The 72,089-nt window shown below is 37.4% G+C and overlaps 3 protein-coding genes and 2 long non-coding RNA genes across 8 annotated transcripts in view; 3 read left to right on the top strand and 2 right to left on the bottom strand.

Moving 5' to 3' along the window:
• The window catches only part of rcan1b (regulator of calcineurin 1b), a 20,151-nt gene extending 6,096 nt beyond the window's left edge, over positions 1-14,055 (bottom strand). Inside the window, exon 1 of one of the 2 annotated variants that reach the window (XM_077194844.1) lies at positions 13,658-14,055. In XM_077194844.1, coding sequence (XP_077050959.1) covers positions 13,658-13,777 — 120 coding nt within the window. In that variant the 5' untranslated portion in view covers positions 13,778-14,055. Of the gene's footprint in view, positions 1-205; positions 581-13,657 lie in introns of those variants that run through there. The other variant, XM_077194845.1, reaches the window with a different exon arrangement.
• A 1,499-nt stretch (positions 14,056-15,554) lies between these two features.
• On the top strand, positions 15,555-43,453 carry LOC143701508 (chloride intracellular channel protein 4). Of its 3 annotated transcripts, XR_013190123.1 has the most exons (8): positions 15,555-18,469; positions 24,257-24,366; positions 26,554-26,679; positions 26,753-26,859; positions 26,943-27,124; positions 28,499-28,684; positions 29,479-29,512; positions 29,700-30,041. XR_013190123.1 is itself a non-coding variant. In XM_077194842.1 (7 exons), the coding sequence occupies exons 1-6, from the start codon at positions 15,647-15,649 to the stop codon at positions 28,658-28,660; spliced, it is 3,510 nt and encodes a 1,169-aa protein (XP_077050957.1). In that variant the 5' UTR covers positions 15,555-15,646; the 3' UTR covers positions 28,661-28,684; positions 40,987-43,453. The 3 variants fall into 3 exon arrangements, 2 of the variants coding, with proteins under 2 accessions (XP_077050957.1, XP_077050958.1); XM_077194842.1 differs by lacking the exons at positions 29,479-29,512; positions 29,700-30,041 and adding an exon at positions 40,987-43,453; XM_077194843.1 differs by lacking the exons at positions 15,555-18,469; positions 29,479-29,512; positions 29,700-30,041 and adding an exon at positions 21,782-21,927 and having other exon boundaries at positions 28,499-28,751.
• On the bottom strand, positions 30,233-34,576 carry urp2 (urotensin II-related peptide). The gene is made up of 6 exons (XM_077195585.1): positions 34,471-34,576; positions 31,320-31,622; positions 31,149-31,256; positions 30,604-30,644; positions 30,374-30,515; positions 30,233-30,288 (listed from the first exon to the last, which is right to left on the bottom strand). The coding sequence occupies exons 1-6, from the start codon at positions 34,574-34,576 to the stop codon at positions 30,257-30,259; spliced, it is 732 nt and encodes a 243-aa protein (XP_077051700.1). The 3' UTR covers positions 30,233-30,256.
• Positions 43,454-45,708: 2,255 nt separating the features above from the next.
• Positions 45,709-50,484, top strand: LOC143701894 (uncharacterized). The gene is made up of 4 exons (XR_013190187.1): positions 45,709-45,828; positions 48,321-48,447; positions 48,627-48,762; positions 50,425-50,484. It is a non-coding gene; the product is annotated as an uncharacterized LOC143701894 (long non-coding RNA).
• A 1,080-nt stretch (positions 50,485-51,564) lies between these two features.
• On the top strand, positions 51,565-66,267 carry LOC143701506 (uncharacterized). Its single transcript, XR_013190121.1, has 5 exons — positions 51,565-51,761; positions 56,092-56,267; positions 59,001-59,045; positions 61,640-61,721; positions 66,064-66,267. It is a non-coding gene; the product is annotated as an uncharacterized LOC143701506 (long non-coding RNA).
• The last annotated feature ends 5,822 nt before the right edge of the window (positions 66,268-72,089 follow it).

Here is a 72,089-nt window from a genome sequence, read left to right as displayed (position 1 = left end):
AACTGCAGGAGCAGCAGATTAACACGACCAGGTTAGTTTAAGTAACGAAAGAAACCAATTATGTAAGCTTGTGGGAGACCAAATATAAAATAAAAAAAACATGATGCAACAAATGCAAAATTAGCAGCAGAACCTGAAAGAGGAATGCAATGCAACCTAACCGTCCGAATGACACTAAAGCTCGACTTCAGTCTCGATCTCTTACCCGAATCTGTGGCCGACTGAATATCTCATGGTCCACCGCTGTGGCCACCAGGCACAAGTTGTTGCACTTTGTAGTTTTAAGATGCATGATTCAGTTTCAGAAGAATTTGCAGATTACATTCGAAGCACCGCGGATGATCACCTGACTGCCTCTATTGGGATTTCCAACGTAAGACGAAAAGCCACTCCGCCACACGTGCCAGCAGAAGTTTCTAGCAGTGCTCCGAGGTCATGGCTTTACTCGCGGGTTTATCTAATCCTGCTTATAGTCCAGCTGATACTGTTGAGGACCGCCTCTCTCTCTCTCTCTCCTTCAGCTCCTCCTTTCATTTCTCTCTGTCTGTCAGTCTCTCATTCCTTGTTGCTGACTAATCCTAATGAGGAACTGGAAACTCATGACATCACTCAGTCCAATATCCTCATTCTCTCCCTTCAGCATGTTTCCGTGTAGGCCTTTGGCAATCCTACCGTCTCTCACCTTTCCATCCCAACATCTTTATGTCATTTAAGTAGTTTCTAACATCATTCTTTTACAATGTGACAACAAAGCACAAAGTCTCACTTGTTTTATCAGAAAGTGTACAGACTGCACCCTGATACCGAAACTATTTCATAATAATCAGACTATTAACCCGCGGCTTCGCACTAGAAATAAAACCAAAATCGCTATATTTATTAGAGTGATTACCAAATGCAACATGCAACAATCCCATACTCGTAATAAGAAGCACTTATGAACAAAAAAGAAGCTTTTTTGCGATTATTAACATTTGACAATAATTAATTAAAGTTTGTATGGCAATTTTATAGTTATATATTATTTTAATACATTATTTTTTAAAAATCTTAAATATTATATTTTTACTTTTCAGTAAAATATCCCAATAGTAATATGTTTTTTGTTTGTAACTTTATATTTTTATCTAGTAATTATTATTCAATATTATTTTAAAGCCATATTAATATATAATCACCAAACTTCATCAAATTCTAGAAACAACAAAACCTGTACATTTTAAAACCACATTTAAATCACAAACTTTTTCAGAAAAATCTAAATTAGATTTTTTTTCTCTCAAATCGTGCAGCCCTTAGACATTTTTAATAACTTAGACTTGTTAAATTGTTAACTGTAAGTAACCTTATCATTAGGAATGCTCCGATATGAAAATTTTGTCCGAAACTGATAACCGATAATTCTTTATATTTGAAAGCCGATAACCGATATATTCATATATATTCGATATAATTTTTATATCATTTTTGAGAGCCTGATGACAAAAAACATCTCGCAAGCACTTCAACATAAATCAAACATATACAGTACAGTAGCCTAGTTGAACCAGTGTATGTTTTAAAATAAATGTTACACTACTATGGCCAAGTTGGCCAACTTTCCTTATTAAAAAAATAACAATTTTCTTACAAATAAATAAAACAATGCCTAATTGAGATTACTTGTTAATCAGTTTGATTCATTATAAAGTCTTAACGATTGATTAATTATGTGAACTGATTACAAACCACCTAGAAACCACACAGAACACCCTAGCAACCACATTTTGATTCATAACAATTTGCTTATGATCCATTGTGTAAACTGGTTCAACTGATACTTTTTAACTGACTCAAAGATTTGCCATCATTATGACTTGTGAGCAACTTTCCACAGAACTTTCCATGAATTTTAACACTGATTATTCCAACACAGTTTTAAAATTGCCCAACATTTCCAGGTTTTCAATGACCGTGGGAACCATTTACACCAAACAGCAACAAAAAACAAAAAACAAGCTGACTGTGGCGAACTCATCCTTGTTTGTGTGTGTAAATGTGTTGATGGTAAAGACTGCATGGTTAGACAGTAACCCACAAGTCTTACAGTACTTGTTTAAAGATTACACTGATCACCCGTTTGTGTACATGCACTGCGTGTGTATTATGGAAGGACGGTGCATATCTGACTCAATGGAAAAATGGAAATATGAAACCGAAATAAGGTGATGGAAAAAATGCAAAGGCAAGCAGACACTAGATGGGTGTTATGCAAAGACAAGTGGAGGTGAGACAGCGGATAGTTGTGGTACACATAAGCCACCAGAGGATATTTATATACAGCTGCACAAAAGCGCATGATGATGTAACATATGAGTGATTTACATATTATCTACAGTAGCCCCATGAATGTATATGGACACTTAAGCTACTTTAAATGTCAGTGCTTTAAATAACACAATTTTACCAGTGCAATACTTATTCTCATGCTCGTTTATTTGAATTTAATCTACACTTTCTTATTTTTTGATTTATTATACTTTATGTTGTCTTGAGAAAGCCAACATACTGATATTCTATTTAAAAGCACACAGATTACCTTAGCAACACTCTAGCAACCACCCAAAAGACTGTAGCAACTGCATAGCAACACGCTAGCAACATCCAGAACACCCAGCAACTGCATAGCAGCCTACTAGATTAGCAATCACCCAGAACACTCTAGTGCAAAGTAAACCACCTAGCAACCACCAGAAAACCCAGTAACTGCATAGCAACCTCCTTACAACCACCCATAACATCCAGCAACGGCAGAGTAACCAACTGAACACCAAGCAACACTTTAGCAATCACCCAGAACACCTAAGCAACTGCATAGTAACCACCTAGCAACCATTTAGAAGACACAGTAACTGCATAGCAACCTCCTAGCAACACCCCAGAACACCCAGAAACTGCATAGCAACACCTAGCAATCACACAGAACACCCAGCAACATCCTAGCAATCACCAGAACACCCAGCAACTGCATAGAAACCTCATAGAAACCACACATAACACCCTAGCAACTGCATAGGTACCACTTAGCAACCACCAGAACACCCAGCAACACAATGGAAATCACCCAGAACACACAAGCAATTGCATAGTAACCACCTAGAAACTATTCAGAACACCCAGAAACTGCATAGCAACTTCCTAACAACCACCCAGAAACACCATAGCAACCACAGAACACACAAACAACAGCAGATTAACTGCCTAACAACCACCAGAACACACAGCAACACACTAGCAACCACCCAAAACACCCAGTTACTGCATAGCAATACCCTAGCAACATCCACAACACCCAAAAACTGCATAGCAGCCTTCTAGCAACATCCAGAACACCCTAGTTACTGCAGAGTTACCACCTATCAACCATCCAGATCACCCTAACAACTGCTTAGCAACCTCATAGCAACACCCTACTCATTACATAGAAACCACCCAGAATACAGTAAAATCTGTCTGTCCGTCCTTTAAATTTCAAAGTATTAAATCTACTTCAAACTTTCTGTCCATGCTTCCTCAAGCTAACATCAAAAATTGTCTTGGCAAACTTAATCTAGCTGTAATATATGTGTATGTACCTCATTTATACTGCGTACCTTCTATAATCCTGAATTAAATGTGTAAATACATTCTGTGTACTGTAGGAACAGCCTGTACGGCTTCGTGCATCAACTGAAAAAGTATTTCATGTCACACGTGGCCATAGGGTGAACGCACCATCTGTGCATTAGCTTCAAATCTCAAACACAGTCACCAGCTCTGAATGGAGACAGAGTGGGCAAAATGCAGAACAAAGGTTTACAGTGCAGCACTGGAGGAAAAGACACCGAGAGCGATCATGCATACGGGACCGAGTCAATCCCAGGACAAAAGCTAAGTCACATGTGCGCTCAGCCATAGTGCAGAACAGCTTAAACATTTGCCCATGCTTGCTCACAGCACAGAGGCAGTCTCATTTGCACAGTGTTTTGCTGGCTCTTTAATAATGATTAAGATGATTTAAATCAGTTAGGTAGTGTTTAGTGCTGGTGGTCAAACATCAGACAGGCACACATTTCCACTACAGACACTGAAGCAGGTATAAAGTCACCTCAAATGTCTGAAACTTAACCATAACATACACACTATCCTACTAGGCTAGCAATCACCCAGAACACCCTAGAAAATACAGAGTAACCACCAGAAAACCCAGCATCTGCATAGCAACCACTCATAACAACCAGCAACTGCAGAGTAACCACATAGCAACCATTCAGAACACCCAGCAACTGCATAGCAACCTCCTAGCAACACCCCAACACCCACCAGCAACTACATAGTAACCACCAAGCAATCAGCAGTACACCCAGCAACTACATAGCAACCTCCTAACAACACCCCAACACCCAGCAACTACATAGTAACCACCTAGCAATCACCAGAACACCCAGCAATCACCCGGCCAGAACACCCAAGCAACTGCAGAGTAACCACCTAGCAACCATTCAGAACACCTAGCAACTGCATAGTTACCACCTAGCAACCATTCAGAACACCCAGAAACTGCATAGCAACCTCCTAGCAACACCCCAACACCCAGCAGCAACTACATAGTAACCACCAAGCAATCACCAGTACACCCAGCAACTGCATAGCAACCTCCTAACAACACCACAACACCCAGCAACTACATAGTAACCACCTAGCAATCACCAGAACACCCAGCAACACCACAGCAATCACCCAGAATACCCAAGCAACTGCAGAGTAACCACCTAGCAACTGCATAGCAACCATTCAGAACACCCATAAACTGCATAGTAACCACCTAGCAACAATTCAGAACACCCAAAACTGCATAGCAACCTCCTAGCAACACCCCAACACCCAGCAGCAACTACATAGGTACCACCTAGCAACACACTGGCAATCACACAGAACATTAAAGTCAGTAAGATTCATTTGGAGTCAGTAAGATTTTTTCTTATTTGTAAATATCAGATTGTACAAAAAAAATTGTATTAATGAATTGCATATGAACACAAAAGAACTACATAAAATATGACAACACAGCCCTCAGATGATCAAATGATAAATTCTCTGTTCATCATTCAAAATGATTGTCAAGTCACCTTCATTTTTATAGCATTTTATGCAATATAAATTGTTTCAAAGCAGCTTCCCGATAAAACAGGAAAGTAACCGAATTATGATGCAAACTGCATCAAATATGGATGAGACAGATTCTGCTGTAAAGCAGCTGTAGCAATATAATAGCGACCATGTCACTTCAGAAGACTTATGGATTAATTTCACACAATCTTTATGTCCTTCTTTGGTGCTCTGCAGAAGAGAGAAATCCATACGAGTTTAGAAAGATATGATGGTGAGTAAATGATGACAATTTTCATTTCTGCATGAAGGATGCTTTTTAGGGCAGACCTAGAAGATAGAAAATGGCCATTCATCATGTGTTACATCCACACGAATAACTATTACTTTTCTTTCCCATTAACTATTCTTTTCACTTGTCATGTAGTTACGGAGCTGAACACAGTACAAAATGTCAAACATATACAACAAAAGTAAAATTTGTATAATCACTGTCTATGTTAGATGAAAAATGACCGGCTCGCTCTTAAATCTGAGTATCATCATGTGCTTATCTGTATGTTTTCAAAGTCTGAAAAGGGAGATTTCATAATTTCTCTCAATAATCATTTAAGTAAAGAAAGTAAGCAATAATTGACGACGGGTCGTTGAATTATTAGAAAATAATGCACACCCTAGGTAGCAAAGCGAGCGGAGCATTATTTTCTAATAATTCAACCGACCGGGGTCAATTATTGCAGTTAACACACCTCAAGACACTGTTCAGATGATGCATTTCAAGACATTTGTCAGTTTTTTGTCCTTGAAATGCTCTTGTGTGTGGGACTAATTTCTTTCGCATCTCATCCCATGCCTCCGTTGCTAATTCATTTTAGAGCTAGTAACGGAGACTTGAGCCACTGATAGCACAGAGAGAGAGAGAGAGAGAGAGAGAGAGTGAGTGTGTATTAAATACCTGAATCTGTCTCTCAACAGTGTTCGGCAGTAGAGTCTCTACTAATAGTGAAAGTTTATCTGCTTCAAGAACAGCGCCGTTATTACCTCACTAGTGAGGAATAGGGATGGCGAAAACAAAAAAAATTCTTGACCGACCACCGAGCCTCATTAGCCGGTTGAAACCGGTTAACCGATTAGTTTAAAATACACTACGCTATTTGAAATAACAGCCATTTCGAGGCGCGCGTTTAATTTCGCAACTTTGTCCCATCTCTCTGCCGCTCTGCCTCCCGCTCACACAAACACTGCCCCCCGCTCACACACACACACTGCCCCCCGCTCACCCTTCCACTCACGTAACTTTTTTTAAATCCCCCACAGCGCGAAACATGAGTCCCGCAAACGCAGCGCCGAGGAGCTTGTATGTAATCAGAGGACAAATGGCTCCTTAGTTTCGAAATGGTTTGGGTACAAGGTGATCGCGTTGAAAATAAAGGCGTTAGGCTAGCTTTAGAAGCTCATTTGAAACATTGCCGCGGTCTCATTTAAAGGGGACCTATTGTGCCCATTTTCACAAGATGTTAAATAAGTTTCTGATGTCCCCAGAGTGTGTATGTGAAGTTTTAGCTCAAAATACCCAACGGATAATTTTTACAGCATGTTTAAATTGTCACTTTTTGTGTCTCAAAAAAACGCACCGTTTTAGTGTGTATCCCTTTAAATGCAAATGAGCAGCTGCTGCCGGCCCAGAGGGCGGAGCCTCACGAGCTCGCAGGACGTGTGTCAGGACAATCTCTCATCTCACGGAATGATAATATCAAAACATAAACTCTCCGTAGCCGTGTTCATTTCGACCCGCAGTCGGACAATGATGCCCACAGAGCCAGATAATACCCACAGCGCGTCGAGTAATATTGCTTCTGCCTCGGTTTCATCTCGCATACTCAATCCATGCACAGCTAGTAGTTTTTCAGCTGCTTTTAATGTCTCTTTTGATCGAGTCACACTCTCCCTGTATGGGTTTGGAAGAGTTGGTCGATCAGTTTAATACTTCTTGTTTAGAGATTTTAGATGTTGTGGCTCCTGTCAAAGTCAGGGGAAAAAAAGTCAAATCACAGCCCTGGTTGAACAGTACTACCCGCGCTCTTAGGCAGGAGTGTAGGAGGGCTGAACGCAAATGGGTCAAAGATATATTTACAAGTCTCTTATGAGATTTTGAAGAACCATTTGAACGAATATCAAAGAGCTGTTAAATTGGCTAGATCAAATAATTTTTCTGATATCATCTCCAGAAACTGTAATAATTCTAGAGTACTTTTCTCGACTATAAATGCTGTTCTTCATCCTACTGCTACTCCTTCATTCACTCCTTCTGCTAAGATGTGTGAAGAGTTCTTAAACTTTTTTATTGGTAAAGTTGATGGAATTAGATCTCGGATTTCATCTGTTGCCAATGATTGTATTGCTCATGTTGACCCTACGGACCAATTAACCTGTTTTATGCCTGTTTCTTTGCAGCAGCTTAATGATATAACTGCTCATATGAAGCCCACCAGGTCTCCTGGTGATGTGCTCCCTTCTTCTCTGTTTAAGAAGGTACTTGATTCAATTGGCCCAAGTATTCTGTCTATTATGAATACTAGTTTGTCATCTGGTGTTGTTCCGGTTAGTTTTAAGCATGCGGTTATTCAGCCCCTTGTAAAAAGAAACGGCTTAGACCCCTTTGACATGAGTAGTTTTCGTCCGATTTCAAATTTGCCTTTTATTTCGAAGATACTGGAAAAAATTGTGCATGCACAGCTTAATGACTTTTTAATGAGGAATAACATCGCCGTTAGATTCCAGTCAGGTTTTAGAGCCGGTCATAGTACAGAATCTGCTCTTTTGAGGGTCTCTAATGATATCCTACGAGGTGTTGATTCTGGAAACCGTGTTGTTTTGCTTTTGTTAGATCTTACAGCGGCATTTGATACAGTTGATCATAACATTCTCATTGGTCGTCTTAGGAATCAGGTTGGTATTCAGGGCTTAGCCCTGAAATGGTTCTCTTCCTATTTGAAGGATAGGACTTTTTCAGTCAGTTTAGGGGATTATTTTTCTTCTGTTGCCCCTCTTGTGTGTGGGGTTCCACAGGGCTCTATACTGGGACCAATTTTATTTTCCCTTTATATGCTCCCTCTAGGCTCGATTTTTGAGAAATTTGGGATTCAGTATCACCTGTATGCGGATGATTCTCAAATTTACTTACCACTGAAACATGGGCATAAATGTGCCATTCAGTCTCTCCGTGCATGTTTGGCCGAAGTTAAGTGTTGGCTTGCGAATAACTTTCTCCAATTAAATGAGGATAAGAAAGAGATGATTTTATTTGGAAATAAGGGCTGTGTGGACGATGACTGCCTGGGGTTGTTTCCTGGGAAAAAATTGTCTACCGTGAGAAACCTTGGTGTCATTTTTGACTCTGAGCTTAAATTTGACCGGCAAATCAATGCTGTCGTTAAGAATAGTTTTTTCCATCTTAGATCAATTTCTAAATTGAAATCTATCCATCTTTTGACGATATGGAGAAGGTTGTTCATGCCTTTGTGTCATCCCGTTTGGATCATTGTAATGTATTGTATCTGGGTGTGAGTCAGGCTTCTCTTCTCCGCTTGCAGCTCGTTCAGAACTCAGCTGACAGACTTTTAACGGGCACCAAGAAGAGGGAGCACATTACTCCGGTTTTAATTAAATTACATTGGTTACCCATACGATACAGAATTCAATACAAAGCTTTGTTGTATGTTTTTAAGTCTCTGCATGGCCTAGCACCTGAGTATGTTACTGATTGAATCAGCCGCTGTCAATCAAGTAGATCTCTGCGCTCTTATGATCAATTGTTTCTCATGGTTCCGCGATGCCGTTTAAAATGTAAAGGTGATCGGGCAGTCTCTGTTGCAGCTCCTAGGCTCTGGAATGACCTTCCTCTGTCTGTAAAAACTTGTCCTTCATTGGGTGCTTTTCAGAGTGCGCTTAAAACGTACTTGTTCTCTTTAGCATTTGACAATGCTTTGTAAGTTTTTATATCATATGTTTGCATTGTTTTTATGTCTTTGTTTTTACTTTTTTCTTTTATACCTTCTGTACAGCACTTTGGTTCCACTTGTGGTTTTGAAAGTGCTCTATAAATAAAGTTGAGTTGAGTTGAGTTGAGATAATATATGCTGTATGGAGATTGAACAGGTATAGTCTAGTTTAATTACGCTTATAACTTATTTTTCCATCTTGCTTTTATCCACGTTGTGTTGTAACTTAGCGGACCGTGTCCGAATGTTGTAAAAATATACTGATGAGTTCAATGAAGTTTATTGTACCTCAAACAAAAGAAGTGTCAATTTCACTTCAGAAAATCACTGTAAGAGCTGAATAAACACTTTATAAGAAGTCCGTATTAAAGTCTTATCCATAAACTCTCTCCCTCTCCCGTTCATTATTTATTATCAACATAACGTTACACAGCGAAGTACAAAAAACACTCGTTACAACTAACATTAACCAAATATTATACACACCTTTTCAGGGGGTGCTTAATAAACTGGTAAACTCAACTGTAACTGTTATATCCGTAAAACAACTCCCCTGAACTGTAATAAAGTGTGCGCTCTCACTTTCATTACTGCCATGATCAATAACGTTAGGTCTATCGCTCCAGTAAATAAATAGAGCTATGAGGATTAATACATCCAGCTACACAACATTCTCGTCGGTGCAGCAATGGCGGATGTGTACAACTCTAAACTTGCTGTGACCCCTGACCTATGTTAGAACGGCAGTGTCTGTCAACACTCGTGGGCGGGGCCTGTGGCTTTAGTGACGTCACTAAAGCCACATTCTGAAAACAGGTCGTCGGGAGACACTGCTTATGATTTATGGGGATTTAAAAAAAAGGAGTGGGTGGATTTTTATCACTGCTGGGTGGTTGTGTACACACACTGCCATCACACATTTATGTCCAAACACCATCTAAAAGTGAATTTTGCATAATAGGTCCCCTTTAAGAAAATGACAGCTCCGAAGAGACGCCGCTTTAGTTTGAGGTAACGTTAGTGCTAACAATAATAAAGAAAGATGATGATCATCATCACCTTATCTGTTACCACTGAAATTTAGATGTAATGTATTTCCAAATCTAATGCGGGTGTCGCGTTTTCAGGTAATAGATCATAGATGATGTGCTACTACTGTATTTAAGCACTGTATCACACAAGTTGCAACTTACATCTGTGTCATTCTTTTTGGTGAAATGGTCCCACACACTACTTTTCTTTGCACGCTTCATCCTGTCGTCTGCCCTGGCTCTATAACCTCGAGTGTTTTAGCCTGTAGCCTTTACTTTTCGCAAACCTTGTGAGCGCGTGAACCCAAACGCTGTGACCTCGCGCCAAATGTTTTTATTGGTTTATTAAGTACAAACAGGCGAGTTATGAAAAATTGAGTGTGAGGGATTTGTTCACTTCGCACAGAAATATCTTTGAATGAGATGGCTAACTGTAGTAGCGTTTAGTCCACTGTCTATAATAGCCTAATTTAGAGATCACTTTTTTTTTTAACCGACTACTGACAACTTTGATCGGTTAACGTTGTTACGGTCAACCATCGGTCAAACGGTCATTGGTTAACATCCCTAGTGAGAAATTCATGTAGCTTTTAAGTTGTAAAACTATTTTACTGATAAAATTGTCAGAGCAGCGCTGACAACACGTTTCTGTGCGAGTGTGTGTCCGTACTGTAGGCCTATTTGTGTGCGTTTGAGCGGGAGGAAGAGAGTATGTGCTTTTCATACATAATAAAATTTTTATTTGTGGCAAGAAACATGGAAATATTTTGCCATTTCTTCTTATTGTTTACCATATTTATTTGTTTTGTCAGTGTCGTTGTGGGTTTTGGTTTTGTGGGCTGTAAGAATCTATGAATCTATAAATGAAATCATTTGGCGCAGCTGTAATGCGGTCAAGACTTGCCTGAAATACTTTAGCCGTACGTTTCCCTAAAAAATAGGGCCCGATACCAAGCTCATGTACTTGTACTCGTACTCGTAAAAATACCCCGATACCAAAGACCGATACCTCACGTATATCCTTAGCTTATATTTCTTAATTCTTATGAACACTCTTCCTGCAGTTATAGTGTTGCTAGATTTAATAGTACACTCTAATATTTCACTTTACACTTTCGGCTGTGATTACATTGTTACTCAGTGTTATGTTAAACATTTGTTCTGTGATTTCTTTGGCACTTTATGACAAATTTGATTGTCTTGTTGTCTGTGATTTCTTTAGCACTTTGACAACTTTGTGACAGGCAGGTAAAAATTACATTCATTATGTCCTTGGTTTTGCCCTTTGGAGGTTATTGGACACTGTGAAATTTGGGCTTTGAAAATTTGTGATAAGCACAATAAGAATTATTTATTTTTTTAAGTTTATTTAAGTTGTTGAAAATAAAGATGCTGATATGTTCATTAGTCTCATTGTGTTGTTCTTAGAAAATTGCCACATAAAAGGAGAACCCCCCCAGTACAACAGGCATCGGCATCGGTATCGGCGAGTACCAGGAAAAAAATATCGGTACTCGTACTCGACCCTTAAAAAGTGGTATCGGTGCATCCCTACTAATAAATCTGTGTACTGTTTTTAGATTTAAAAAAAAAATAACAAAATGCACACTGAAATGCTTGATCCTAGAACAATGCAGATTCATAAATCTCAAATGTATTTTAATGCCGACCATTTCAATTGGTCACAATTTAGTTATTTAAGGTAAAAAAAAAAAGAAGCTTTTAAAAAGTATCATAGATATTCAAGAATGCTAAAATGTAAATAATTTTTGCTAAATATTATAGTCATCTCTGCATAATAAACCAAGAGCAATGTCTTTTAACATTTAACACACTTTCACCTTCGCATCAGTTTTTTATTACTCCGTCTTATGGAAAAGTGCAGATTGTGTATATATAATTTAGTCAGTCTGACAGACACTTTGGCCTTCTTAGCTAACATTTTCCATTGTTCTTATGGGATAGTTCCTGCTAAAAATAGATCTCTTTGGAAATTATATTACATAATAAGCCTAAATTTAAGCAATACTGGGATGAAAGTCATGCAAGACAGAGAAAAACAATTGCTTTATAAGTGGCTTCAAGGTATAAATATGAGCTAAGACAGCGATCGACCTTTGACCTCAGTGTCAGTGGAAAAATAAAAAGCTACAAAGGTTTATTTTATTTTCCATGTGAGCAGCTGCGGTCAATGATCTTTCTAAGAGTTTGGTTCCTCATTGAATGTCCTTTTGTAGCAGTAAAGCAGGTGTGGTGCTAAAATAAGCCAAGGCTTTGTGGAAGCTTCAAACACCCTGACCAAAGAGAGACCCCGACGGGTAATATATTATTAGAAGGGAAAATGAGGGAGACGTTGGAAAATGGACCATGTTGATTAACAAATCACATCATTAAGAAAGATTTGCCTTTTTAAATCATTTGTTTCAATTTTAATGCATTTAAATCATTCTATTCAGCAGACATCGCCAGAGTTTGGCATTTCTTGTGCTTCAAAACAGTGAATAATTTTGCAAAGCAATTGGTTCAATTGATTCAAAGTTTCGAAAAGCGTTGTTTCTCCCATTACTACTTGGGATGGGCTCTTATGATTTGGGCCAAAAAATCAGCAACCAAACAAATCACCACAGCAACCTCATAGCAACCATTTAAAAACGCCAGATTGGCAATGGATTAGCAACCCCTCAAAACGCAGCCAAGCATGATGGTAGGGAGTTTTGGCAGGTTTTCTAAAGAAAATGTAAAAATCTAGTTTGAAGCACTGCTCTATTATGTACAGAACACCCCTTATTGTAACCATAGGCTATTATAAGTCTATTATAAATCAAAATTAATTCAGAGTGGCTTATATAATGGCACCAGGGTCTCACATGGCTAGTAGATGTAGAAGATATGTGATGAATCAAAGCAAGGATTTACAAGTATGACCAAGACAAGTGAAATCACAATGTATTCCTGTTAAAGGTAAGGTCGATAATACACTCACAAGGCCCACAATCAGACCTGAAGCGTTTCTGCAGGGCATGGACTCATTCAAATTCATGTAGATTACATCTGTGCAGTCTAACAAAATAAATATTGTGGTACTATGTAATATGTCCAAAAAATACTATGGTTGTACGATAGTACAATGAATGTTTGGTGCATTTTAGAAAATACATGCCATTCCCAAGGTAAATGTTCAAAACATTGCATTTCCATGGTGCTTATGCAAAAGCCATTATACTGTCATGATACAATATCCAAAAAAAAAACCAAGAACAACATGACCGTGCCATGAACAAGATAACAAGGTATTACCATGGTACATATCCACAAAGCAATGTAGTACCATAGTACTTTTTTTAGTGCAATGCGCATGTCCCACAAGTCACACTTCAGTAAATACACTATGAATCATTTTAGGAGCAACAATTTATGGCTTTCACTTCCGCGACATCAGGTCCCGCTGCGATAAACCGGGTATTAATCGGGGTAAAAGCAAAGCGCGTGCACGCCTACCTTTAACTGCTGCTCACTAAAAAGCTCTTCGCACACTTTGCACGCGATGAGCGCGTTGGGTTGTTCGTTGAGCTGGACTTCAGAAGTCGCCGCCCCTCCACCGCTCTCCGACTGCTGCATGTTCGGTGCCTTTGATCTCAAACACGGTGCCTTTGATCTCAAACGTGCCCGCGCTCAGCTCATGGCGCCATGCTCTGCGTTCTACTTTCTCGTGTCCAAAGCAGCGCAAACCGTAAAATGGACACACACACACACACACGCACTACTGTACATGCAGTGCTAGTGCATGCATAGTGCTACTACCATAACCGTGATGTATTCCTGAACCGAAAATGACGTCTACACTTGCGACAGACTGCACTGGGGGTCAAAACAGCTGATATGACGTCATGGTTTCCGCTTACGCACGATCGCTGTGCATGGAGCATTGGGGTTGATGCAAGTATTATTTGTGAAAATGAACTAGATTGTTCAAAATGTTACCAGGAACACGGGATACACCAACGACAGGGTTAGGTTTGTGTAATGTGTGCAGTTTGTGCATTTTAAATGTTTTTATGACAAAGAATATCACTGTAAAATGGTGTTTGAGTGCCCTCTTTTGGTCAGATTTGTTGCAATGCAGGCACAGGGCAAAGCTGTGCTTTGCACACTGCTTAACATACAGTATTCTGATACTCAAATTACACTAAAAATGTCAGAATGCCATTGCAAGTATGAATATATTAAAGACTGCAAAAGCAAACTTTACATGCAAAACTACAAACATATTTCTTTCAGATTAAAATGAGCGGGAAATGAATATAGGCTAGTCAGTGTTGTGTGACTCATTTTATTTTGTGGTTAGTGGAACATGTTCATAGTTAATGTGCTGAAGCCGAACTACACCAGTGGACCTGTGTGAACTTCACTTCACCCAAATCACTGTGACGCCCTGCTATTTTTAACTAAATTATATATTTCCCCTGTGTTTTTTACACATTTTAACAGAAATGCAATGTGACTTTGTTAATCTATAAAATGAATATATGGAGAGATTCAATCTATCCATCCATCCATCCATCCGTCCACTTTAGTATATACTTTCTTTTTTTAAAAGGTACATATTAATGAAATAATACTTCAAACGAATATACAACTGCAAACTACATAGAATGTTTTTGGACACTTAATTGTATGTTATTTGCAATTAAATGACTATATAAAAAGTTTACTTCAAAGCATGACAGAAGATTATTAAAATATAATGATTTAAAATGGACTTTAAAGTAAAACTTTGGTTACTCTTTGTTTTAAGGTATCTTAAAATTATATATTACATATTTATATACAATTATATATTTAGTAATATAAATGTACTTACCGTACTATAGGGTTAGGGTAGGATTAGGATTTTGTTGGCGGTTAGTTGCATGTAATTATGCATAATTTACTGTAATTACTATGGTTTGTATTATTTTGACTATTACAAAGTGCACTTTTTGCAAATTGTCATTGAAGTGTATTTTCTTTAAGCACACTTAAATGGCCTTTCATTTTATTTATTTTTATATATATATTAACATGCAAGTACAGTCTTTTAAAATAATTATGCTTTTAAGATTTTATAAAGTTTTAAGATTCAATATATTTGCTGATATATTTTTAAATATATATACTTCATTACATTTTAATTCTACTTTATTAAGACAGCAAACAGGATGGAGAATTACAATTAATTTAAAATACATGCCCTACCCTTAAACCGATCATCTTGAGCTGACCAGGCTCCCAATGGAGCGGATTTGAGAGGGCAGGCAAGTCATGTGGGGATCAGAATCCGAAATTTACCATAATCCTCCATAGGAAAAGGGGGGAGAGAGAGTAATTCCTAGTTACCTCTACAGAACGTAGCCTGGAGAGGTAGGCACAAGAGCTTTAGTGTGTTAGCTATAAAACAAGTTCTAAAAAGTCATAGCAAACTCTTAACACTCTTCTAGCTTTTGAATTATGGCCCAGGCCAAAAGTGATATGAGTATCAACATGGAGATTTCTAACGGAGCTGTTATCCACTGTCCTGTAGGATCATGCATGGAGATGGAAGATTGGCGGACTAGGGAGGAAGAGGAGGAGGAAGATGAGGTTGAACTAGCGGAAGAGGTGGATGAGGATATGGATGATGGTGGAGACGACAACGTAATGCCTTCAACAGATGTGATCGTCCATAAAACAGAGGATTTTATTGAAGACCTGGAGCACCAAATGAGTGTGATTCTGCAAAATGAAGAGGTAAAATATGGAAAGATGGAGGACGAAGTGGACATAAGGCCAGTTCAACTCTCAAGTACTGCGCAAACACAAGTTTCGAAACTTCAAAACGAAGCTGAAGTGCGTGCAAGAGCGTTCAAAGAAGTGGACATGAATCGAGGAGATGACAAGTTGGAAACGCTGTACGAAGATGAAAAGGAAAGCGATGAACAACAAGTGCAGATTTTGAGCGTACGGAAGATGGAGACACAGGGGCTGCTCCTCTCTGAGGTAGGACAGCTCACTTGTTGCCTCCTCGAGAAAATAGAAATCAAGTACAGAGATGATCAAATGCAACAAGTAAAAAATGAAATAGTTTTGCATGAAGAGGGTGTAAAAAACGATGTGGATGAAGAGCCACGGGTGGTTTCTCCCAGTGAAGCGGATTCAAAAGAAAACTTTCAGAGTCTTGGGGAAGAGGAAGAACCTGCGAAATTTGATACCACTGGCAAAGAACAGTCTATGATCGAGGTGCCTTTATTTGAGGACTGCAAAGCAATTGGAGAGCCAATGCACAATGATGCCTTAGCCAAAAATAATGATGAAGAAACATCCACCATCAATAAAGCAGCAGAAGAAAGGGCAATTGACTGGATTGGGAAAGAACAACCATCACATACTGATCTATTTGGTGGAACTGAAGAGGAGATGGTCCAGAATTCAGATCAGTTGGTGGAAAGCATCGTGCAAGAACGTGAAAGATTAGAGTGGCTGGAACAGGTGGTGGGAGACACCGATCTAGAGAACTGTGAGAGAATAGTGGTTGATACTCAATCAGCCATTGTCAATGGACCGGAGGAGACAAGAGGAGATAAAGAAGTGGATAAAGAGGTAGAGGGCATTGAAAGGATTCAAAGAGGTGTGGAGATTACCAAGAAGGAGGAGCTTTCTGCAGAGGAGGGAAGCTGTACAGAAGTAGAACAGCCACATAAAGCACCTGAGATTGTAGAAGAGGGGGCGTGTAAGGAGAAGGAACAGCCAAGACAAGTCAACGAAGAAGTGCCAAGACCTAGAGAAGAGGGGGCGTGTAAGGAGAAGGAACAGCCAAGACAAGTCAACGAAGAAGTGCCAATACCTATAGAAGGGGGGGCATGTAAGGAGATGGAACAGCTTGGCAATGACAAATGGGAGATCGTAGAGGGAGGTGACGCTGCAAAGGAACAGCCAAGACAAGTCAAAGAAGAAATACCAATACTTATAGAAAGGGGGGCATGTAAGAAGCAAGAACAGCTTGGCAATGACAAACGGGAGATCGTAGAGGGAGGTGACGCTGCAAAGGAACAGCCAAGAAAAGTCAAAGAAGAAATACCAATACTTATAGAAGGGGGGGCATGTAAGAAGCAAGAACAGCTTGGCAATGACAAACGGGAGATCGTAGAGGGAGGTGACGCTGCAAAGGAACAGCCAAGAAAAGTCAAAGAAGAAATACCAATACTTATAGAAGGGGGGGCATGTAAGGAGAAAGAACAGCTTGGCAATGGCAAACGGGAGATCGTAGAGGGAGGTGACGCTGCAGAGGAACAGCCAAGACAAGTAAAAGAAGAAATACCAATACTTATAGAAAGGGGGGCATGTAAGGAGAAGGAACAGCTTGGCAATGAGAAACGGCAAATCGTAGAGGGAGGTGACGCTGCAAAGGAACAGCCAAGACAAGTCAAAGAAGAAATACCAATACTTATAGAAAGGGGGGCATGTAAGGAGAAAGAACAGCTTGGCAATGACAAACGGGAGATCATAGAGGGAGGTGACGCTTCAAAGGAACAGCCAAGACAAGTCAAAGAAGAAATACCAATACTTATAGAACGGGGGGCATGTAAGGAGAAAGAACAGCTTGGCAATGACAAACGGGAGATCGTAGAGGGAGGTGACGCTGCAAAGGAACAGCCAAGACAAGTCAAAGAAGAAATACCAATACTTATAGAAAGGGGGGCATGTAAGGAGAAAGAACAGCTTGGCAATGACAAACGGGAGATCGTAGAGGGAGGTGACGCTGCAAAGGAACAGCCAAGACAAGTCAAAGAAGAAATATCAATACTTATAGAAAGGGGGGCATGTAAGGAGAAAGAACAGCTTGGCAATGACAAACGGGAGATCGTAGAGGGAGGTGACGCTGCAAAGGAACAGCCAAGACAAGTCAAGGAAGAAGTGCCTACAACAATAGAAGAAGGGGCGGGGAAGTGGCTAGAAGAGCTTAAGGCTGTCATTGAAGATGAGCCCAGAAGGAAAGCCCAGGGGGGGCGAAAAGTGACCATACCTGCCTGGTTAAAGTCCAACTCAGATGCCCCTTTCCAAGAGCCACCGAAGCCCCTCGGCAGTCAGATCAGAACCATGAGCGGGGGCAGTGAAGGGGACGGGAATATCAAGGCCAAAGGTCAAGAGGTCATCATGGCGAATGGGTTTCCTAGGATCCCACCTGCCGTAGTTCAACAAGAAGAGATAAAAACACTGGGAAAGCCAATGAGGATGGCCACTCCAGCTCAACGGGATGGCGATCCTCTTGACCAGCAGATCTCCCTCTATGTGAAGGTATTCTATTGTTATTTATAGCCAGATAAAGGTCAAGATTTCCAATTGCATATTGAAGTTTTAGAAGGGAAATTAGTAACGTGGGTTTTCTTTGTCCTCAAAACTTACTATGATATCCACAGGTTCTGCTCAAAAATGTTGTAGTTTTGACTATATTATGATCTGCTGTAGTCAATATGCAATCTGGAAACTATCAGATGCTTTAATACCAAGCTACCAAATATTTTAGTGTTTTTGGGAAGTATTATTGTAGTACATTTTACAGGCAGTACTAGGCAGAGTTTTACATGCATATAACCTGTCAAAAAGCAGACAAAATTCAGATTTTTGTAGAATTGCTGAGAGAAATCATGATTTGAGTCCTGTAAAGTCTTGTTTTAAACATGACAATGATAAGGCTGTCTTGTTAGCCTTGCTAGCATACCGTTTCCTATAATTACAGCATGTCCTTCTGCTCAGCAGATGGTGTTACTATCGCCAACACTAATTGCATTATTGTCTTTGCTTTACTGGTCAGTTGGTCTGCTGTCATCCAGCTTCTAGAAAACCAGGATGTAATTCCCAGTCCTAGGCGATTGATTAAGCAGGTACACCAACCTCATTACTGCTGGGTGACCTGCTAAAACCAGCATGAAAGTGTCTAAAACACACCTTATACTGGTAACTGGTCGCAAGGTGGTTTTAAAAACAGTATGAACTGGTTCATATGACAGAAACATCCATGTACAATAAAACGGAAGTAATATATTAAGACTTAATGTTCAAGAACTAAGTCTTATTTAGGGGGAGCCTGACCTTTCCAACCATAATTCCAACCCTGTTTGTGATTTATAAATGGTTGTTGTTGGTGATATAATGCACTTAGTTAATTGAGTTATTCTCAGCAGGGTGTTGAGCTGATGGATTGATCGGTGAGCTAAAAATGAACTTGATTCTAGAACATTTCAATAGGAAGTGCCATATAAAGCATCATATCACAAACATTAGGAAAGAGCTGGCTATAGGTAACACTTTTGCAATAATCTTACTAATCTGCTGTGTTGACTATAGTGCAACATAGATGTGTATTGACTAAAGCAACAGTATGTATGTATTTATTTATAATTTTTTATACAGTGAGTGTTTTGTAACCAGTCAAAACTACATCAATTGTATTTTTTTCATTCTATTCTATTCTATTCTATTTTTCTATGGACTTATCTAAAACATTCGGAACAAAGCGTATAGGTTTTGTAACCAAGCAAAACTATAGTAATAGTATTTTAATTAATTATTTTATTTATTTATTTTTCTATTCATGGAATTGTCTGAAACATTCGGAACAAAGCGCACAGCCAAATTCTTGTTATATGAAGGAGGCTGAGCAGCGGGACGTTAAGCCTGGTAAAAATGTCCATAAATCCCAGCCGTATGTTTCTGAACAGTAACAAAGACGCCCTTTGTTTGCAGTGGAACACAGTAAAAAGTGCAACTCCCACAGCCTTTCTGTGCATTTCAGATCACAAAAGTATCATTTTGTGTCTCATCATCAGTTTTTGTATGTTGTTGTAGTTTTGCTTTGGTAAACAGGATCTAAGTGATGATATGCTCAGTTTTTATGCCTGTCACTGTGCCTGTTATTTAATCATAAACAGCTGCTTCTTATTTTTTATTGGTTCGAGTGATGTGCTGCTCTTATATTGAACAGTGAAAGATGTGTTTGTATTTGAATACCTGTTGCCTCTGTGAGAAGCTGGAGTGTAGTGGGTTAATCTCCCAGCATTCCTCTACACAATAATCTGATTTAGATGTTTGTTGGTCTGAGTCTGCTGTGAGGATCTGAGATTCTGACTGAGTGTTTGGGGGGTGGAGTGGCCCCGTCCAGTCCTAATATGATTCCTGCATGTACAAGACTCACTGTCATGATGCTAGTATTGCATGTTGTTGCCAGGATTTTCCTAATGGTTGCTAGGGTGTTCTGATTTAGGACTTCTCTGTTTTTTTAGCATTTGGCTATGCGATTGTTAGGGTGTTCTGAGTGGTGTTTAGCTTTAACACGTTGCTATTTGGTTGCTAGGGTATTCTGGATTGTTGCTATGGTGTTCTGGATAATTGCTAGGTTCTCTAATTGTTTTTAACATTTTGCTATGTGATTGCTAGACTGTTCTGAATGGTTCTTAGAATGTTGAGTAATGTTTAGCACGTTGCTACGGTGTTGCTAGGGTATTCTGGATTGTTGCTAGGGTGTTCTGGATAATTGCTTGAGTTCTCTTGTTTTTAGCATTTTGCTAAGCGATTGTTAGGGTATTCTGAATGGTTTTTAGAATGTTGCTCTGAGTGGTGTTTAGCATTTGCACATTGCTATGGGGTTGCTAGGGTATTCTGGATTGTTGCTAGGGTGTTTTGAATAATTGTAGGGGTTCTCTGATCGGGTTTTAGCATTTTGCTTTGCGGATGCTATGGTGTTCTGAATAGTTAGTAGAATGCTTCTAGGGCGATCTGAGTGGTGTTTAGCAATAGAACGTTGATATGGGGTTGCTAGGGTATTCTGGATTATTGCTAGGGTGTTCTGAATAGTGTTTAGGATGTTGCAATGGGGTTGCTAGGGTATTCTGGATTGTTTTCCATGGTGCTCTGGATAATTTGCTATGCGGTTGCTAGGGTGTTATTAATGGTTGCTAGGGTGTTTTTTAGCATGTTGCTATGCAGTTGCTAGGGTGTTCATAATGGTGTTTAACATGTTAACTGCTATGCAGTTGCTTAGGTATTCTAGATGGTTGCTATGCAGTTGTTTATTGGCCCACAAAATGTGACATTAATTATAATAATTTAATTTTGCTGCAGTTACTGGTGTGCTTCTATTCAAATGTATTTTATGAAGTCAGGTTTTCGAGTGTCTGTAAAGAAGCTGCACTGCCCTCTACTGGCATTATGTGGGTCTGTTTTACCCTCATGTCCTCATCTATCCCTCATCACAGCTTATCTTCAGGTGACCGGACCTCTCATGATCATTCCACAACCTCAAAACTCATAAATACAGTGACACAGTAGTAACTCTACTTGATCCCGAAGGCCATTTAGAACACATACAACATGGATGTATGTATATATAATTTATTTCTAGATTATTGTGCAATGTTAGATTGTACACTGGAAATCATAATAGTGATTCCCCAACTCTGCAAAACTCTTTCATAACGCACGTCTCATGAACGGCGTCTCTATTGCTGATAACAATGAACAAACGTCTCAGTGTCTTAGTGTCCTGCGTGTTTGACCGTGTTCTCCAGCCCAAACACCCACAGAACACCACATGTAATCAGTCATTCTGGAAAGACTTTTCCATGCATTCAGAGAATTTGCTTTGAGAAAGCATTCTGCATTCAATATTGTGAGACATGTGAAAGCATTTCACCATGGCTTGGTTTGATGTAGCAGCTAAAAAATTGGGATTTCCTAGCATTGAGCTGTTTGTCAAGGTAAGATGTTCTCACATTAAACCTTTGAAGAAATGAAACACTTTTTCGTGGATGACACAATGTACATCATTTTGCATTGCGTTCCATTATAAAATTAATGAGAGACTCTTTTGGCGGTTGAATTTTATGCTTTATTCAATTATCAATTAAAGCTTTGCTTGTATTAATTTATTTTCCCCGGGCAAAAATAAAAATTTATTAGGCTAATCACATAATTAACTATTTGTCTGAACAAGTTGCCCGCTGACAAGTGAAAACAGTTATATATTATTTCAATAGTGCACTTTGGACGTTCTACTAACTATAAGTAACTTTACAATTACATGTCAACTAGCACTCTATAGTACTAAATTGTTAGGTTAGGGTTCGGGTTAGTAGAATAAGTTGTCATGTAGTTGCAAAGTTTCTCATTGTCAGTAGAATGTCTTTTGAGGAGCATCAAAATAAAGTGATAGCAGATATTAAGTCTACTAATACTCTAATGACTGATAGTTGACAAGCAGCTGCAAAGTTACTTACAGTATTAAGAAAAATCACAGACTGTCACAGAGTTTCTGAAATGAATCGTATTTCACCGTATGAATGTGAAGAGCCAATATTTTTATTCTAGAGTTAGTATTGACTCTACATCTTGTGATGTTGTTTGTTCTGGAGCTGAACAGTTTAAACTTACGCTTATTTACCCATTTCTCGTAATTTATTTTGGTGTTCAATGAGGACGAAAGCTCCCTTAATAAAGGGATAGTTCACCCAAAAATTAAAATCTTTTCATTACTTATTTACCCTTATGTTGTTCCAAACCTTAGTTCTGTTAAACACAGAAGATATTTTGACGAATGCTGGTAACCAAAGAGTTGACGGACCCCACAATAGAAAAAAAATACAATTTAAGTCAATGGGGTCAATCAACTGTCTGGTTATCAACAATTCTTTAAAATAGAAAGAAACGCATTCAGGTTTGGAACAACATGAGGGTGAGTAAATGATGACAAAACATTTTTGGGTGAACTATCCCTGTATTTTTTTCCCCATTTAATTTTTGCAGAGGTGTAAAGTCCAAGTTCAGAAGAAAGTAAAAGTCCTCCTGAGCATTTTGTTCCAATCACTTGGATTTGCTAATTAGAACAGTTTTCATAAACATATGGCAGGACTTTTACTTTCTGACCACTGGACTTTACATCTCTGAATTTTTGTTAGAACAAGAAGATATTTAAAATCATGTAGTGAGGTGGGCGCTGTAGCGTTGTATAGGTTTTTTTTTTTAGAGTAATTAACCACTTAAAGGTGCAATGTGTATTATTTCTGGATCTATTGACAGAAATGCAATATAAAATCCATAACTATGTTTTCAGTGGTGTATAAAGACCTTGCATAATGAACCGTTATGTTTTTATTACCTTGGAATGAGACATTTATATCTCCATAACCGCGGGCGCCCCCTTCTATGGAGGTCGACATATTGTGTGGTCATGTTTCTAGCGTAGCCGACAGCGAACACACAGCGCTACAGAGCGCGTTTCCTCACTACCTTGAAAAAGAAGTTTTCATTGGTGTATAAAGACCTTACTTAATGAACCGTTATATTTGTATTACCTTAGAATGAGCAGTTTCTGTCTACACACACCGCGGGTTCCCTTACATTGAAATGCGGCGACATGTTTCTACGGTGGCCCTAAACGGACAAATGCGTTTCGTTACTATGTTGCTCTTTGTGCATGGAAGCAAGCTTAGTTCAACGAATGAAACACTGACACGATGAACAAGTAACAATAATATTCGCAATAACATATACTTTTACTGAATAATTAAGTAAACATTGTTTCTAAATTGATCCTTGTAAAGAAACCTCATTGCTGAACTGCTACTCTTTGCTGTCTCAGACGATGACATATTTTCCTGTCGGCCACCGTAACTTCTGTTGGTTGCAATTTGTAACCTCACCACTAGATGCCGCCAAAAATCACACACTGCAATTTTAAACTTAAATGTGCCTTTTTTAATCATTTTGGGCAGTTCTTGAGTATATTCAGTATATGTCTGTTTAATTCTGTATTATTCTGAACTTCGTACATCTTGTAGCGACAAACATATTTCACATATTAACCTGTACATTTCTGGAATTCACATTATCTACATAAATCTGCAACATATTAAACAGTGTTAGTTATCTTAGATAACTTTACCTTGAAATCATAATTTTGCCATTGTGTGCAATGTCTTCAAGTGTCAGGAAACTTTTGCAGTGCGCAGAGAAAATGAACCCAAACCCATTGTTACTCCACACTTCTGATGTAGTTAAAGGACTGATGGCATGTTGTGTGTGTCCCAGGCCGGCAGTGATGGAGAGAGTCTCGGGAACTGTCCCTTCTCTCAGAGACTCTTCATGATCCTCTGGCTGAAAGGAGTGATCTTCAACGTCACCACTGTGGACCTGAAGAGGTGAAGCACAACATTCACAGATACAGATTCAGATACAGATTCAGATACAGATTCAGATTCAGATTCAGATACAGATTCAGATACAGATTCAGATACAGATTCAGATTCAGATACAGATTCAGATACAGATTCAGATACAGATACAGATTCAGATACAGATTCAGATTCAGATACAGATACAGATTCAGATACAGATACAGATACAGATACAGATTCAGATACAGATACAGATACAGATACAGATAGAGATTCAGATACAGATACAGATTCAGATACAGATACAGATACAGATTCAGATACAGATTCAGATTCAGATACAGATACAGATTCAGATACAGATACAGATACAGATACAGATTCAGATTCAGATACAGATTCAGATACAGATACAGATACAGATACAGATTCAGATACAGATACAGATTCAGATGCAGATACAGATTCAGATACAGATACAGATTCAGATACAGATTCGGATACAGATACAGATACAGATACAGATTCAGATACAGATACAGATACAGATTCAGATTCAGGTACAGATTCAGATACAGATACAGATACAGATACAGATACAGATTCAGATACAGATTCAGATACAGATACAGATTAAGATGCAGATGCAGATACAGATTCAGATACAGATACAGATTCAGATACAGATACAGATTCAGATTCAGATACAGATACAGATACAGATTCAGATTCAGATACAGATTCAGATACAGATTCAGATACAGATTCAGATTCAGATACAGATACAGATTCAGATTCAGATACAGATTCAGATTCAGATACAGATACAGATACAGATACAGATTCAGATTCAGATACAGATTCAGATTCAGATACAGATACAGATACAGATACAGATACAGATACAGATTCAGATTCAGATACAGATACAGATACAGATACAGATTCAGATACAGATACAGATACAGATTCAGATTCAGATACAGATACAGATACAGATACAGATTGAGATTCAGATACAGATTCAGATTCAGATTCAGATACAGATACAGATTCAGATACAGATTCAGACCTGCACAAACAATACAGATTTCCCATTAGGACAATTATGAATCCCAACAGGATGAAATGCACCTGGAGAACAGCAAAAGGATTTTTTTTTTCAGGATTTTACGCTTCTGTAAGACATTATTCTGATTTAACTAAATCATATAGAAATTGTCCGTACATTGGGATCTTATTTAATCCCATTAAGATCCGTTTGCTTACAAATAATGATGGAATCTAAGATTTTTGATAAAGGGAGTGTTATATATATATATATATATATATATATATATATATATATATATATATATATATATATATATATATATATATGTATGCAATTATTGTATTTATTAATATTATTAATTGGCTTTTATTTTTATATTTTTATTTCTATATTTTCAATTTTAATATTCCTTTTAGAAATACATTTGGGTCCGTTTGACCAGGAAGAGGTACATCAAAATAAAAAATTATGTAAAAAATAAAATCCATGGTTTTTAGAATGACAATGAAACTTTGGATATGTTTTTCCCTAGATTTTTTTTAAATAGAAATTTTCAGATAAAGATTTTGCTTTCATGTCTGTTTTGACCCGTAAGTGAACTGTGGCTCTGCGCATAAAATTATGTTGTTGTTGTTTTTTTTGTTGTTTTTTACATCTATAAGTTGTATTTTACAGAAGTAACTTGAGAAAAATCTATTTAATTCTTATATTACATGTTCTTATAAATTTCATATAATAATATAAAAAAAAAAAAAATCTCATAAATATTGATAAATAAATTCTCTTGAATTGCTTTTTACTGTAGTTTATTTAACATTTCAAAGAATTTCTCAATATTTTTATTTAAAAGAAGTAGTAGCATGGTAAAAACATGGTAGCATTCAAAACTTTAAAACTCTTGCACATTCACTCATTAATGGGAGTCATTTTTATTATTATTATTATTTTTACATTTCCATTTACCTTTAATTTATTTTCATTTGGTTTGAGTTTTAGTGATTTTAGTACCTCAACTTTTTTATTTCAGTTTCTAATTACAAGTTACGATTAGACCCTTATTTTATTTTATATTTCAATTAACAAATTTTAATAGTTTTAGATTTACTTAAGAATAACCTTGCTGACGAAGGCCGGGTTTGTTGATCCGCGTCTTACAGAAAGCCTGCAGATTTACAGGATCTCGCTCCAGGAACCAACCCTCCATTCATGACCTTCAACGGAGAGGTTCTGGTGGACGTCAACAAGATCGAGGAGTTTCTCGAGGAACGATTGGTCCCACCACGGTACTTTATATCTTTTCACTTCCCATTTCTTTCTTACTTGCCTCAGATACTTAAAACTAATCCTTTTCTGTAGATACCCAAAGTTGGCAGTAAAGCATCCAGAATCCAACACAGCAGGAATAGATGTATTTGCCAAGTTTTCTGCCTACATCAAGAACCCTCGTAAAGAAGCTAATGAGGGTGAGTTTAATGGCTTTTAGTAAACAGATGAACTGAGTCTTTTCCTCTGTAATTGTGTTTTATTTGGTGTTTTATGTATTCAGGTCTGGAGAAAGCTCTCCTGAAGTCCCTGAAGAGGTTGGATGAGTACTTGCAGACGCCGCTGTCCGAGGAGATTGATGCCAACAGCGTTTATGATCCTGAAGCGTCCACACGAGGATTCCTGGACGGCCCAGACCTCACGCTGGCCGACTGTAACCTCCTTCCCAAATTACACATCATGAAGGTGCTTCTTTACGTTTCTTCACGCTCCTCCCTTTTCCCATCTACATAATTCTCCCTTTCCTGAATACCCAATATTTGTTCAAAAGATCTAATCAATCTCATTTAAATCTTAATTTTAATCGCAGTGAAAAGTTGAAAAATGAACAAATGGGTAACGCTTCATTTTACAGTCCTGTTCCCCATGTACATACTATGTACTTATTATAGCAATTGCCATAGCTGGGTAATAGCTAGGTACTATCCCTGGAACCTACCCCTAAACCTAACCTTAACTCATGTACTTACCTTATATTACCCAGTTCTTTCTTAGGTAAGTACACTGTAAGTACACGTAAGTTAACGTACTGTAAAATGAAGCGTTACCCATAAATGCATACATTTGAAATGTTGGCATATTTAGAGTGTACCCATTTTGCTTTATTAATGACAGCAGAATAATATATTATATATACTGTATAGTTGCAGAGCTACTGTACTTCTAATAGATACACAGACTCGCTGCTGTGATTATGTAAGATTTGCTGCATAAATAGACATACATATATAGTAAATCCCATAGCAGATCTAGGCAGGTGGAGCTGGGGGACGTAGAGGGGTTCACATATAGAAAGCCGAAGTCCCTCCCCTACGCTTCCAGGCTCATGGGACCTTATTTCGTAAAAAATATGTATGGTAGTCAATGGCGAGAGACAACTTATCTTTTTATTCCATCTGAAATGTGCCCTGAATTACACATATGATGTTTGTCAATTTAAAAGATAATTATGAAAGTCAAGAAAGCATGACAGACGTTAGCTTCAGTAAAGTTAGCTTCATTCATTGAGAGAAAAGGTATGACGTCGCATGCGCGCCTTTTAGGTTTGTAGTCTTTGTAATTGCATATCTTCACAGTCTTATACCTCAACAGTTTTACATCAAACTGCGACTTTCTTGACTTTAAAATGTATCTTTTAAATTGACAAACATCATATGTGTAATTCAGAGCACAATTCAAACGGGATCCAAATATTTGTTGTCTCTTGCCATTGACTACCATACAATATTTTTCCGAAATAAGGTCCCATGGTCCACCGGAAGGGGAGGGGCTTAGGCTCTCTATAATGTTATATGTTATATTTGATATAATGTTCACAGCGCCACTCAATGGTCAAAATGAGAACAACACATCACCTTTACAAACACATTTTGGCTCCTACAAGACTATTTAAATGTTGAGCAAAAAAAATATATCTGGTGTCTAAATAATTTTTGGTTTGACTGTATATAACTTCTGGACCAAACTGCGATTATATTTGTTTTACTCAGTAATTTAAAATGCATTTGCTGGATTTCATATGACCAACCAGTTTAATCACCTGCATACTCTTGTTTGTAGATTGTTGCGAGGAAATACAGAGGTTTTGAGATTCCTGGTGAGATGACCGGAGTTTTGCGTTATTTGAATAACGCTTACCAGAGAGAAGAATTCATGAACACCTGCCCAGCTGACCGCGAGATTGAGTTCGCTTACCTGGACGTCGCCAAGAAGATCAAGTAGTTCAGGATGACCAGACATGTAGTGGTAACTCATAGTCATCACAACGTCGTGTGTGTGTGTGTGTGTGTGTGTGTGTGTGTGTGTGTGTGTGTGTGTGTGTGTGTGTGTGTGTGTGTGTGTGTGTGTGTGTGTGTGTGTGTGTGTGTGTGTGTGTGTGTGTGTGTGTGTGTGAATGCACTCACTGGTGGAGCTGCATTAATACTATGGTGTATTGATCCTAAATCAGCAGAATGGCATCAGTTTTCATTAAATCATTGGCAGGACCAGAAAAATAGTATAATAACAGACATAGAGATAAATTATTCTGTCTGTTAGTACACTGAACAACTTCATATGTACCTTATCTGTCTCTAAAAAATGCTGGGTTGTTTTAACCCAATTTTGGGTCAAATATGGACAAACCCAAACGTTTGGTTAAAACATTTAATTTAAAAATGTAACCCAACGGCTGGGTTTGTCCATATTTGACCCAAATTTGGGTTGAAACAATCCAGCATTTGTTAGAGGATTTATTTCCCGGATGATATAGATAGACTAGATATATTGGTATATTCATAATGTTCACCATGGCCTTGACCAAAATTGATCTCATAATAATTTTTAAGCTATGGATCTCAATATTTCTGTATCTCTATTTTTTTGCATATATGTTGTTTATTTCTGAATTTTTACTCGTGATTCTTCTGGTCAGGCCAGTATATTTACACATACATTTTATATTTACATTTTATATTTAAAATAATAATAATAATATGGAAAATCATGTTCAGTATTTACAATATCACCATATATGTTAGTGAAAAGGCTTTATTCCACAGGTTGATGGATTTCTTAAATGAATTACATTTCTAGGTAATTGTTTTGTCTTTCCACGCTTAAACCGAAACTGCTTCATTTATATTTGATTGTTTTTATCAATGCATAGAATTTGTTTAAAACATTCTATTTATGCAACTTTGTAACCTTGCATGAACGCCTTATGACGCCTCATTAAACGAATCAGAATTCATCAAGTCTTCCTAGTTTTTAATTTTCGAAGGTTGTGTGAAGATCTTTCAGTCGGATTGATCAGAAAAAAACAAGCATGAAGAACGATATGAAAAGACTCAATGAAGCTTGTCGTCTCCTCGTTCTCGTGTCTTTTGTAGGGTCACCCAAGCAACAGCGCTAGCAATCATATCAATAAATAAAGCATAATATCAACAGCTTGTCTTTCTAGTCGACCTCTAACTTTGAGAACACTTGTGCAAACACTAATACAGTGAGGCCAATCTCAACAAAGCAGCCATGCACATCATGTCCACTGTCTTATTTGTCATTTTGCAATGATCACCGAGAGAGATATCTGTAGAAAAATAAAGTTCTCTTTATTATCACAGTATTTTTGCATGCTTTGTCATTTTTATTGGAGCTTACAACAAACAACGAAGATGTTGTAGATCGAAGGTTAACAGGATTTCGTGCACAAAATCAAGGGTACACACGTCACAGGGGTCACATGGGTCAGTCATGTTATTGATGGTCCATTGAGAAGAGTTTAAGCATCTATGTTTGAGAACAGGATTTGTTGCTTGGCATTTGAAAGGTTGGTGAAGCTCAGTTCTGAGAGCAGTACTTCCAGAAGCACACTGTGTTCGGAGAAAGATAAATAGTAGTTATTGTTTGGGTGTAACATGACATTTTGTCATCCAAACCAGCTGGTCTGCATCATACCTCTTTTGTTGGTTTTCTTAGCTGATGGAAGAGACTTTTTTTTGAGTTTGGGATCCATCTGGTCAGTGCTAGCCTTGGGTGAAATCCCACCGCTGTCTATAGTGGTCGCTGTAGTGGATTTCAGGTTTCCATCTGTCACTACCTGCTGGTTATAAAACATTATTTGTATCTTAAAGCTCAAATTGAACTTTAGTGTGTATGCTAATGATTGCTTTAGGAACTGAACGTACCATTTTGTTCTTTTTCCCGGTACCTCGCCCATTGCTATTTCCTTCACAAAAACAATGGGGAAAAAAGCCAAGATTTTATATATAAATAGTTTAAACATTTTTTTTTTTATATAAAAGTTTTTTTTTTTTAAATGTTGTGAAAAGTCTCTTCTGCTAACCATGGCTACATTTATTTGATTTAAAATACAGTAAAATTGTGAATATTGTGAAATATTAAAATTAAAAATAAATGTTTTCTATGTGAATATATAGTAAAAATTATTTATTCCTGTGATCAAAACTGAATTTTCAGCATCATTACTCCAGTCTTCAGTGTCACATGATCCTTCAGAAATCAGTATAATAGTATGATTTGATGTCTCAAGAAATATGTTATTTTTGTGGAAACCGTGAAACATATTTTTAGGATTCTTTGATCAATAGAAAGTAAAAAAACAAAAAAAAAACAGCATTTATTTGGAGTAGAAATATTTTGTCACTTTTGATCAATTGAATGCATGCTTGTTGAATCAAATAATTTTCTTAAAAAACAAAATCAAGCACACCTCTGGTTCTGATGGTGATTCGATGGCTCAGTGTGCTGTTCACTAACTTGTGAAGCTCCTCAAGTGCACTCAACATCTTCACCAGCTCCTCTCGAGCATCCGGATCGCCTGTGCCGGGATCAGACTGGGATTTGTCTGAACCAGTCTCCTCTGACAGCCTGAACGGTCTGCTCTTCTCCGTTATCCTCTGGGAATTGGGAGAACTGGTTGTGCGGTCTGTCCTCAGAGGTCCATTACTCGGCAGAATCTCCTCGTGTCCATCAGAAAGGAGTGTTAGTGTCTTTAACAGATTATTGAGACCTGTGTCTGAGGTTTGGTCTCTGACATTTGGCCTACTCGTTGCTGTAATTATTTCGTCTAATGCTCTCATTGCTACAGTCTTTCCATCTCCGTCGGGAAATGTCGTCATTGGTCGGGTCCTCAGTAGCTTCGCTCGTGCTGGATTTATTTCATCCACGCCGGTTCTCCTTGGATCTGGAGGGAAAACAAACACTTATAGAGTAAGACCATAGTCTTTTCTTCCCTACACTTTTCGGTAACGCTTCGTTTTACAGTCCTGTTCCCATGTACATACTATGTACTTATTATAGTAATTACAATAACTGGGTAATAACTAGGTACTAACCCTGAACCTACTCCTAAACCTACCCTTAAGTACCCATGTACTTACCTTATATTACCCAGCACTTTCTAGGTAAGTACACTTTAAGTACTGTACTGTAAAATGAAGCGTTTCCCACTTTTCTTCATACATACCAAGAAACATTTTTATATAAAAAAAACGTTTTCCATTATAATGGAAGGTTCTGTTAAAGTTTCTTCATGGAATGGCATTATTTTTAAGAGTGTATTGTGATGTATAGGCCTATCCGAGTGAAACGGCTTCACACACAAGAACAAATGTGGGCGGGGCTTGATTTTGTCCATGGGGAATTGATTGGTGGTTTGCTATTGGTGGATCTCATGTGAGTGACAGGTTGCTCCGCCCTCGTCATCAGAGAAGAGATGTCGCTGCAAGATGGAGGGGAAGTTACTCTGATTAAAGTTTATGATTGCAGATGAGTTAAAAAAATAATGTTGTGCACGGATTAATAATAAATACTGCAATATTCCATAAAAAATAAGAATTGGGAAATCTGAATTTTGTAGACTGCTTTATTGCTCAGTGGAATGCAACTCAATTAGTTCCAGCTGCAGAAAAGTGTTTGCATGTCTCTAAAATCCCAGTTTATGGTTGCTACCCGAATGATGCATCCTTCTGTTCTCTGAAAGGGTTTGTCTCATAAGTCCTGTTGACACAGAATTGTTCCCACACCCATAGAAACAAGTCAATGGGAAATGCCAATGCACTGAAACACCCTGAGAACCTTGAAGAGAGACATTCGGAACATCAAACATCCCTTTTCTTGGCTTGGACAAACATACACGACATAACAGATGATAAATGCTTTCTAACCCGTCCTTCATCATCATTCTGATCTTAGAGGTGGACGCTGACAAACGCTTGTTCACACTCATGTACAAACAGATGTGGAGCCGCTCGCTGCCGGCATCCATGTTGACCGAAGTCTTGGGGAAGTCAGAGAGTTGCTTGGACGACCGTTTCGGTGACGTCGTAGGTGCGTATTTTGGGCATTTGTAAACTTGCCATCACTCCATTAAAAACACTTCGAAGGAGCTCTAGATAAAATAAGAGTGGTATTATCCCCTTAAGGTAATCGTGGCCATGTATTCATGCATATGGTCATAAATTAGCATGACCTTTCAGTGCATACATGCACTTACTGATTTATGAATACTTTTTGTGCATGTACATTTAATAACCTTGAGATTTATTGTTGCATGGTGAAGATCCAGGTCAAGGAATTCTGTAAGAACATTAACCTAAATGTGATCCGCGGGGACCTAATGACCTAATTCAAGCTTTACATAACCCTACTCGAAACTCCTGAGCCAATTTTAGCAAGAGGACGAGTCCAGAGCCTGAATGTGGAACGACAGATTTAAGGTTTGCACACACTGGAAGTGCGGACAGCACAAGACCAACAGAGGAGCACAAGAGCCGGCGCCACTGGACTGATCTCTGAGTCTGTAGACCTGACGACAGTGAAACTAACAATCATCCAGAAGAGATGTTCACTGATAGATATCAGCATACGTGTCCTAGCTGATGGATCACAGACAACACGTTTGCTTCAATGTTAGATATGCAATAAAGAATTATACAATTAAATGTGCACTAATTTGCATAAATGTCCAGAACAGAAACCTGAACATTGGATTTAATTTTCATGTTTGATTTTGTTGACATATTGGCGTTACATTTTTTTAACAACAATATGTCTATAACACTCAATAAATCAGAAAACACTGTCAACCTCAAGACATTTTTTTTTTCATGTTTTTGGGAATAAAAAGTTATGGTCAGAACAGAAGTATATATATATATATCAGGTGAATGATATATGAACAAACCAAAGAGGAGATTAAATGGGGGAAAAACTTGAATTCTACAGATGCAAATAGATAAAGTGCAATAAGATACACACTTAAATGTCTGAAAAAAGACTAGTCTGGAAAAAAAGACCCAATTGGCCAAAATCTTAAAAAATTGGCAAGTGCATTAAAAAACAAGTTTTACCATTTAGAATCTTCCCTTAATGTCTCAGATATCTCTCCTTGACAAAAACAAAAAAATGAAGAAGAGTAAAAGAGTCTTTTATCTCTCAGATGTTTATATGAATAAAAGACCCCAGTTATCTCTCACGTGAGTTTCAAAAGACATCTAAAAAATGTCACTAACTGTGCGAAGATGTGTACATGCAATCAAAAGTCAAAGATTTCTCATAAAATTTTCCAGGATCGAATATTCTGAGCCGATATTCACATTGACTATGTTGGTATGACAACTGTTGATTCATTTGGTTCTGTTTTTATTTCTCCAAAGGGAAATGCATCTGAGACTAAGTTGATTCTTGAAACATTTATAATTCGTTAAGACTTCTGAATGTGTGATTGTTTGCAAGTTGGGACCAGAAGGTTATAAATCAGCGTTCCTGAAGCTAAAACACAGAGCATAATGCCAAGGTCAAGAGTTCATTTCCCCGGAGACTATATTCTGCTGAATGCACCTATAATGCATGAATATTTCAAGATATTATAAACATTACATGCTTTTCTGAAAAGCTGCGTTATAATAATGTGTATTATGAAAAGTGCTGTGCAAATAAATTTGACTTGACTTCAAATGCATGAACTAATCAAATGTATACATCGAATGGATTGGGAAAAAAGCATGTGAGCTGGTTTTGACCTGTCTTACCTCCATCAGTTGGTTCTCCAGGCATCATCGGAGCAGCATCCAAGACCGAAGCGACAGTCAGCAGAGCGACTGTGGTCAATACTTTCAACATGTCCACCTTATACATCTCAATGACCTGAAGGTGAGACGGTCCAGCTAACGAATGCAAGCTTTGTCTTTGGGTGAATTCATACACCTGCCACACTCTTTTACACTGATGCGCCTCTAAGATGAGAAGGCTTGTCAAGTGTGCTGTACTTTACAGTATTTTCTCTACCGTCACCCCACATCCACCGGGGCTTTTAAATCGAGACACCCACACTGACACCGACCAATCAGGCTGCGTTTCCCTCCAGTGACATTTGGGGTTGTGTTTGGTGTCGGGGTCTCCATTGTGCAGGTGGCGGCAGGCAGTGGGCCCTTCTGCGTCAGAGGCCCTTGTTACTCCGGCCCCTGTGCAAACACATTAAGAAGTGCCTTATCACTGCTTACACAGCAGCGCACCCGATGACTTTATCCACTCCTCATCAGGGTCAAAAGGGCCATCCCGAACCGGGACGACGTTTGATGTGTGCGCCAATGCAAATAGCCTTCATGCATATGAGAAGAAATTAGCATGAGCTGAAGTGCGTTTGATGACTATGATGCATTGGTGCTTTTAATCTAATTATAAACTAGTCATATAAAAAAAATAACCTTTTTTTTTTAAATATAGAAGGAGCGTTTTGACATGTCAATCATGAATATTTATAAAATAACTAATTTAGGATGAAATCTGTATTAGTTTTCTCTCTCACTAGATCTGTTACATTTATATAAAAATAATTTTAATTAAACAGCATAGTTTACCTGTGTCCATGAGTTTTGATGTCGTTGCACCACTTACTTCAGAGTTAATTGTGTATATTATTAGTATTTATTAATATTTTCCAATTAACTTTTAATTTTAAAATAATTTTACTTCTGGTTTTAGTGATTTCGTCATGTGCTTTTGTCAGTTTTTTTTTGTAAAAAAAAGAGCTAATTTTTATTTCAGTTTTAGTTATTTTAGTACTTCAGTTTAAACTTCAGTTGCCACATTTCTAATAGTATTCATATAATATTTTCGGTTTATTTCAATTAACTTCAATTATTTTTATTTAACAATAACAACACTGCAGTGAAATGTAATTTTAAATAATATGATAATTAGCCGTTTTTCATGCTTGACAAGACTAGTCGAGCATAGCAAGAACAAAATGTATCTAAATTGTATATATATAATATACATATAAATGTACTTATTATGGTGTTTTAAAAGGCCTATATAAACACCCTAATATGAGGTATATATATATATATATAGGTGAAATTTGAATATTATATTCATTCATTACACACACACTGATATATTTCAAATTCTTATTTCATTTAATTGTGATGATTAAAACTGACAACTAATGAAAATCCCAAATTCAGTATCTCCGATAATTAGAATATCACTTAAGACCAATACAATTTTTTTTACAAAAAATACAAATTTTTTTTAGAAATGTTGGCCAACTGAAAAGTATGAACATGAAAGGTTTGAGCATGTACAGCACTCAATACTTAGTTGGGTCTCCTTTTGCCTGGATTACTGCAGCAATGCGGCGTGGCATGGAGTCGATCAGTCTGTGGCACTGCTCAGGTGTTACGAGAGCCCAGGTTGCTCTGATAGTGGCCTTCAACTCTTCTGCATTGTTGGGGTCTGGCGTATCGCATCTTCCTCTTCACAATACCCCATAGATGTCCTATAGGGTTAAGGTCAGGCGAGTTTGCTGGCCAATTGAGAACAGTGACACCATGGTCCTTAAACAAGGTACTGGTAGCTTTGGCACTGTGTGCAGGTGCCAAGTCCTGTTGGAAAATGAAATCTGCATCTCCATGAAGTTGGTCAGCAGCAGGAAGCATGAAGTGCTCTAAAACTTCCTGGTAGACGGCTGCGTTGACCTTGGACCTCAGAAAACACAGTGGACCAACACCAGCAGATGACATGGCACCCCAAACCATCACTGACTGTGGAAACTTTACACTGGACTTCAAGCAACGTGGATTCTGTGCCTCTCCTCTCTTCCTCCAGACTCTGGGACCTTGATTTCCAAAGGAAATGCAAAATTTACTTTCATCAGGGAACATAACTTTGGACCACTCAGCAGCAGTCCAGTCCTTTTTGTCTTTAGCCCAGGCGAGACGCTTCTGACGCTGTGTCTTGTTCAAGAGTGGCTTAGCCCATGTCTTGCATACGTCAGTGCGTGGTGGTTCTTGAAGCACTGACTCCAGCTGCAGTCCACTCTTTGTGAATCTCCCCCACATTTTTGAATGGGTTTTGTTTCACAATCCTCTCCAGGGTGCGGTTATCCCTATTGCTTGTACACTTTTTTCTACCACATCTTTTCCTTCCCTTCGCCTCTCTATTAATGTGATAGGACACAGAGCTCTGTGAACAGCCAGCCTCTTTAGCAATGACCTTTTGTCAGTTTTGTCAGTGCCACAGACTGATCGACTCCATGCCACGCCGCATGGCTGCAGTATTTCAGGCAAAAGGAGCCCCAACTAAGTATTGAGTGCTGTACATATTCATACTTTTCAGTTGGCCAAAATTTCTAAAAATCCTTTTTTTTGTATTGGTCTTAAGTAATATTCAAATTTTCCGAGATACTGGATTTGGGATTTTCATTAGTTGTCAGTTTTAATCATCACAATTAAATGAAATAAACATTTGAAATATATCAGTCTGTGTGTAATGAATGAATATGATATCCAAATTTCACTTTTTGAATGGAATTACTGAAATAAATCAACTTTTTGATGATATTCTAATTATATGACCAGCACCTGTATATATACTGTATATATAGACTCACTAGGGTGTTTTGGATGGTTGCTAGGGTGTTTCTAGGCTGTTCTGGATAGTTGCTAGGCAGTTGCTAGTGTGTTCTTGGTTGTTTCTTGCTGGCCCAAGTGAAAAGAGTGAACCTTCAAAATAAATTAAATGATGGCCTCTAGCCTATAATTTTTGCATTTATGCCCATTTTATAATCCACCTCATGATTTTAGAAATCATTCATATCTAGAATATGAGCAATAGTGCCATCTCTAATAAAGCAAATTAGTCTAGGATGCAAATAATAAAATCTGTAACGTTTGCTCGCTTCTGATCTTCTGGAAAGTTTTGGGTGAGAAAATGAATGTGTTCCTGCAGTTGAAAGTTAATGACACAGGAAGTGTCTGTTTCTGTTTGCTTGGAGCCGTGATGTCAGGAGAGCGGGACGGGAATGCGCTCAGGACAGATGAACGGGACTCAATGCGAGACTCAGTTGCTGGGAAGAGAGAAACTAACCTGAGAGCATCCAGTAATTCATTACCCTTTAGGGCCTGAATACAGTCATCACTTCTGTGAGTAAGCTTCAAAACTTCGACTCTCGAAAGAAAACGTTTGCCTGCTGTGGACAAGAAAGTAGCCTTTAGTTGTTTGTAAAACAGTTTTGGAGTCAAACCAGAACAAAACCCAAGAGCCTGTCAGATCAAGAACCAGCATTTGCTGAGAGCAACAGAATTATTGTTTTGCAACGTAAAAACAAAAATGTTTCATTGTATTATTGCAGGTTTTTACCGCCAGATTTTTTTCAGATGGCTTTTAAATTGATATATGTTTTCCTGTCAGCTCACTAGGTTTGGGTTTTTAACCTCCTCTCTTGCTGAAATCTTTCACTAGAGGTCAGTGTTGGATTGAATTCAGCATGTTCTGTATCTGATGACAATTTTAGAGATAGAAACAATATGATCTGTTTAATCGTAATCATAAATTGATGTTTTCCTGATTTCAGACATATTTTAAACTGAAAACGCATCTGTTTACTTGTCCATTCATACTGTGCTGCATTATTTTAATTCTGTGTATGTCATTATTTTACGTATTCATTTTAGTCCATTTTAAAATTCACTTTCTATGGCTTTCATTTATTTATTCTTTAAGTCAACTTTAATTTCAGTCGTAATCTTAAAATATTATTGTAAATTTGACCTTTAACCTTTTCATTTCTAATTAAAAGTTTGTTTGTTTTTTTAAACAAATGATTCTTTATGATTCAAAAAGGATGCATTAAATTGACCAAAAGTGCCATTTATAATGTTGCAGAAGACTAATTTTAAAATAGATGTTCTTTTGAACTTTCTAATAATCAGAGAATTTTCAATTTCAACCGAAATATGAAGCAGCACAACTGTTTTCAACATGCATTTCTTGAGTATCTAATCATATTATGATTTCTGAAGGATCATGTGACACTGAAGACTGGAGTAATGATGCTGAAAATTCAGCTTTGATTACAGGAATAAATTACACTTTACACTCTAAAAAATGCTGGGTTGTTTTAACCCAATTGTGGGTCAAATATGGACAAACCCAAATGTTGGGTTAAAAATGTAGTGTAAAAATTTAACCCAACGGCTGGGTTTGACCATATTTGACCCAAAGTTCGGTTAAAACAACCCAGCATTTATTTATTCACACAGAAAATAGCTATTTTAAATTGTAATAATATTTCACAATATTACTGTTTTTACAGTATTTTCTGATCACATAAATGCGAGCAGAAGAGACTTCCTTTATAACACATAAACAAATATTACCGACCCGAACGCTAGTGTATATGTAAATATCACATTCTTAAATGAGCCCACACACATTCTGTCCACAATTGCAAGAATACAGATTGTAGCACCTAAATGATGAAGAGGATGAAAGTGAGCAGAGATAAAGACGAGTGTGGGGCTGGACAGAGGAGGGAAGGGAAGGTCAGGCCGCAGAAAAGAGCGATTTGTTTTCAGTGAAACTCGAGCGCACCCCCCCCCACTTACCACCGGCGCAGGCTAGCGGAATCAATTACCACTTGTCAGGATGAAACCAAAGCCATGCAACACAATAAGGGCACGACCTAAGAATTTCTGTGTGAGCTGCTGTGTGTGTGATTGTGACTTTTATTTGTTTGTTTGTACAGAGCAAGGCCCAAATATCAATATAAATGTATTTTATTTTTAATATTCGATCAATATTTTGGCTTCTTTTTCTATTTTTATAAGTCCGTGTTATATAAATAAAAAGGTTCAGAAAGGTTTTTTGGGTATAGTACTATGGAAGAGAACCATGTAAATAAGTTAATCATTCAGTATACTGTTAAAATAAATTCCATCGTATTTACTAAATAAAACTGGCAGCTGTGATTGGCAGAATGATTCTGTACAAATGTCAACATATTAATAGAACAATTTAAAACTCTAATTTTGGGGGGAAATTACATTCTAAACCAGTAAATCCAACAGCCTTTTCTGATGAATTAACAAGGCCATGCTAATACTAAAATCTGTACTGTAACATCACAAGTAGCTTTTCCACAAGCTGAGGGAAATACCAATGCATGGAAGGTATATTGTCATACACACAAATACAAAACACCAACATGGTAACCCATGACATTAAAATAATGCAATAAACATTCATTAAACAACATTAGATGGAACATAAAAGCTGATGTGCATGACTGATAACAAAAATATTTTGCTAACACTCCCATTAAGTTATGAAAACGTTATTTCTGAATGTTATCTGAACGTTCAAAACATCACATTTTTTAATGTTTTAAAACCTTTTTTTTTAATGGAACGTTAAGGTAACATTCCATTTGATCATCTTGCAAACATTGGGAATGTTACTTTTAAATGTTCTCTGAACATTCTGAAATAATTAGTAACAGTTTAAAAATGTCAGATGAACATCCAACCAAGACTTTTCAGATAAATCATTCCATAAACGATGTATAAATGTTTTTGTGCTAACGTTCTGAGAACATCATCTTCGCCTTTATTTCTATAGCGCTTTATACAATACAGATTGTTTCAAAGCAGCTTTACAGGGATCAACAGGGGGAAAAAATGACAAATGTACAGTTCTGTATGCAGTAACACTTTCTTTCCACAAAATACGAAATACCATAGTTTTGTTTACTGGGGATTTTTGTTTGTCAGCTATACAGGAAGTCTAACAGCCCAATACATTCAAAGAATATAGTCATAAAATAAAGTGAGAAAGGACAGATTGATGGTCTGTCTTTAATACCAGATAACTTTCAACGAACATTCTTTTAAAGCTACTGGAAGAATATTTGCTCATTACTTTGTCAGAAATGTACCCAATATTTCCATCTGATACGATCCACATTCTGCACATTAACTGAATTATATTTTAATGTGGCATATTGCTTGGCAACTGGCATTACTATTTGCAGAAAGAATTGTTTATTGTTAATTAGCATTATTGATAAAAAATAATAATCTATTACAGTAAATCAAGTATTTTATCAAATTGCCATTTGCCGCTGTTTTCTTGTGATTTTAGCACAGATAGTTTGCATCATATATCATACATATTATCTACTTCATTTGTATTAACCTTCTTTTCTTACAAATGTAATATTGAATATTTCTCTGGTTGGTTCTGGTGTGTTGAATCAAGTGTAGTGTGTGTGTGTGTGTGTGTGTGTGCGTGTGTGCGCGCGTGTGTGTGTGTGTGTGTGTGTGTGGTATGGCAGAGTCACTCTACACCTCACGGACGCTGTGGCTCACCAGAGGCCAGTGTGGTTCAGGGAAGGTTTGGAAACGTCTGAAACCTCTAACCACAGGATCAGGCCAGCCACCCAAGCCGACAGCCTGTGGGCGAGAGCCAATATCTGCTGCGATGGTGCCACCCGCTGCTGTGCCACAGACGGCCCGAAGACACTCACCGCAAACATCATTGAGTTACAGCACACACACCGCTGGAGGTGCTGGAACAAACATGCCACAGTTAAATATGAAGACATTTTCTGTGCATTTTTGGCTGTATTGCTATATATTTTTGTATGGATGCTTTGCCAGTATTGTGTGTAACGAATCTGTTTATGTATTGGTTTGTTGTTTAAAACAATTTAGATATTACATTGTAAGCCAACACTGGGCCCTTATGCAGGATCATCAAGCCGGGGCCCTACGGCACGTGATGACGCAATGTCCACGAGTAGGCTACCATGAATAGGACAGGATCATAGAGACACAGCATATAAGAGATGAGATGACAAAATCAGTAGTAGCCTACACGCACCTAAAAATGCTTATAAATATTAAAAAAAAATTAAAAAATATCACTTACATTATAGCTGCATTTTCCGGGTTTTCCTCTGTGAGGATATCCATGTTCACTCACCGACCCGGGGATTCCCCAGTCCCAATTCCAAACAAATTACACCAAAATCCATCATTGATCGTTTCACACATGTATTCAATGATCAGTAAAATATGTTGTTGTCTTTATTTATTCAAATAAATTACCGATAAAGTAAAATGCGATCAGACTAAAAGTAGTAAAATGCGATTGGGGGACCCGGCTGTCAATCAATATCTTCCAGTCACGAGGGCCCCTGATTGGTCCGGGCCCGTAAGCAACTGCGTACCGATAGTTATGCTACTGGTACATTTTTTATATGCCTTTAAGCTTCCCAAGGCTGCAAAACAGTAATATTGTGAAAGTGAGGGTATAAATAAAGGGACTAATCAACATAACGTGGAACAGGTGCGTAAATCAATTCAGAAACCATGGCGACTAATAATGAACAAGAACTCAGGAACAAAACAAAATCAAACATGAACAAAACGAATACAAACTAAAACACAATTAAAATAAACATAATTTGTTTATTTTAATTTTCAGCATCATTACTCCAGTCTTCAGGGTCTGATTTGCTGCTCAAGAAACATTTATTTATATATTGTTATTATCAACGTTGAAAACAGTTGTGCTGCTTTATGTTTTTGTGGAAATACATTTTTGTGAATTTGAATTCTTTGATGAAAAGAAAGTTCAAAAGAACAGCGTTTACTGAAAATATAAATATTTTGTGGAATTATGTCTTTACTGTCACTTTTGATCATTTTAACGTGCCCTCACTGAATAAAACATGAATTTCTTAAAAATAAATATAGACAATGTGTTAAAAAATAATATGGTGTCATAGAAGAACCATCTTTGGTTCCCTAAAGAAGATCAGACCAATTTTTGTCTTACTGTGAAGCTCATTTTAATAATCTGAAGCTTAATGGATCCACCAATGCCAGTCAAGAACCTTTATATTAAGAGAGAGTATCTGTAATTGGACTAAACCTTACTGAGATTGAGACATCTAGAACTGGTCACTCCTTCATAACTCAGAATGACAGCTTGATCTACAATTTTCCAGCACTGTATAAATATCACACAGACCACAATGTGACAGACACGAGTCTTTCGACTGAAGCATGACAGCTCAGAGAAGAGATGTGAGGGGAATGGTAACAGATAGGATGAGAAATGAAAGGAAAGAGCAGTTTCCATCGGCTGAGAGCGTGTGGAAGTGTCCTGAAGGAAATTGAGGCCGACGCTGCGACTGATTGGTTACTATTAGGAGACACTAATGGGTGTGACATTGATAAGGACTGTAACCCGATCGCATGTTTTTAGTGCTAACTTCTGCACTCCCGTCCAGCCATCAATCATTATTGCACGCCGAGCAAACTCCCTCGGCTCGCTAAATATTTAATCAGCTTTAAAAAAGATTACGGGCCAAAAAAAGAGAGAAAATGATCACGGCCTTTCCTTTTTCTCCCTCTAAGTCTTTTTCTCTTTTCAGTGTCTGTTTGTATTTATGACCAAAACGTACACTGTCATAAAAAAAGTGCCAAAATGATATCTTTAAGGGCCCAACAACTGTTAGTTTGAATTAATATGAATATTAATAGTATTAATAACAGCTATTAAGTGTTAATTTATGAAGTGGTTACTTACAATTGTAATCTGAAAGAGCTTTTTTAAAAACCTGATTTAACTAAGAAAATTTTGTTTTGTTGGTATAAATGAATGTATTGAATGCCATATAATAGATTTGGATTTAAATAAAAGCAGTTCATTAAGATGTAATTCAGTGTATCATTGTAATACTGTAGGCTATCATTAATATTTTGAATTATTATTATATTTCTGTTTTCATTTTAATTTTAGTTAAAGTTTCAGTAATTTTGCTGTGTGTTTTGCCATTTTCATTAGTTTTTCTCTTTTAAAGTTTTTTTATGTCTATAGTTTTTTATCTTTTTAATGTATTTTTTGTAGATCAACTTAAAACTTAATGAAAATGACAATTAGCAACTTGGATACAATAAAATGTTTAATTTTCTTCATATTTTACCTAATTATCATTATTTTTTAAAGTTGGTTTTGTTGGTATAAATAATGTATTTAGGTCGATTCAGTAAAACAAAATAACTATTTTTTAATCGTACTAGTTTTAACATTATTTTGAAACAGTTTTTATTTTTTTGTTTACATTATAATTTGAGTTAAAGTTTTAGTCATTTTGTTGTGTTTTTGTCATTAGTTTTGTCTATATAAGCTATATGTCATTTTTATTTACTTAAATTAACTTAATTTAAAATGAAAATAAGAAATGTTTTTTTATAAAATGCCTTTTATAATTACTTTTTATTTAATTTATTTTAAAATGGTGTCAGCTTTAGTTAACTATAATAACCCTGATTGTGCCAGATAACTAACAGGTGCATATTACACCCTAATTATGTACCCGTAAGGTACTATATGAACTTATGATACAGATTTCTTTGTGAATGACATTCATTGCTCTTTATCATTTTGCTGTTGCATGTTATGCATTTGACAGGTGCTTTTATCCAACGTGGCTTACAGTGCATGTATACATTTATTTGGGAATGGAACCCTATAGCTTGGGATGTCAAAGAATATTACAATAACACTTTGCTATTTGGTGATTTTTTTGTTACTTAATCCCACATTTCTCCCACAAATGTTTGAATGACTTCCTCCGAAACGGATGCAGTAGTTTAGTGCATAATATTTAATCCTATCCACACATGTTCAGCGCTCACAGCTGTCATCAGCCCTCCGTCCCGGGCCATTGACACATTCCCAAAGTCACCGGACACCTGAGCCCGTGCTGCTTCCACCAGAGCCATAATTAAAGTATAAGTTACTGCATACAGCACGGTGTCCGGTGACCAGAGCTGAGACCCGATACCTGAGGCTCTGGTTCTACAGCACCGGCTCCCCATTAGCAGGTATGAATTATACATTCAGTACCATGGTACTTATAGCACAGAGAGAGGGAGGGAAAGCGAGAAGGACGACAAGAGAGAAACAAGTGATAAAAGAGAGTGAATGATCAGTGAGAGGCAGGTGGTCATTGAATCAAGAAAGGTTGTTGGAATAAAACACTGCAGAGATAGAGTGAGAGAGGGACATTAACCTTGGCTCAAAGTGCATGATGTCATAATGATGTGTTTTATCTCTGAGTAGCATCATTTAAATTCTGCTATCAAAACTGTGTAGTGTTTTGCTGTTATTTTCCACATCTTTTGACCGATGCATTTACAGGAGTGTTCCAGTCAATCATGATGATTTCTATTTAAAAAATATATATTTTTAAAGATTGCACAAAGAGCACTGTCTCGATTGAAATATATTCAAGAGGTTATAATAAATAGAAATAAAAAATGTCTTTTTAAATAGATTTCTATTAATTTCTGTGACTTTTAAAGATTTTATCATTTCCCTTTTTAGGTCTGGAAATCACAATCAAAATATTATTACAATTTAAAATTTAAAAGTGTTTTCTGTATGTGAATATATTTTAAAATGTCATTTATTCCTGTGATGCAAAGCTGAATTTTCAGCAGCCATTAGGCTACTCCGGTCTTCAGAGACACATTTTCTTAAAATATTTTTATAATAGATTTTTAATAATTTCCATGACTTCTAATGGCTGTTGTAGGTCGGGAAATAACAATTTAGGGATCTTTAAAACGTACTGATAGAGTATAATAATAACAATAGTTTAATCATTTGGCGTACATTAGATGCACTTCAATACTATTTTTAAATTTGTTTGGCGCCAAATTGCTGCTCGCAAACAGACGATTAGCTCGTCATAGCAACAGTAAGCGCTCGAGCATTTCCCAGTACAGTTGACAAAATATAGGTATTTATTAATTATTTATCACGTTATTATAGATTTTGACATGTCTAGATTAACTAAGTCAAAAATATAAATTATTTTTAAAAAGACGCGATATTTTTCACACACTGACTGCAAAACTTAACATTTACAATTCGCATGGTTTATAACTTACACAGAACTGAACCAACGGATGATTTTATCGCTCCTCACAGGGAAGAATTGAGCTGAAGAAACCGGATCCGGGTCAGAAAACCTCCGAAGAAGAGCAACTAGCTACTAATCGAGGGCCCGAGAGTCACTTTACAAGGTATGTTATAGCCTACCTAGATTTCATGGAAATACAGGCTTTCCTGTAACTTAGGCCAAACAGGAACAGTGGTGTTTTGAAATGAGGAGGCAAAGTCCTCACAGTTTTATTCTTTTTTCTTTTTTTATAGATCAATTCTGTAAATGCATGTCCCAGTTACACTTGTTATCACATTTTCTTGGTTACATAAACGTTACTTTACATTACATCCAAAAAAAGAAAAAAAAATCCAATACTATTTTCTAGGCTATTTTTACATTAACAATCTAAGTAATTTCCTGTTTATTAAAACCAAGTATAAATCTCATTAAGTTAGTGTTTTAAGCATTTTAATTTTATTCTAAAATAACTAAAGGCAGTAATTAGGCTATTTAAACAATATATATTATGTGTGAACTGATGTTCAGCTGTTTCAATAGTCAACAAATTTACACTGGGTACTAAACCCCCCATAGTCTTCATGTTTTCAGGCCATTTCAAGTTTGATTATGACTTGACAAAGCAGTGATATCTAAGTGGCTGAGCTGTTTACTTTTTAATTAGTCTTCACATATATTGCAATCATTCGGACTGATTCGCTAACGCAGAACAAGCACGAAAACAAGAGGCGGCATTTATCGTGTAAAGTAAACCAAACATAACCAATCACATCCAATCATAGTGCGATGGAAGCATTGCCTCCTTTCTTTGCCCCATTCATTGATTCTCAATTACCCCCGTCAAACTTAGTGCAGTTTTTAAAACTCAAAAGCCTATTAAAAGTCTATTAAAACTCAATGGGCTCAGGGGAGGCAAGAGAGATGCGGCGTCCGACTTTACCTGCTGGTGTCCCTGTTTCTTTAGAAAAAAAAGGCCCGTTCACACCAAGCACAATAACTATAAAGATAACGATAAAGATATAATTCTAAAAATCGTTCTCCATATTAAAGAATAGCAGAGTTCACACCACAACTATAGCGATAAAGATATGAGGAACGATATCGTTCGGATCACTTTCAGAAGGATTTTTTTCCTGCTGTCGAACGATAAAACACTGACAGCCATTCAGAATCCATTCTAATTTAAAGGTCTCGTGCATTTTAAATGGCAGATGACATTGCAGAGAAGTTAATCGTCGAGGTACAAAAAATTCCTCCACTGTTTGACAAGTCAACCCCCCTTTTCAAGGATACGTTAAAAAAGATGGATATATGGAAAGCAATCAGTCGTATCTTGGGAATAAATGCTGAGAAGTATTAACGATGAGATATTATGCAGTTTAGCATAGTGTAACAAAATTACCTAAGGTAGGCTATCCAGCGCTAGTTTTGACAACATTGCTGAAGTTGCAGTGAAAAATGCGTCGTATACATAAAGGTGTTGACTAGGCGATGTTTTTATCCCATCATTGACTTCGTCTGCTAAATTCACAGTTAGATTAGATCGATTACACTAGACTTGCCTGATTCACTGTTTAGATGCGCTCGGGACATAGCATGCTGACTTAGGACATCTGCTGGCAAAGACGTGTAAAGGCAATAAGAACAGCAAAAACATATTCAATGACATGTTGTAAACAACAATTATAATAAAATGTAATCTATAACATCAGTCAATATCATTAAAGCTATTGTAGTACGTTTTTATGAATGAAACCGTTGTTGATTCTTTCGAAAATATGAATACAATTTGTCTTCAAACGTGACGGATTCTCCCAACTCCTCTCGTCTTTTAAGGATATCGTGTACCAAAAAGCGCCTGTTTTTCTTTTGATATATTTTTTGGTAACATAAAGCAGCAGGTCATCCACTTGCGCGCGTGCTTAGAATAAAAAGACCGTTATCGGTTGTTGGTGTGGACGCATATATAGTTATCTTTATCGTTATCTTTATAGTTATCGTGCCTTTAATGTCACATTTTGTAATTTTTGCATTGTTTTATTTTTTTGTACTATAGATTTTTTTCTCATCCTATATTTTTTTTTTTTGAGGAGGCACTGCCTCTCTTGCCCCCTTAGAGGAAACGCCTAATACATAATAAAATGTGTGCCTTGAATGCAATGTAAGTTGTTTTGGATAAAAGTGTCTGCCAAATGCATAATGTACGGTATATCAAATTTGTCTCCGGTGTGTCTCCTGATATTCTTTAAAAGAGAAATAAACAGACTCGATATTTACACTTTTTGAAGAAAAAGATGTAAAAAGCCTGAGTATTTTTGTGGGTGTGAGACTTTGGCATCTGTTGTATGCAAGAGAAACAGCTGAGATAGTAAAAAGATCTCATTTGTGATTTTTCTGTCTTTGGTTCAGGGGTCAGTGGGTTGGTCACGAGTCAAACTCTGGGGTGGGTTTTGACAGTGACAGCCGATACACTTCATCTGTGATTACAGGACTTTTCCATCTCATGGAACTCCCACAATATTGATCCTCTAATAAAAGTCAACATGGAGAAGCAGAAAGATGCAGAATGAAATTACTGCCATCTCTTTCTTACCTTCTCTCTCTGTCTTTCAGCTTTAGTTCCTTTGCTCCTCCTCCATTTCTCTGGGTTGGCACAGCGGATGAGATTCGTCTTTGACAGATGTGGCGACTGGGACAGAAGTGAAGTAGATGAAGACAGATTCTGACGTGTGTGTTCTGGGTGAGGAGATGCTGAAGAAACGGCAGAAGCATTGCTGCACAAGAGCCTGAAAGAATGCAATGATATTATTTATATATATTTCTTGTCATCATCATCATATCCATCTTCAAATATTGAATCGAATATTGCACTAAAAAAGTGTAAAGATGGAAATAATTGTAATAATCAACTTTTTGCAGACATATGCTGTAGTTACGGTATCTACCAGCAGGGGCTAACTATGCAGCCAAACCTGTAATATTCCTTTAAGAAAAACATTATCCTCCAGGAAGTGACATCATAATTTTAGAGGGAAAACAGACAGCACAAATATTAGTAAGTATCACCAGAGAATGTCTAATAAGGGGAGAACTGTCACTCCCAGTTAACTTCCGGGTTCTGAACTGGTTGCAGTTCCACTCTGGCTCCACATGAGGGCGCTCACAGGACGAGTGCAGAATGAATGGAGGTCTATGGAGCTATACCCCTAAAAATCCACTTTTCTCACGATATAATTTTTTTCTAGTAATTTGAATGTTGTTTTCGAAAGGAGATGCAAAGAAATTACAGATTACTGGGTGTTAGATTTTTTAGAGTCACTTATTTGCTTTAAAAAGTCTTTTAAAATGGCAATGACGTCATACACATCGTAGGACCAGAGATACTGCTTTACGGCAATCCTTCAGTCACTTTGGTGCTTTCGCGATCTGCACTTTCTTTTCTCTCGAGGCATCGACAACACCGCTGACACAGGTAAACACACGTGCTAGAAGAGTTTTTGTTTTGTTGTTTTAAAAGACCACGCCGAAAACACTTCGGATTCCACGATGCCATCAAGCGGTATCTCTGGACGTAATCAGTCCTTCACTGACCAATCAAAGTCCATTAGCAGAATGCTACCGTGTTATGGGCAACCACAACTAAACCTGTATGAAATCGAAAGGACCTAAGTAATTGTTCATTCAACTTTGGACCTAGAACCCATGTTGAACTTGCAAAATCTACATTCAAATCTGAGATTTCTCAACGGCAATCGGGTGAAAGAGACACATTTAGCCGTCTAGCTCCATAGACTCCCATTCATTTTGCACTCGGACGATCGCCCCCAGTGGAACTCTAGTGGAACTACAACCAAAATTCGGTACAATAGGGCTTAATAGGGAGTGGCCAGGCTTTCCTTAGACGGCTTTGGTATTACCTTTGGGTTTGGTGGATTCTGTGATGTTTTGTGGTGTTGTGAGTTGGTTTGTCACCGTAAAACTTCCTGCATCCTGTGCAATCAAATGGTCCACATTCATTTAGATAATATTAACATTTCAAAAGCTGGTTTAGCAAATATCAAAATGAAGTTAACAGTCTCATGAAAACTAGGAATCACTGACTTAAGCTCTTTATTTCCATCATAATCTCTTGCAATTGCATATTCAATAATCAGTCTTTAAGTAAAGTTGGTAAAACGTATTTGGATCATGAATATTATGCATTTTTCTTGGAGTTCTACTATTTCCCATTTGACGTGTCATGAGAACAAATTTTTAATTGTTTTCAAGCCGGTCTACAGTGGGTCTGTTGTTGATATAATTCCCTGCTTTATGGTTTTCTTGCTGTATACATGACAACATGTTGTCGTGCATGTTGGCTGTACTAGATTAAATGCGTTTACATTTCCCATTATTCTCATTAACTCTTTTTCCTTATGTTTTCTAGGTCAAAAAAACACCTCAAGCGAGCTTAAAAACTTTTTTGCGAATTAAGGCATTTTTTCCGAAATTCATTATTTCTGATGCGATACTTTAAAATGCGCTTAAAAACGGGTGATGGAAACATAGCTATTGACTTGAGAGAATTTTGCAGGCAAAACCTTTTCATATATTAATTATTCAAAATAACTATATACTTAATATATTTATTTACTATGCATTTTAAATGATGCAAAGTTAAATTGTGCATTTTTTTTCTTCTTCAAGAATTACATCCTTGATTTTCTGTTTCTTCCAGACAGGCGGATACAGTGAGACCGGTTTTCCTGTTTGTTCATTTGATGTTCGGCATAAAGCCGAACCGAGGTCAAAACAACACACTAACTGTTGTATAATTTGTACAAATCAACAAAAACACATTTAGTTACTTCACAGAAGTAAAAGGACACTATGGATCTGATCAAGAGTTATATATTTATACCTGTGGCCACAATAATACACAGCCAAAACGTATGATCTTACTTTCAGATATTTTTTACCTTGAAATGTATATGATGAAATAAATGTATAGGCTCAATCACTTGGAAAGTAGGCTACTTAATTATTTGAGAGCCATTAAATGCTCAATTATTTAAATAAGTTAACTCTCATTTCCAATCAAAATAAAACTCACTCTGCAAGCTTGAAAGATTCTTTCATGCAGTAAAAAAAGTTTTACTTGTAGAGTATCACTCAATCATTTTCTCTTACAATAAGACTGTCGTTTGCTTTTAGGTCATGCTTTCACTTTCTTACTAGAATGCACTTTGAAATCTGTTCAATAAAGAAAACAATGTCGCCACCGTGATTTATGGCTTGATTTGAAGGGTCAGTGTGACATCAGAGACTACCCATAAGTCCATTTCCAGAAACATTATGCAGTCTAGAACCTGATGGATATATGATGTCACTTGAATAAACCATAAACAGTAGATTTTAATAAAATATTGAGGAAAATTTAATTTTAATGAGAAAAATGTTTTTGCTTTATACATTATGTTGAAAAAATGTTTTCTACTGGATATTACAACAGCGTCATTGTCTTTTGCATTGATGTCTTGGATCATAAATTAATTTGCATAATTTAATTACTATGCACAAATACAATACAATTAAAACATTTGGGTTTATCTACAAGCAGGGACTAAATGTCTCATGCTAATCATCCAAACATTTATTTACCCCTTGAGTTGGGGGCGGGACTACATGTTTTCTAACCAATTAGCAGAAGGGGGAGTATTATAGAAAGAGTCCATTAATGTTGCAGAAATAAAACACTGCACCTTTAAAAAGAACATACGAAAACAAGGACCTTATATAATTTATTAAATTAAACTGAGCACTTCTTTCCCACTATCACCCTTTTGGGAGAGAAGTATTTTAATGTTTGCAGTCTGTTTGATATCCCACTTTTGTTTCTTTCCGCAGCATCTCGTGTGAAGCACTGACTAGCTAGTTAATTGAGAGCCTCCCGAGACCCATGCTAGTTTGAGAAGAACCAAACGAAATGGGATTGTTGTCTTGGGAACAGCAGAGGAGATGGGAAGAGCCCAGGGGAGAAGCATTGAAGAGTGGAGGCCGGGCACGCCATGACAGGTAAACAACAGCGGTCCCCCTCTCTCACACTCTCTTGGGCCGATCCTGTCCAGGAACTATTGGGGTGAAACTAAGGAAGGGGCAAATGGGATGTTTTAAATGTGGAGTTGAAAGGGCAATGCAGTGGAACCTGGTAAACAGACTGTGAATGTCTTCCAAATCCATTTTTTTTCAATGTTTTTCCCTTTTTTAAACACTGAAATTGTTTTTATTTTCTTTTAAGGCAAGGCACCACAGATGAATAGGGTAAAAATGTAACTTATAGATCACCATACTTTCCCGAAGTGACAAGTCATAGATAAGTATATTGAATTTTATTGAAAGTTGTGTTATGTTTAATATGCAAGTCCTCAAGCCAATTAGATTCTGTTGACATACAGTATTAGAGAGTCTCTTTTTATCACTCCGTACATTAAAACAAATAAATAAAATAGTCAACGGCCAGAAAAAAAAATCCATATGTTCTTAGGAATAAAATATTAAATATCAGGTGAATGATATATAAACAAACTCCTCTGTAAAAAACCTTCAGAATATAAATATGAATAACACTGGAAAGTTTGGTGTGTGTAAAGCCGCTGAAGTGAAGATTTCTGACCTTTAAAGATATTCATTGTAATTGAAGTCTACAGATACAAATAGATAAAGTGTCATAAAATACACACTTAAATGTTTATTTTGGGTGTTTTCTTTCCACTAGTCTAAAAGAAGTCAAGTTATGTAAGCAAAATAGACCAAAATTTCAAATTTGACTTGTGCATGGAAAAGTGTCTTGCCTTAAAGGGGTGGTAAAATGCCCTTTTCACAAGATGTAAATTAAATCTCTGATGTCCCCAGTGTGTGTGTGTGTGTGTGTGTGTGTGTGTGTGTGTGTGTGTGTGTGTGTGTGTGTGTGTGTGTGTGTGTGTGTGTGTGTGTGTGTGTGTGTGTGTGTGTGTGTGTGAAGTTTTAGCACAAAATACCCCACAGATATTTTTAGATAGCATGTTAAAGTTGTCACTTTTTTAGGGTCAGCAAAAACGCTCCGTTTTTTGCCTGGCCCTTTAAATGCAAATGAGCTGCCTCAGAGGGCGGGGTTTCAAGAGCTGTGTGTGTTAGCAGCTGCGATTACCTCACGCAGACACACTAAAATGACAGAAACTGTTCTGCCTTTACTGTTAAACCAGAATCAGACAAAGATGGAGAGACTCAAGAAGAAGTGACAACATGTAGAATGCAACAGGACGTCTCTGAATGGTTAGTTGATGAATTTATGTTGCTGATGTGGAGTTAACCATCTTCAATTAGCATATTCTGTCATGATAATCTATAAATCGCTCATATAGGAACTGTTGTGAGATGCACACAGAGTGACTTTTTATTGCATGTGAAAAGAAGGATGTTAAAGTTTGAGCTGACTCACAAATGTACTCTTATACAACAACTTTTCCTCTTCTCGACATGGACTGCGTGTCCCGGGGGCGGGGTTTATGTACATTTTAGGGTTGCTGATGTCACTAACCCGGGAGGAATGTCGTGTAGTCCCTACCAGCCGTTTGTTGTAGTCCTTTTCTTTAAAAGCAAATATCTCCCTTTGCTTTGAACTTTGAGCATTGTAACTTTGCAGATGTTGTTTATGCTCAAACAGCAACATTACACACTAGCTAAAGTTAGAAAAGTGAAATCGTGTTTTACCACCCCTTCAATATATCTAATATAGACAAGAGCTTTGTATGTTCTCATATTCTCTAATTGAGAAAATGTGTTCATTTTATGCAAAAGAACAAATTCGAGCCTTGGCCTCTCATTGCACAGGTCAATTAATAAGAAGTCAATGCAAGTCAACACTCTTTTTGTATCATTTTTCAAGGTCATTTGCCTTGATTTCAAGGTGTCTCCGGTGTCTTCTGACCTCCACCAAGTGAAACGCTGAACCTTAACCCCCAGTAACAGAGATTCCCTGTTGGATTTGTGTTCCACAACAGGATGAATCCTTGTTACTGAGAGCAAGAGGTCAGATGTTGTGCTCGACCTGAAGACTACCACTCGCCGCCATTCTGAAAACAACACCAGAAAAGCAGAATTTACTAATTTCATTGGTATAAATAGGGGTCGTGCATCATTAAAGCCTCTGTGTCGGTATGCGTCGGTCCCTTGTGACACAGTCGATTGCATCTAACAAAGCGGGGTTAAACAGATTGAGTAAAGTGTCTGCCTCTCGACGCCTGATTGTTTGACCTTAACTCCCGTTGTTCTCCCATCCCCCTGTGTTTCTGTGTTTGGGGAAGGAAACTTAAATCAGCAATTAACATAAATAATTAACTACTCCTTGGGATTAATAATTAATGTGTCGGAGGAGTGATTGTTCCCGCTTAAGATAGCGATAGCACCTCAAGAGCCCAGAGAAGCCCATCACTTACTTTTGTTGGCACTTTCAACTTTTAGTTTGAGAACTCGTTCCCTTTAAGAGTTTTTTTTTTCCCAAAGGAGAGTGTATTCACAAATGAGATCATCTAAGTGCTTATTTTTGTGTTCATTATAGTTTAAGTTTTAGTAATTTGTCATTTTTATTAGTTTTTTTTTACTTTACTTTATTTTAGTTTTAATAATTTGATTGTTTTTTTTCACTTAGTTGCCAATGCAAGTTTTTCATCTAATATTCATCTAATTATTTCAATAGTAATGTGACAAATCATTTTTTTAGACTTTTGCTAAAATGTCCTGCATCTATTTATTTATTTATTTATTTATTTATTTGCATGAACTATTGTTTGCCTGTAGAGTTTCAATAACATTGTGATGCTCAGATTTCAGTATGAAGTTTTTCCAAGAGCTGATATCCACATTATTTGTATAGCTCAATACTCTTACTGTATGACAGCTATTTTTACTCTCCCAGACAAAGTTAAAACTTAACTGGCAGCTTTTGCTCTCAATTTGCTCTCCATTTAATCTCAAGAGCAAAGCATTGAGATGTTGAAGAGTCTCATTTACTCTCTGCATTTTCTTTCGCTATAGCTTTGACACACACTTGAATTCTTGTCCTCTTGTCTGTAATTCTGTCTTTACACCTTTATCTACTCTGATACGCCTTTCACTGTTTGTGTACTATATCATGTTGCTGAGACCTGGCTCGTTAATTGCTCGGTAATTACAGTGCTTCTGTTGATCTGTTCATTTCACAGCGCTGCTACAAACCTTTTAGGCTGTCTGCTCGTAGCTCAGACTCTATTGGATTTGGCTCATGTGCCCGTCTAACGCTTTGAGAGCTGCACTAATGTGCTGTCAGCCGTTCCACACACACTCCCTCTGTCGTGATGCGCTCTCCTGTCTGGACAACTGTTGCATCTGCCAAATTTGAGCAGGACCCAGACGAGGTGAGAACTGATCTGATCTAACATCACATATAGGCTCTAAGTGTTTACGGTAACAGATTGTGTTTCCTTCGACGTCCTTGCAACACAAATCCCATTAAAATCAACAAATTCACAGCATTCTCAGGCAGAGTAAAGTGCTAAGATACTGTTACAGTTTTTATTTTCCGTTTTCATTTTAAGTTTAGATTCTAAAAACAAACTTAGTTCAGGATGGTTTACCACTCAAATGATAATAAATGCATGTGTTATAGTTTAAGTATTTATTTACACCATGTTATTTTCTTAGATTTCCGCATGAATTACCTATATTTAGTTAAGTGCTAAGATACTGTTGTAGTTTTATTTTCCGTTGTAATTCTAATTTTAAAGTTTACATTCTAAAAAAAGTTTAATTTAAGATGATTTAACACTTAAATTATAATAAATGCATGTGTTATAGTTTAAGTATTTATGTACACAATGCTATTTTCTTAGATTTCCTCATGAATTACCCATATTTAGTTAAGTGCTAAGATGCTGTTGTAGTTTTATTTTCCTTTTAATTTTAATTTTAAAGTTTAGATTCCAAAAAAAGTTTAATTTAAGATGATTTACCACTTAAATGATAATAAATGCATGTGTTATTGTTTAAGTATTTATGTATACAATGCTATTTATCTCTTCCGTGAGTACTTAACATAAAACAAATAAAACTTTCCTTCTCCTTTAAATCTTCCCTTGTCTGGCTTTTGCTACTCTGAGCAATGCCTGAACTTTGTATTTTGAGCACTTCTTGCGTTGTTCTTGCCTCTTCACGATGACTTTAGTCTTCACGACTTGCTTTAGTCCTCAGTTGTAAGTTGCTTTGGATAAAAGAGTCTGCTAAATTACTAAATGTAAATGTATTTTCTTAGATTCCCTCATGAATTACCCATATTAAAGCCTCTTTTGAGGACCATACTCACCCTCCGTTCTCCACTTCTGCTCTTCTTTAGGGCTTCGACACAAGTAACTGAGCACCTGCTGGTGTCATCCTCATCTTCAATGTTATCCACAGCCTCTGGACTCCAAACTCTGAACGCTGCTTATCTTTACAGCCACTAATACTGGCTGAGGAATCCATTGATGGGACCAGCCCATGTTAACCATTAACAACCTAACTTACATCCTGGTGAGATCCCAATGTAGTGTTGAATGCCACAGTGCATTTAGCATGTCTAATTTAGACTTAATTAGCACATGTTGTTATCAAGAAAATTAATTTCTTATTCCCGTGCAATGTAAACAAAGCAGCTGTTGCACATCTTGCTACGCATCAAAAGTCTCACTGTTGTCTTTTAAAGACAATATGCAAGTTTATGGTGTGATATGCAGATCTTACTAATTTGCATGCCACACCTTTACAATATCTAACAAGCATTGGCAATTATTAGCAGATGTGTTCCTTAGTCTACATGATCTCATTAGACCAAGTGTTCGTGCACAACCTCTGCCTTGGTTTTTGCTGTAATCTCCTCTTGCAGAAAAGTTCAAAAGTCCGATTGATAATCTGTTATATTTGTAAAGATAAAAAAAATGGACCAGAACAATCTGCCCTGGTTTTGCAAGCTTTGGCAAACAGGCTTGTTTTATACCCCACAACAATGTAAGTCTCTTGTGATTAATCATGGACTATACCATTTAGTATTTTGTTGGTCTTTGTTTGCTTCATATTACTAGCTTTTATATTGCACAGCAGCATAATTTCCTTCAACGAGACCTCAGCTCGATCTCGCTCCGTTACCAACCTCAATCAGGCTAATAAGCACTGGCCAATCCAGAACTCTTGGCTGTTTTAATAAGGCAATTAAAGAGAGCTGGCAGACAGACACTTCCCACGATGCCGGGACTCCCAAGACGGGCCCTGCCAATGCCAATCTCTAATAGGGCCCAAGCACAGGCCTGGGAAGATGCAATTGGATTTGAAGCCAATCAATCATTCCAGCTATTGACCTATGATTGGATTTAGAAGACATGTCAGGGCCGCTTTGATTTTAGCTCGGGCCCAATGAAGCTGGATGTGAAGGTTTATTGTTTTGGACGGACAGAGAGCGGTGTGTGGGCTTTGACACGCTGCCAGAAGAGATGGATGCGTACAATGGCGTCTGTATCCATCCATCAGAGTTAGAATCCGTCATCTCATATTTCACAAGACTGCTGTACAACTTCATCTACTGCTTTTGGGGTCTGCACTTGATCTTGTGCCTTGGAGTTCCTCAAATGTCTCAGCATTTTTAAAGGAGTTTTTGCTGGAGTTTTAGCTATGATTTTGTCATCTGAAACAATTTTTGGTAATCATCAAAAGATGCATAGTGGACGGATCGATACCTGATTAAATGCTTGTGAGTGTGACTCCGATGTCCGTATAATACAAAACCATGGGAGCACAGTATGATTTGATGATAATGTGTTCTATTAAGTACAAAAAAATAATTAAAAACGATATAGACATTAAAAAAAGACAAAAACACAACAAAATTACTAGGGATGTACCTATATTCAATTTTTTGGCTGATACCGATACCCGATAATTAGGTATATTTGAATGCCAATAACCTATATATTGGCCAATAAATCTAAATCCAAATTTTTATATAATTTTTGAGAGCCTGATTACAAAAATAAAACTCTCACCATTAAATCTGTCCCAAGAACACAATAATAATGTTCTTATTATAATTTTATGTAGCCTATATGTCAAACTTGAGCTGCACTTGTTGCACTGAACTGTATTTTCCTTTTTTGAAGTGATTTCAATTATATTTCTAGCAATTCAAAACCATCATGGCAAATAGTGTGCATCTAAAGTGTCTCAGCTGAAAGCAAATAATCCATTATTTATATATAGCAAATTTTCCTTTCAGGTCGATAACGATAACATTAAAAATGAACACATATAGGTCGATACCGATAAAGTGGCCGATATATCATACATCCCTAAAATTACTTAAAAACATGAAAACAGATAAAATCTAAATATAAATAAATACTATTATAGTAAATCAGTGATACTAAAATAACACTGGTCTATATGATATGCAACATAAATATCATGTTAATTAGCTTTCCTTTAAGTTATGATTGTAATATGAAAGTGACCATTTACTCTTTCATCCAGCGTTTTTTTCTTTCTAGCATCATTTCAGTTTTGTGTGTCAAAGAGGATACGACAATTGATAAGACTAACGTGAAATAGCCTTACAATTTGCGTCAATCATGATCAAAGTCTTAGCTAATACGTATATGCAATCTGACATAAATCTGTTGTTGCGCAGTCTGCCTTGGCTCATATCAAACAATCTGATAAGCAACAATCATAGAGGACAGAGAAAAAATCATACAGTGTACACCCGACTTTACAATGTAGTTTAAAAAGTAGTGTAGAAGTGTAGTGTACAAAATATTTGTATATTTAAATATATGATGTTCTTTTGATCTTTCTATTCAGCAAAAAAATCTGAAATGAAATATGAAGCAGCACAACTGTTTTCAACATTGATAATAATCAGAAAATTTTTTTGAGCATCAAATCATCATATCAGAATGATTTTTTGAAGGATCATGTGACACTGAAGACTGGAGTAATGATGCTGAAAATTCAGCTTGGATCTTACAGACCCCAAACTTTTGAACAGTTGTGTAATTGAAAAAGTGCCGTCTATTTTAGTGCATATCATTATTCATACGGCATTGGATATATAAACAAACATAAATCACAAAGACTAATTTGTTTGAGGAAAACAACAAATTGCTCCAAGTTTTTGTAGAGGTTTTAGAGTATCTTTCTCTAAAACTTTGTAAAAATTAATGTCATGTTTGGCGACAGTAAAGAAACGCTGAAGTCTTGTGTTGTTTTTCGTTTCAGGTGGTGTAGCATGACCTAGATGAGGAGAACGACGGAGAAGAAGAGGTATGGTAATGCAAAGAGACCTTCAGCGTCTGTCCCTGTCGTTTAAATTACAAGAGCGAGATTAATTTTCCATTTGCAGACCTCTGAAAGATTGCAAACATCTTCCCACAAACATTCTGCTGATAAATGAAAAGCAGCGGCACTCTAGAAATAATGACATGAATTACAGCACACTCTTAGTGCGGTAATCGCAGAGTAGCTATTGGATATAAAGGCTGATCAATATGCCCTCTGAAGGCCTGCAGAAGGACGAGTGAGGAAAACCAGTCAGACCAAACCTGAGTCGAGTTTACTGAGACTTTAGTGGGGTTTTTTGACATTGCACCTGGGGCCTCTTTTATAAAACTGTGTTTCGGATCTTAAATAAAAGTGTAAAAAAAAAGTGGGGGTGTAGGTGAACGGCCCGGTCGGGTACGGCACGCGCGGGTCCGAGAAACGCCCGTCCGGTAGAGAGGGGAGCGAGGGGAAGGAACGATCCAGGCCGACGCGAGGATCAGTGAACGGCGTCAGATCGGGACCTGCAGGAAAACAAAACATGTGCTCAGATCGATGCTATGTTTAACACACGAATGAGTCGCTAGTTGTCATCCAGTAGTGAATGAGGAGCAGCTCAGGAGTCTCGTTTATAAAACGGTGTTTAGGATCTTAACTAAAAGTGTGCGTGCGCCCGAAAGCCAAAAATGACGTATGCCAAAAAAATATTCAGACTTATAAAACCGCGCGTCCGCCAGAACCTGCGCAAAATTCCCTTTATAAATCCCAGTCAGCGGAAGATTGTGCGCACATGCGTCTCCACCCTGAAATACTCATATATAGAGCCTCGTTTACTATGCATATCCTCATCTGCATATCATTTGCATATGCATATTCATCCACGTGATACCATGTTTAACGGTACAAGACATTAGGAAAATATGAGATACGGATGTGCGTCACATTACATTGCTAAAAATCATTTAGTAGCCTATCCTTTCTTTGTTTACGAATAAATAAATCAAGTATTATAAAATACATTTCAGAGAAGGTTTTTTCTCAATCTTTTCCACTGGCCAAATAGTATTTTTAATGGCTTTATATTTTTAATGGAAACAGATATTGTGCATTATTACTCATTATTTACACAAAAATATTTTCTCAGACTATGAATTCTGCTGTTATCAAGCGCTAAGCAAACCTCGCTGTATTTAAACATTAAAACACAGCATGCCACAGGAAAAGTCAAGCCACCTTCATTTATATAGCACTATTAACAACATAGATTGTTTCAAAGCAGCTTTACACTGATAATAGGAAATTAAAGTAACAGAGACACAGGCAAAGTGTTCAAAAGCAGCGCATCCTCTACAAATATTTCTATTTATTAGAAATATATAAAAAAAAATAACTTCTCGGCAATGATTTCATGTATTTTTTAAGTGCTTAACTCCATTAGTGAAAATGGCATATTTAATCTAAATGTGTATATCAGATGTAAAACATAGTTTAAATGATTCTTTTATTTATTTAAACTGTTATTGTGAAGATGCATTGTATGTATGATTAGGACTCATAATGAAGATTTAAAGTGGTTTTCCTTCATCTGCCATCACTAAAACTGATATGTTAAAATGTTTGTACGCATGAGACAGGGTTTGTGTGTTTGTGTGGAGGTGCACAACTAATGTGGCGTAAGTGGCGTACGCCTCCTTTAGGGCCTGTTTTGTGCGAAAGCAACGGTTATAAATCAGACCCCACATTTTTTTTAATGCTAGTGTATATTTTTAAATGACATTTAAGCACATTCCCCACACACACACACACACACACACACACACACACACACACACACGCACGCACGCACGCACGCACGCACGCACGCACGCACGCACGCACGCACGCACGCACACACACACACACACACACACACACACACACACACACACACACACACACACACACACACACACACACACATCCTGATGTAATGAGAACTGTGAAAAAATGTTATGAAATGTCATGATAAAAAGAATGTAAACAAAACATAAAAATAGAGAGCCGGCTATCATAAAACTACTGAAGTTCTTCAGATTTTCCCACTACATTTTATCGGACTCTCCGCTTTTGTCCCTACTACACCTTTCACTTTGCCCATTGTCCCGCAGGATACAATTGAATTGCCGTCTCTCCTGCTTCTGCGGCCCATCAGGACTGCAGCTGTGCATTATCTCATTACAGCCAAATAGTTTTGACACCCACTGACTAACCGATCCCATAGATAATATCATAAAGAGTGTGCTCGATACAAATCGGGTCAGGATAACTCATTTAACCCCACCATACATATTTCTTATGTGTAACTTGAAACGCTGGAAAAATGAAATCAATAGAAATGTTTCTTGTTAATGAAGATGTACCGGGCTGCCGTTTCTGTGGCCTGTGTGGCTTTCAGAGCTCGCTGGTTTATCTTAAATAAATCTCCCACCCACCACTGCGGTCAGACAGGCGGTCAACACAAACCCCTCTAACCTCCCGCTTTAACTGTGTAAATGTATGTGCGACGGAGTATACAAAATGTGACTGTTAAACTAGTACTAAATCACATTTGTGATCTTTAGATGCCGATGGCGGCGAAAACTGCTGACGGTCTAATATGAAACAGGATTGCTTTAAGCTTCATTACTAGTTCAGTGAGTCATGGTGAGTGTCAAATATTGAGGTGTTAATCACAAAGTTTAAGTGGCTTTCATGTTTTCTATGAAATATGAAAGCAACTTTTTTTTTTCCAAAACAATCAAATTGAACTGGATGAACCACATTTAAAGCTGTTGTGGAATAGCATGTGAAAGTCATATTAATGTGCCAAAGTCCATATACATACATTATCACCACTTGACTATTTATGTATTGAATATTGTTTTTTTAAAATCATATTCTGTTATTTTATCAGGTTCACTTTTGGTAAAACGTAGCTTTGAGTAACTTAATACCTTTTATTTATTTTTTACTTCTGTACAAACACTAAACGAAGCGTTGGAGTCAAAATGAATACTTTTATTCAGTAAGGATGCATTAAATTGAGCAAAAGTGACTGTTTATAATGTTACTATTTCAAATAAATGCTGTTCTTTTGAACTTTCTATTCATCAATAGAATCCTGAAATATCTGAAGTATCACAAATGTATCACCACAAAAAATATGAATCATATTGTCATATTGAACTGTTTTCAACATTGATAATAATCATACGTGTTTCTTGAGCATCAAATCATCATATTATACTGATTTCTGAAGGATCATGTGACACTGAAGACTGGAGTAATGATGCTGTAAATTCAGCTCTGATCACAGGAATAAATTACACTTTACTATATATTCACATAGAAAACATTTCGGTAACACTTTATTTTGATGGTCCCTTTTGAACATTCTGTTAACTATAAGTAACTTTGCAACTACATGTCAACTTATTCTAACCCAAACCCTACCCGTCTACTAATACTCTACTAAAACTCTAATGAGAGTCAGTAGACATGAAGGTGAAATGTTACTTATAGACAACCGAATGTGTTAAAGGGACCATCAACATAAAGTGAAACCAACATTTCTTTTAAATTGTAATAATATTTCACAGTATTACTGTTTTTACTGTATTTTTAATGAGATACATGCAGTCTTGGTGGGCAGGAGAGATCTAAGTGTTGTCACTAACCTCTTTAAAAAGAAATTAATGAAGTTATCAAACTAACAAGAGAAAGAAAATCTCGGGTTTGCTGGTTTGACCCACCAGAGATCAGAGATCACTTTTCAAGGTGAGAAGGCTAGTAGATAAGAAAGGGTAGAGATATTACACACACACACACACACACACACACACACACACACACACACACACACACACACACACACTCACTCACTCACTCACTCAGACACTCACTTATACACACACACACACACACACACACACACACACACACACACACACACACACACACTCACTCACTCACTCACTCACTCACTCACTCAGACACTCACTTATACACACACACACACACACACACACACACACACACACACACACACACACACACACACTCACTCACTTACACACAAACACACACACACACACACACTCACTCACTCACTCAGACACTCACTTATACACACACACACACACACACACACACACACACACACACACACACACACACACACACTCACTCACTCACTCACTCACTCACTCACTCAGACACTCACTTATACACACACACACACACACACACACACACACACACACACACACACACACACACAGTCACTCACTTACACACAAACACACACACACACACACACTCACTCACTCACTCACTCACTTACACACACACACACACACACACACACACACACACACACACACACACACACACACACACACACACACACACACTCACTCACTCACTCAGACACTCACTTATACACACACACACACACACACACACACACTCACTCACTTACACACAAACACACACACACACACACACTCACTCACTCACTCACTCACTTACACACACACACACACTCACTCACTCACACACACACAGAGAGAGAGGCACGCACTGAACACACACACACACACACACACACACAGACACACACACACACACACACACACACACACACACACACACACACACACACACACACACACACACACACAAACACAGACACACAGACACATGCTCACACACAGATTAGACCTGCATAAACACTCACACACACACTCACTCACTCACTTACACACACACACACACACACACAGAGAGGCACGCATAAACACACAAACGCACACACACACACACGCACGCTCGCACACGTACATACAAACACACACACACACACACACACACACTCACTCACTCACATGCGCACAAACACACACACTCATGTCTTGTTCACTATCTTTGTGGGAACTCTCCATAGATGTAATGGTTTTTATACTGTCCATACTGTATATTCTCTCTTCTTACACTAACCCTATGCCTAAACCTACCCCCGCACACACACACACACACACACACACACACACACACACACACACACACACACACACACACACACACACACACACACACACACACACACACACACACACACACACACACAGTGTAGTGATAAAGCGAGAGCGGTCAGCCCCCCTCACTCCTTCTCTCTCACATACATCACTGCCTCCCGTTTGCATGACGGTACACATTGATCGGCCGTCATACTGATCACATTACAAGCCGACCAGATTAGATTTGCATTTATAATTTTCCTACCAAAAAAACACCATTGACCGGGAGATGAGAGGGGAATTTTTGAGACGCATAAATGTTAGACAGAGGCCGTAGAGGTCAATAGTGGATTTAAGTTAAGACATGCATTAAGAGACCGTAAACCTCAAGCACAGATTCAAGGTGAGGCTGGTGCTCAAGATCATGATCATGTTCACTCAGCCATAAAAATATGCCATAAAATGTTATCTTATCTTTATGGATTTGATTTGCTGCTCAAGAAACATTTCTGATTATCATCAACTGCTATGTTGAAAACAGTTGTGCTGCTTCAATTCTTTGATGAACAGGAAGTTCAGCATTTATTTTAAAATAGCAGCATTTATTAGAAATATAATCTTTTGTAACATTATAAATGTCTTTACTGTTAATTTTTTTTTTTTACCAATTTATTGCATCCTTGCTGAATAAACATATTAATTTCTTCCATGACCCTAAAAATAGCCATTATTTAGCAATTAAGTTTAGTATTGCTAGACATGCGAAATTACATGCTTCACATTTAAAGATCATTTATGCATCCTAATATTTTATTTTGTGGTTCACACAAAAATGCATACAGGTTTTAAATGACATGAGTAAATTACATTTTCTTTTTCACTTTTGGGTGAACTGTTCCTTTACTGATTTTATTACTTTTAAGAGTCTGTCCAAATTGTTGTTATCATAATAATCGAGTGCAATGACTGATTGAGACTCTATAACCAAATAGATGCTTGAGTGGAACAAGTTACAAATTGAAAGTGACCTCATGACCCCCTAAATCCCCCTCATTAATAACAATAAATGACATTAAACTGGGTCTAGTGGGGGACGTTTTGACCCCTTTGTTTGAAGAGATAAAACCTTTTCAGTGTTGATACTGCTTATCTTGAATTTGGCCTTAGGCTTGAAAACGATCAGAATTTAATGTGTATCATAGATTGATAGAGGTTATGTACTTTTGCCTGTAATTTCACAGTCAATTCTTAAGACAGGAAAGTGGTGGAAAGAGAAGAAATGGGATTAGAACATCATGCAAGCCAGATTCGAACTCATGTTCCCGGAGCACCTGCATGACCCACTGTGCCACAGCTCAAAACATGCATAGTCAGGTTTGTTGAGCATTAGCATACACTGCGGTTCAAAAGTTTGGGGTCGGTAAGATTTTTAATGTTTTTAAAAGAATTCTCTTCTGCTCACCAAGGCTGCATTTTTTTAATTAAAAATACAAAACAAACCCAGAAATATTATTTCAATGTAAATCAGCTGTTTTCTATGTGAATATTTAGTAAAGTGTAATTAATCCTGTGATCAAAGCTGAATTTTCAGCATCATTACTCCAGTCTTCAGTGTCACATGATCCTTCAGAAATCACTATAATATGATGATTTGATGCTCAAGAAACATTTATGATTATTATCAAAGTTGAAAACTTCATATTTTTGTGCAAACCGTGATTGATTTTTTTCAGGATTCTTTGAAAGTTCAAGAGAAAAGCATTTAATTAAAAAATAAATATTTTGCATTATTATAAATGTCTTTACTTTCACTTTTGATGAATTTAATGCATCCTTTCTGAAGAAAAAAAATCGTATTGACCCCAAACTTTTGAACGGTAGTGTACATCTGTTCAATGCATCTTTTTAACCACATTTCTACTGTAAGTTATCAGTTTCATTGCTTTTATCGTCTAAGGAATGGATGAATTGTGTGTTACTGTGGGCAGCTCGACCACAACCACAAGCACTTTCTGTGAGCCAATCAATGTTGAGGAGAAAGCGGAGCCGCCTCCTGCCAATGATAAGATGGGCGGAAGTGACCAGTGCCAAGCCAATAGGGAATCGATACAACACAAAACCTGCCATTAATCACAGAAAACCTGTAAGGCAATCAGACGCACAGAGAGGAACACATCGTCTTGATAGTCTTACTGGAGGTCAGTAAGTTGTATCATAGCTCAGTTGTCCCTTCTAACTCAACTAATCCCACTGAAGGGTCTTTTTTTTGCCCAGAAAGTTTATATCCAGGGAGTTTGGTGCTGTTTAAATGTTGCTGTATGTCAAAGTCAAGATCAGTCTTCTTAAGCCCAAGAACTATGTGGACTTAAGAGGTCTTGTCTAGATAAACCTTGGCTTTCAAAGAGCTTTGAACTGGGTAGTTATGGCCTAGTGGTTGAAGTTTAGCTTTTGGTATTCCTCATGGTGGTCACAACAGACAATAAGCATAACATTTAAAGAAACAATTTTTTTAGGTGCGTCCCATCAAGCCGGGGACACACTAAACGACTGTAAGGCCGATTATGAATGTAATCTAATACTTACGACTGATAATGCCCAAACTCGCCGAGTCAGAGACAGTTGCGTTTATTCTGTGTTCAAATGCGGTGTTTAAAATCTGCTTCAGTCTTTGGAAACAGTCTGTAAGTGTGTTCAGTTCAGTCCTAGAATGTTTCAGCTAGTCGGCATTAGCCATACTTATGCATTATTCTTTGCCATTTTGTAGTATAAACGGTGTGAGTTGTGTGTTCGCACTGAAAATTTCAAGAGGAAAAGGTGCACTACAAATACCCGGATTTTGTACTTAATTAACCAAAAATATAAAGTGTGGAATATTGGACTCTTCATACTCTCAAGTCGCAGCTTTAATTACGTAGCTAAAGGGAAGGGCTATCAAACTGGGCTGGATGATAAAATAGCCTTTTTAACCTCACACACTAGATGGTTAAGTGCATGGTGTATAGTATGACATTTAGGTGCACTATATTTTGTTTCAGTAATATTTATTCTTTCATATTTTGTATTTTGAGGAGATTTCATGGTACTAGACATGATTCACCTCTATATTATGCAGCTTATAGGTCTGTATCCATCTATCCATCCATCTGAAATTTGATACATCACTACCAGTGCAAAGTGTCCATAGATTGGATACAAGAAAGTGTACAGACACGTTTTATAAAGTCCCAACATGTGAACACTGTGAAGATCTTTTGCGTTGTACAAGAACCTTTTGAGCGTGATATGTAACGATAGCAGTGGCTTGGAAAGTTAATGATGAAGTGCACAAGTTCCTAAAGTTTCTTTGTCAACAATGGCATCTTTGGCATGGAAAGGTCTTTTGACTACTGTTATTTTACAAATCCTACACCCAGTAGAAGCATCAAACAGGTTTCCTAAGGGTCCTTGAAATCCTTGAAAGTTTGTGAATCTGAAAAAAAACAAAAACAAATCAAGGCCCTGGAAAGTTTTTGAAAATAAACGTGCTTGAATTTATTTTGTTGGAAAAAATTCCATATTATTCCCTCCGGTTCGCTAATGTGTTATTTCACCAACACTTCGTGGCCTATGCATACTAGCTTGCTTGATTTACGTTAGTTACGCGCATTTACGTGTTACGTTAAGTGTTTCCCGCATGAGGTACTTTGTGTTGTACGTTGCCATGATGTTCACACGCGCATGAAACTAGTACTACGATGGTACCTCAACGTTTGCTGTTGATGTTGGACACAATAAATGTGTCCCAAAATTAAGTCCTTGAATTTGCGGGTATTGGACCTGGAGAGTCCTCGTAAGGTCCTTGAATTTGAAGTTAACCAAGGTGTGGGAACCCTGATCAAAGCTTGTGCTATGAAGGCCGAACCCTTCATAAAGAGGCATAGACATTGTAATTTCTGATTCAAACACGCCGAGCATTGCTCCTAAAGTTCCTCTGTAATTCTCTATAACTAAGACTGACTCCTTCCAAACGCCCGTCAAGTTAAAGAGAGAGGGAGTGTAAACCGAACTCTCCGCCACCTCCTATTCTCTTCCTTATTTCACGATCTGTTATGTCTTGACATCTCCATTAACTCATAAATCCAATACAGTGGAGCTCAACAGAATCCGTCTCCAGGCGAGGTTGCGAGAGGAGGAGAGAGGGATGGGAAATGATGAGAAGATCAATCGGTCCCTGGGCTGTCACTCCGCTCGCTCGTTTTCACATCCATCTCCACCCTCCTCCCTCCATCCATTCGCCGGAGACTGACACCACCCCTCCTTCTTCTGGCAGGCCCGGCGGATTCTGCAGGCACGGCTGTTTCGGGCCCGCAATAATCCGATTGAGTGTGGGATCAATGACAAGCTGTGGTCAGCGATCTGTAGTCGCTCCGGCTCCCGTTGCACGCTGACCACAGGATCCCCAAACCGCTGACCACCTAACCGGCATGGCCTGACCACTAATTTGGTCTGCTATGCCAAGGCGCCTGGCCAAGGTGGGCAAGTAAAACTGCCACGTGAAGCGCTTAAAATACACTGCAATTATGACTTCAAATGTTAATGGTTGTATGTGTTTCAGTAGCTCAACTCTAGTGATGTCAAGGTCATGGATTTACCTTAAATTAAATAGTTTATGCTTTAATTAATTCTTGAAAGTTTCCTAGCTCTCAGAAACTGTGTGATGCTTTTTGTCTGAAACTTGAGTGCTCAAAAAATCTGGAATAACTAAGTAAATCTGAATAACTTACTACTGTAAACCTTCACTATATGTGATATAAATCAAAAAACCCACTATGTAAGCTTTTTCTTATATTAACTGTATTTATGGCCTGGCCTGACCACTCATTTGATTCGCTATTTTAAAGGTTGGACACATTTCTGTAGCTCAACTTGTTCTAGTAATGGTAAGATCATGGGTAGAGCAAAAATCATAATCACGGTCAATACGGAAATAACGATTATTTAACACGATTATTGGTGGGCGATGTGATCAAAATCTTATTTTACGATACGAGTAATTTTATATATCATTGAAATTTCACATTTATTCATACTTCTGCAAAAACTAATACTAGGTTAACTAACGTACGTAAGAAAATGGTCCTCAGAACAATTACATAAGACAAGTAAACAGATCCTCAAACCGGCATGACCTGACCACTAATTTGGTCTGCTATGCCAAGGCGTCTGGCCAATGTGGGCAAGTAAAACTGGCATGTGAAGGACCTAAAATATACTGCAATTATGACTTCAAATGTTAATGGTTGTATATGTTTAGTGGCTCAACTCTAGTGATGTCAAGGTCATGGATTTACCTTAAATTAAATAGTTTATGCTTTAATTAATGCTTGAAAGTTTCCTAGCTCTTGAAAACCGTATGATGCTTTTTGTCTGAAACTTGAGTGCTCAAAAAATCTGGACCAGAGACTCTACAGACTTATTGTAAACCTTCACTGTATGCAATATAAATCAAAAAAGTGTTTTCTTAAATGAACTGTATTTATTGCATGGCCTGACCACGGTCCGCTATGTTAAATGTTGGACAATGTAAGACCGTTGGTAGAGCTGCTCGATAATGGCAAAAAATTCATAATCACGGTAAATACAGAAATCTCAATTATTTAACAAGATTATTGGTCACACAATTTCATTATACATACTTCAGCAAAAACTAATACTAATGTAAGAAAAAGGTCCTCAAACAATTACTTAAGGCAAGTAAACAGTCAGCAATACAACATAATGAAAATATAAATTAAATAAACAGTGTTTTAGTTTTTTTGTGTGTGTTAAGATGTACTAACAGTTGTATTCAGATAAGTATTAGCCTACAACAAAAATGTAAAAACACACAGCATAGTCTTAATGTAAACATTAAATATAGATTCATCCTTATTAAAGCTACTTAAATTATTCAGTCAAGAGCAATAAAATGAGTTTGTTTGTCATTTGTTGTTTGATTATTATTAATGAAAGACTGCAGCAGGAATATTAGGCTGCTGTCACTTTAAGACCTGCACGGATCAAATATACGGTTACACACGAGTTTTCTTTATCAACAGTGTATGTTTACTTAAGACATAACCCACTATTTTTACATGAATACTCTCCAAAAAGGAGATCTAGACATTATTGTGTCTAGGCCTGTGTGTTTAGGCATGTATCCGAAGCCCATTTGCTTATCCGCAATCGTCTCTGCCTCGGAGTCTCGGAAACTGTGTCTCTTTTGCAGCTTAATGACCTTTTAATAATGCTGTTTAATTTCAAACAGAAATTAGCAACAGCAGACTGCATTTTACAACACTCAAAACGGCACAATTATCGTTTTACCTTGATTATATTGTTTTCATAATCGTTGGGAGGCAAAATTGAAATCCATTAAATGCACAGCCCTAGTCAAGGGTTTACCTTAAAGAATAATGCTTTTGGTCCCCTGTTTATACATGAATTAATGCCATAATTTACACATGAAAGTTTCCCAGCTCTTCACGACTTTATGAACAAAAATTGATGCTTTTTGTCTGATATTCGAGCGGTCGATGAATCTGCACCATCGCCTCTTTAAAAGTTTGGCCCGTCGGTGTTGGTCAGCCATCCTCCTCTTGATTGTGTTTGTGTGTTTCTTGTGTGCTTGCGGTGTTCTCGGGTTTCCTTAATGGTTCCCAGGATGCACTGTGGCTGTGACGGGTGGGGGGGGGGGCTCAATGAGACACATGAGATGCAGTCCAGCGAAGGATATGGCCATCATTGACATCTTCCACAATTCATATCCTCAGCCACTGCAGGGAATGTACAGTCTACTGTACATCAGTAAACACCTTTCTGATTCATCCATTAGCCAGCCGATAACAGAATTAGGAAGTTGGATAAAGACGGGATTGCAGGTGATGGAACCGTGCAGGACTGATTGTTCCATTAGTGTAACGTTTTCGTGCCATTTTTCCAAAAGAACCATTACAGCGCAAACAGTCTCTCTCGATAACCTTTCCTCTTTCCCAGGAGGCTCCACTCCATGCATGGAAAAACTTTTCAGTTTTTTACAATAATCGCACAGAATCAGCATTATTCTGGTCAGAGGTTTGCTCGATATCTTTGTAGAAACTAATTAAACAAAGTCAGTGCATCTGATGTGGATGGATGTCTTTTTAATGATGTCAGCTGAAGTGAATATGCAAGCGTTCTCGCGCCAATGGCAGATTGCAGATTGATTTTTCCAAGGGTGTCATTACATATTATTAAAATCTCACGCACCGAGTGAGGAGAGCGTTGTTGAAGACACTGGATTAGATTGCGGCATCTTGCAGACATCAAACAGTCAACAGCCTCCTAGAGTTATGCATTACCCTTTCAATGCTCTTCTAACTCACAAAATGCATTGTCAAGAAATGCAGTACTGCTGAAAACTTACTGAAAGAGACCAACTAAAATTAGGAGATTGGGACTTATTGATGCTGTAATTATGTACAGTAGTTAGATTAAAAGTAAGCAATGGAATTCATGAGGTAGTTCAACCAAAAATGAAACCAAATCAATACAAAGAATCATTGCGCATTGAGTAACTCTATTGAATTGAACACGACATTTTAAAGTAGAAAGACTAAAATAGTATTTCCTTATAAAAAGTACTTCAGTCATCTTTGTTTTATTTAAAACTTTGAAAAAGTTATGAGAAACCTGCTGTCAGTGGAGATTTTATGTACTGTAAGCATCTAGTTTGCATTTTATTTTATTCATGGTTAGTTATTTTTTATGAAGCATTTTGTGTTAAGCATCCATCCTCAACATGAGTCATATTTTATTTGACATCTTCCAAGAGCATCAATTTAAAGGTAAATGTATAATTTTTATTTCTGTTGATGTTGATTTTTTTTTCTCAGCGTTTCTCCCCTTCTCTAGTTTACTGTCTAATCTAGTTGTCTAATAAACCTGACATTGTATATTAGGAATATTGTTGGCTCTTTAATAAATTGCTTTTGTTGATCTATTGTAAGTCGCTCTG

Source organism: Siphateles boraxobius, unplaced genomic scaffold, assembly GCF_051911475.1.
Source record: "Siphateles boraxobius isolate OS27281-9 unplaced genomic scaffold, OSU_SipBor_1 33, whole genome shotgun sequence".
Lineage (NCBI taxonomy): Eukaryota > Metazoa > Chordata > Actinopteri > Cypriniformes > Leuciscidae > Siphateles > Siphateles boraxobius.
The sequence above is the reverse complement of the archived record's forward strand: the minus strand, read 5'-3'. Positions and strand labels throughout refer to the sequence as shown.

Bases quoted from the DNA above. Each gene is read 5' to 3' on its own strand.
- urp2 (XM_077195585.1), bottom strand. From the start codon at position 34,576: ATGTATAAGGTGGACATGTTGAAAGTATTGACCACAGTCGCTCTGCTG. The intron at 31,623-34,470 runs GTAAGACAGGTC...TTTTCCCTCCAG, and splicing joins TGGAGAACCAACTGATGGAG to ATCCAAGGAGAACCGGCGTG. The intron at 31,257-31,319 runs GCAGACCGTTCA...ATCCCGGCACAG, and splicing joins CCAGAGGATAACGGAGAAGA to GCGATCCGGATGCTCGAGAG.
- LOC143701508 (XM_077194842.1), top strand. From the start codon at position 15,647: ATGGCCCAGGCCAAAAGTGATATGAGTATCAACATGGAGATTTCTAAC. The intron at 26,680-26,752 runs GTACTTTATATC...CCTTTTCTGTAG, and splicing joins GAACGATTGGTCCCACCACG to ATACCCAAAGTTGGCAGTAA. The intron at 26,860-26,942 runs GTGAGTTTAATG...TTATGTATTCAG, and splicing joins TCGTAAAGAAGCTAATGAGG to GTCTGGAGAAAGCTCTCCTG.